Below are 72,089 nucleotides of genomic sequence, written 5' to 3'. Positions count from 1 at the left end.
GGGCAAGGAACTTCTGAAGGAACTAAAGATAAAAAAGAGGGTGTAGACCTTTGGAAAAAAGGGGAGGTATCCCAGGAAGAGTTAAAGCCTTGTAGGAAAAAAATTAGAGAGGCAAAAGCCCATTTAGAACTTAGGCTGGCCACGGCTACTAAGGAGAACACAAAATGTTTCTATAAATATAATAATGGCAAGAGAAGGACCAAGGACAACCTCCAGTCCTTATTAGATAGAGAGAGGAATATAGCCACAAAGGATGAGGAAAAGGCAGAGGTGCTTAACACCTTCTTTGCCTCAATATTCAACAGTGGGACAGGTTGTCTCCAAGACAACTGGACTCCTGAAGTGGCAGATGGACTCAGGGTCCAGTACAGTCCCCCTGTAATCCAGGAGAAAGAAGTGAGGGACCTGCTGAGCCACTTGGATCTTCACAAGTCCATGGGACCAGATGGCATCCATCCTAGGGTGCCAAGAGAGCTGGCAGAGGAGTTGGCCAAGCCACTCTCCATTATCTATCAACAGTCCTGGCTCACTGGAGAGATCCCCAAAGACTGTGAGCTGTCCAATGTGATGCCAATCCACAAGAAGGGCTGGAGGGCAGAACTAGGAAATGACAGACTGGCCTGCCTGACCTCAGTGCCAGGCAAGGGCATGGAACAGGTCATCTTGAGTGTCATCACAAAGCACCTACAGGATGGCCAAGGGATCAGGCCCAGACAGCAAAGGTTTAAGAAGGGTGGGTCCTGCTTGACCAACCTGATCTCCTTTTATGATCAGGTTACCCACCTGGTGAATATGGGGCAGGCTGTGGATGTAGTCTACCTGGACATCAGCAAAGCCTTTGACACTGTCTGCCACAACAAGCTCCTAGGCAAGCTGGCAGCTCATAGCTTGGACAGATTCACTCTGTGCTGGGTCATGAACTGGCTGGATGGCAGATCCCAGAGAGTGGTGGTGAATGGTGCCACATCCAGTTGGCAGCTGTCACTAGTGGTGTTCCCCAGGGACCAGTGCTGGGCCCAGTCCTGTTCAACATCTTTATTGATGATCTGGACGAGGGGGGAAAGTAATTAAAAAATTATAATCACATTTCCTTTCCTACAAGCCTATAGTCTCAAGCATATTAAGTTTTTTAATGGGTCTTCTCAACACACTGGTTTGTTTTAGCCCTCCGGTTTTAACCTATGTGAAAATAAATAGTGTCCAGAAAGACAAGACTAGAAGTGAAATATTAAATTGACTGCAAGCTCCTATTGCCAACATGCTAAATGAAAATACATGTTTTTCTTCAGAGTGTATCCCGCATGTTTTCTCTTTCTAGCTGTCAGTATAGGCCAAGTACAGGTTCTTTTACATACCAGCTGTTTGCAAATAAGATTTCTGAAAAACAGAGTCACTCAATTCATCTTAATTGGAAGCACAGTGTGTGGAAGCACAATATTCACACAAGGAAGGCACATACTGTTAGCCACAGATTAACCAAGATGTCAGGTAGGACTTTTCCCAACAAATAACGAGTGTCTGTCATGGTCACAAAAGAAAAGCACCTCCAAAAGTGTGGTGGAGGGGCAGCAGCCCCAAAACTGAGGCTTCACCATGCCTCTACATGCCCGGACATGTTCTTCTGCCAGGACCCACGAGGCAGAAGACAAATTGTGTAACACACACACACCCAGCCCGTGTGCCCCTGGGGTCCACCCAGGTAATCTCCTATTGGGAGGCCCAGGCATGTCTCTACTGCCTATTGGGGCAAGGTTTGGCTTACGGCCAGCCTGATTGGTCATTTTAGATGTCCAATGAGCCACGAATCTCGGCCCAGAGTCCATAAAGAGGGGTGCACAGCAGTACCACGTGGTCAGACAGTCCAGAGATTCAAACCATTCAGAAGCTCAGAGCATTTAGACTCAGCTCTGATCCACAGCAGCATCCTGCTGCCCTGACCCGCTTGCATGGCCTAGACAAAGGATCAGGCCTTACTCACTTGCAAGCATTACCAAGGCCCAGACCTCATGCATTGATCTCAAGGTGCAGTCAAGCTACCTGCAAATCCTTTGAGAAGCAGAGCACATTCATGCCTGCACCATACATATATGGGGAGCCAAGAACCCCCTGCCTAAGCCTAGAGCTATCTTGATTCATCTACGGAGCTCGTCTCCATGCAGCACAGCATAGACCCTGCTTGCCCAGCATAGATATTGCTTGCCAGCTATTCTGTAACTCTGGAAAGACCCAGAGCCAGCAGACCCCTTTCCACATGGTCTGCAAACCTGCAAACGCAGCCTGCTAGCTGTGAGACCGTATCAGAAGCTGCACGGACAAATCCTTCTCCTGCATTGGGAAATTCCTGCCAGCTGATCATCCCTGGACACGCACAGCATCCAGAAGCTGCAGCATCGAGGCAGAGTCTACTTCATCCCAGGAGAGAAGGTTAGAGAAATACTGTTACCCCAGAGACTGGGAAAACCTTTATCATTCCCTGCAAGCTGGGACAGACTCCAGCTGCAAAGACCACAAGTACTGGGCACATGCTGAGACAGATTCCCGGGAGGGTGATTAATGATTAATACTCAAGAGCATCAAGCCTAAGTAAGCCTTAACACCTTTGTAATATAAGTTATCTCTATCTAAAGAGCACACATAGCTTCAGCCCCTACTGGGCTAACACTAGAGTGGTTAAGAGGCATTAAGCCTAAGAAATCTTTCTCTCTGTCAATAATTGTTAATAATTTGACATTTCCATTTAATAATCAATCCCTGTAAATATATCCCAAAGCTATTTTCATAAACTTGCAAATGAACGTCATTTCATAGTGGTTAGGGGTGGTGTAAATTTGTAAATATTAATTTTAATAAATAATTTTATAAAGAATAAAAACCACCTCAAATTAATTTCTCACCTCCCCCTAACAAGGGAGGAATAGAGAAATCCCCTCCGTGACAAAAAGGCAATACAATGTACCTTAAATACAAGAAAGACAGCTTTCCCATCACAATGGCCAAGCTCACAGAGACACTGCAGTGATTTAAAGTGAAGTGTCTCAGACTATTTAATTAATCACAGTTGTAAAACCCAAGTGAAAAATTACTATTTGTATCTTTATAGCTTAATGTGTTTTAGCAGTTCAAGGCAAATAATGGGAAAGCATCAGGATGATTGTTAACTTTTTAATGCAAAGACAGGAAAACAGGTTGGCCTACTTCAGCATTTTACCTTGTGTTAGTTGTCACGAGTTAGCTAAGATGCATTTCTCCCTCACTTCTCATGAAGCAAGACCTGCTTTGCTCTTTAGACAGATTTTCATCCCAGATTTGGAGGCTGCTAAAAGAAGCTGCCAGACTGCGTTATCTGCCTTTCCAGATCTGACTCCAAATTAAAGGCCCCTTCACTGATAACAAGTCACTCATTAATTTGTACAAAAATACAATATGTATCAAATCTCTATAGACCCCATCCTGAGATAAGAATGAATCCAACATTTTACAGATTCAACGTTCCCTTCCCCCATTCTGCTCATTTTCACATATCTAACATGGAGACCTCTGGTTCACCTTTGAATCACTTATGTTCTCTTCACTGTAGCAATCAGCTCAGTCCTACATAAAGTGTAAAGTGCTGACATTTTCAAGCAGCTTAATGTTTCTTGCAGTCATCTAGCAGCCTTTCAAATGCAGAATCCTGGATGCCCTTGCTTTTCTTAATCAGCTAGCAGTGAAATAGAAAAATGGAACAAAAAGACCACATATATCCTCTTGTCCCTTGTCCCCCTACCCCACAATTTGATGTCTATTCAAAGTAATCCCCCTGCATCCCTCCTATTATACAGATGCAGTGAGATCTCTGAACACAAATATCGTAAACCTCAACATAACTCCACTGATTCACACCGAGGGAAATAAATTTAATTCATTCAGCTTCTCATCATCTTACAGCTCCTTTAGGGCTAATCATCTGTGTTAACTTTCTCTGGAGTCTTTCTAATGTCTAAGTGCTGCTGACGATTTTGTAGCTGAAATACATGTGGCAAGAGAACAAATTGCCCCACAGCGGATTTAATTTCTACAACAGTAGTTTTACTATTAAAAAGAAAAGAATCAAGTTTGGAGTAGTGTTGGTTTAAGACTTGGACAGCATGCTATGTGGCTGAATATAACAGCCTCAGAAAGCAATTTGTAGTCAATTTTTTTCTCAAAAAAAAAAAAAAAAAAAAGTACCGTGTTTATACATCTAGATAAGCCTCCATGTCTGTTCAGGAGCCACAATGATCTCTTTGGTTTTAAGGAGAAAAATCCTTTTCTCAGCATCCCAATTTCTTGAATTACCAAATTTACATAGCTGACCAGATTGTTTTTTTGGGTTTCTTTTTTAGACTTTAATAAATACAGTCTTTGGTAGCAGGACTTGAAGGCTGATAAAAGGATACTTCTAATGCCTGACTACAAGCCTGACTGAAATGTGCCTGTTAGAGATGTTACACAATGTAGATACACATTTGTTCAAGGCTGTAGATTTAAATTCTTGATCTCCTACAGATTTACTATGTACTTGTGAATAAGGGCTTTCTATCTCTAAAATATTGCTGACCATATATTTTTTTTTCTTTTACTATCTGCTTAACAATTTCCAAGGAGTAGAAGATTTTAGCTTGTGTTTGCATTAGGCTGTGAACAGCACACTGCAGAAGTCAGCAGAATTTATTTCACTGCTTCTTGCCGTCACATCTACTTTTTTTTTGGAGGGGGGAGGGTTGGGGGTTTGTTTGTTTGTTTTGGATTTTGTTTTTTTTTTCACCTGTCCTATTAATCTTTTTGATTTTAAGGGCCTCCATCACCATGGTGTGTTAAACTCCTAGGATTAATCCTCATCCTCTGGCCTGTTCATTTCCTGGTGGCAAGTGCCACTTAGGCCTTTCTATGTCATACATTTAATCTGTATGGCAAAACCAGAGTTTTCTCCCAATCCATTTAGCTTCTTCCCTTCTCACTTTTCATCCTGGTTTCTAGGTCCAAAGAGGAATACATATTTAACAGCATTTATATGGTCCTGCATTGGATTATCTTCTGGTTTGTGTAGAATCTGGGGAGAGGAACATTCTACTTTGGGCTACATTCAAATGTGATGAGTAACATCTTATGTATACCCTGAGTTTTCAAATAGAGCAAGCTGAAAAGAAATAAATTTGTTTACTAGAAATGTGACCATTCCTGTTTGTTTCCACATACAGAAATTCCAGGACTTTTAAGAAAGAGAAACAAAATCCAAGACCAAATACTAAGACCAACACAGAGGAGATGCTTATGTGAAGTAAACAGGAATGTATCTCTACTTTGCAAGGTGAAAAGGACTTGCCAGTGCTGTGTAGAGATGGGATTTGAGTCTAACATAATTTTCTTATCCAGCTTTCCAGCTTTCAATATAGGAAGTGTTTTCTCACAGACCTCTACCTTCTAGAAATGGAGCAGAAAAGACTGGGAACAACACCATCAAATTCAGCTGCTTTCAGAGGCACATAGCTGGAAATATGCATTGTTTTCACCCTCAGGTCTCTATCAGTCCCAAGTTGCATCAATGTTTTTTGCTTCCTGTGCTCCATTTTCACCCCCAGTACTTATTTTGTGGACCAGAAATAGATTCCAGATACTGAAAAAGTGGCTTCTTCATGTTGGTTGCATAGCTCCTACGAGGTGGAGCCTCCTTGATGAGGCTTTTTTTTTTTTTTTTTCACAAGAGAAAATCCACTTGGAGCCTGACAAAATTTTGAAAACTGAAAAGCCTCTGTTTCAGAAAGTAGCATTTTTATCTGGAAGTCACAAAATACCCCACTAGTTCTGACTATAAAGTTGACTGTGGCAACGGCAGCTGGAGTGCTCAGCAACAGGAGCCTAGGATTCTAAGTTCTCACTGATTGTTCTTTCTTTCTAGAGGAAGAGTTGCAAAAACAGACCAGAAGTTGGGGTTTTCAGAGAGCAAACTCCAAAGCTGTGGCTACTTGGCATCACGCATGCCTTTCACACTTCAGTTAGCAATCATTGTCCTCATATCTTTAGTTAGGAAAAGAAAGAGTGATGAAAAGCATGGCTAAGAAGATGGGAGGGTAAAGTGAAGATCAACTGTTCAGCTCAAACACAGAAAGGCTGTCCATATTATGAAGGTCAAATAGTAAGAGAGAGTGGAGTTTTTGTTTTCTCATCTCTCAGTGTAGTTCTACAGCATTATCTTTCTGCAATAGCAAGATGATGCAAGTGTTGCAGTAGGTACCTTTTCATCTTTTTAATAACTGCAGACGTAGAGATTACCTCCCCAGCATCCTGGGGATGAAAAAAAAAAAACAATCAAATGAAAGATTTGTGCTTTCCACTCATTAAATTCAGTCTATTTCAGTAAGAGGACTGAGTCGAGAATGAAAGCAACAGTGATTACATAGTGCTGTGGAGAATGATATTTTGCTAAGCCTTCCAGGAAAACAAACCTCAAACAAACAAGTATAAGGCTCTTTTGTCATCAGTCAATGATATTTTTTGCTTGCTTTGATTCCTTCACTGCCTGTCTCCGTCTTTAGCTAGATGTATCACTCTGAGTAGCTTTTTTTGGTCTCTGTCTGTTGATTTAGGTAACTTGTTAGTACATCTACTAGAATTTCTGGCTTCCCCAGATATTTATTAATTTTTCCCATTAAAATAGTTTCTTTGTTTTGATGGATCTGTTCTAGGGTGATGAAAAGGAAAGACAGAGTAAAGCAAAACTGTGTGGGTTAAACTGGTTTGAAGGATAAGTCAGAAATAATATTTTCTGTGAGGAAATACTGCCAAGCATGTGCCACCAGCTGCTCTCTCTGCTGTTTCTTTGTTTTGAACAGCAGCTGTTTGAAGATGTTTAGCCAGAATTAGCTATCTTATTTGGAGAAGTTGAGAGAGTGAGGAATCCTAATTTGTGTGTCATCATCAGAGCTGGAGTGCTCGTTCTCCTTCTGTCTCCATTAAAAAAGAGGAGCCTAGGGTCACCACATGCCTTGCTTTGGCATCACATTTCAGAAGCTAAGGCTGTCTGGAAGGCATTCCAAATTATATCCTCTCTTCCATCTTCTTCCATTTGCACTTAAATAAACATAGCTCCTGCAATTGTACAAGCAGGATCACGAGTGACTTAAATGTGTTGAAAATGAGGTGCTATAGGGGCAGATTAAAAGTCCTGTCAAGTGTCGTTATCATTAGGAACTCAAATAGGTAAAATACATCTAATTATACCACCTTGTCTTCAGTCTTCAAGCTGACTGGAAATTGGTGTCAGAGGGTGAGGATTTGCTTGGAGATGTGGAAAAAAAATTGGCCCACATCAGATATCCTTCCCTTAACTAGTCCTTTATTCTTTCTAAGTAATTATCTGCCTATCAAAGAGGAGACTGGTTCCTGAACTTTTATCCCACATCCCAGAATCTCATGTTCAGACACTTTTACATGGACCTACACACTTACAGTGATTAGGATATTAATAGTTCACTTCTAAGACCATGGGACTGAACTGATGTGATTTATGGCACTTTGTAAAGGAGGAAACTGAGAACTGGTCAATAACCTGGGGAAATTAAGCCAACCCTGAAAAGGCAGGATAGGAAAGATGAGGACAAGCTCTATACTTAGGCTCCTCAAGCATTCTCCAGAAAGATTTGGGATTGAGAAGTGATTTTCAAGAATGATTTCAGATCAAGAAATGGGCCTTGAGAAGCTTTTGTTTTCGTTAGACTTTTTCACTTGCATCAAGTGGGACCAAAGGTAGGCTTCAAAGAACTTCTAAAATGGCCACACAATCCACCAAGATCTGCGAGATCTGTGTACAAGGGGCAAGCATGGATGTACAATAAAAATGCTCTCTACGTACAACAGGACTCCACTTTTGCTGCATAATGGACTGTAGGAAAGCAGAAAACACTCTACCATTTCCAGATATGATTCTTTAGTCTTGCTGAATCAATATCAACCGAATCACAATTAGTAGTACTGTCAACCATGTCCTTTTTTATTTCCAACATTTGTGGCAAGATTTTATTTTGTCATCATGAAGCAAAAGTTACTGGAAAGACAGAGCAGTGGCCGAATTTCTGATAAAGTCCTCTTTGTCTTCTACTATGGATGGCATTCACATTGCTGCAAAATATGAAATTATTACTAATAGCGAATAAAATGGTGGAGAATACCAGTTATAATAATTGCATTATCATATTTTCATATGGAAATTATTTCCCAGACAAATGTCGACTGCTTGGAGAAGCTGAAAACTCTAAATACATCCTTCTGTATTTCACACAACAAAACAATTTTAAAGTTTAAAACCCATTATTTTAGAGGAGCTATTTATTTCAAGTATATGGCAATTTTCTTCCCTTCCCCCAGCCCACAGATTTCAGTAGCTATTCACCTCTCACAGTTTTCATCTAGCCTGTTCTTTAGAAACCAATTGCAACCTTTAAAGCAGTCATCTATTTCCAATGGAAATCTTCACATCCTGCTCTTTGAGTCGTTTTTTTCAAACTCTTAATAAATTGCCTCAGGTTGTAGAGTCAGTAATGACACTAAATATTGGAGGGCTTTCATGAAGTGCTCTGAACCTCAATTCTCTTCTCACCCTTTCTTTTGTCCACCGTTCCTTGCATTTTTGTAGGGTTTCAACAATTGCTCATTCAAGAGGAACAAACGCCTTTATTCTTCCTCAACAGGATCTGAGAAATTTGTCAGACAAATAGGTGTGAGGAGGGACATGTAAACAGGGTCAGATGAAGTAGAATTGGATCTTGAAAGAGCAGTAAATACTTACCTCTCCTAAAGTACTTTTCTTGGCAAGAATAATCTCTTCAGGGAGAGAAAGAAGAAATCAGAAAGTAACTCTGTTACTGAATTTACCTGCTGCTACTGCTTTACAGCCACTGTCTGCAGTGAATTTTAAGCCTTTGAAAGCTAGACACCGTGATACTGCAATGTGCTCTTAACAAACATTCCTTATTGAGATGTGGACAGGCTGCAGAGGTGGACACAGCTAAACCCTGTGAGGTTCAAGAAAAGAAAGTGCAAGGTTCTGCACCTGGGCCAGAACAATCCTCACTATCATTACAGACTGGGAAATGAGTAGGAAGCAGCCCTGCAGAGAAGGACTTAGGGGTGTTGATGGATGAGAAGATGGACATGAGTAGACAGTGTGCTCTTGCAGCCCAGAGGTAAATCACATCCTGGACCACATCAAAAGATGTGCTTCCAGCAGATCTAGAGAGGTAGTTCTGCCACTTTGCTCTGCTCTGGCCAGACCTCAGCTGGAGTACTGCATCCAACTCTGGAGCCCTCACTACAGGAAGGACGTGATGGTGTGGCTCAAGGTGTTACTGGCTTCCCTGGTGGAGACTTCTTAACACAGAGAAAGAAGGATCTAGTTTCAAGTGTCTTCAACCCTAGTGTCCATGAGATGGCATAAAGTGGACACTAAGAAATGAAGCATCAAATGAGTAAAACTGTTACTATGATGATTGTGTCCTGGATCACAAGGATGTAGGGACTCCATAAAAGATGCAGGTGAAAAAAGTGAAAAAGACAGTGGCCTCATGAGATACTCAAGTGCATATAGGTGCAAAGCAGTGTCACTAAGAGGGCAAATGCAGTCTTAAACACCTAAGCAGAGGAATTATCCAGTACAGCAGGGAAGCAACGTTTCTTCATGTATTATGCAACCATTAGTGGAAAATGTTATCACACTGCTGGTTTCCATATTTAAAATAATTTAGAAAAAAATTACAAGTATGACTTAGAGCAGGAAAAACTTGTCCCACCATGAAAGATTTAAGATGTTCAATCCATTTAATTTATCCAGGGCTAGATTAACCATACTTTACAAATATCTGTAATTTGGAAGAGATTTTAGAATGTGGACAATTCCTTAATTAAATAGAGCAAAGCTTAATGAAATTTGGTAGCTTGAAATAAAACTACTGTAAATACTCAAAGGAGGAATATGGCATATATTTTTGACTGTGAAGATAATTAACCATTGAACCAGTTTAACTGTATGTACAGAATGCTCTCCATCACTAGAAAATGAGATAAACTGTTATTGAAATTCAATTAAGTTCTTGATGCAGATAGAGCAAGCAAGGTTTCGTGGTCTAATATGTGCAGATTAGACGGTTATGTTGGTATGCTCTAAATTATAATTATTCATTAATCATTTCCACATCAAAGGGATGGTTTTTAACCAGTGGCAAGATTTACACCGAAGACTGCAGTTAAAAACACTACATTATTACCTATTTAATTCTACTGGAACATAAATGAGCTATAAAATATAAAAGGCTCTAAGAAATAAAATACTCTGCACTTCTCATGGGCTTATGTTGCTACCCTGAATAGCCAATGTCCGCAGACTCATGCTCCTGGTTTTTAGCCACCGTAAGTCATCTAATTTTAATATAGAGCATCTTAAGGAGGAGTAGTATGAGAAACCTGTTTCTCTATCTTTGGTATGCTTTGGGATCTAATCCCCATCCTTTGTGATTTAAAGGGACAAAACAAATGTTGGAAAGCAAAGAAAAGTAATCAGGTCATGCTCTGTTCTGGTTTTGGTTTTGGTTTTGGTTTTAGTTTAGTTTAGTTTTGTTTTGTTTTGTTTTGTTTTGTTTTAAAGTAGCCTTTTAAAGAACCTCTGGTGTAACACTGCCATCTTCCATCCCAAATTGTCTGCAAGAATGCTAATCACTCAACTGATAAAATCCTTCTATAAAAACCTCATGTGTGTATAAGAGGGATTAGAAAATTAAAATACATGGTCTTGCCAGATCATTAGTGATATGATGAAGAAACAGAGGTTTTGTACGTGAGCTCTGCGTCCCTGCTGCAAGATTGCACAGAGATGAAGTAAATCACAAGATTACAAACTGGTGCACACTCATTGGTGATGGAGATGCTCATCTTTAACTAGAATCCTGCAATGCACAAGAAGTCACTGAGATCAGCAGAAGTAAGTAGACACAAGGACTTGTATTACTGAAATATGTAACTTGTCTTGCTAAAAGGAATTGCATCACCAGGAACTTAAGAAATCTGTAGTCATGCAAGGAATATTGGAGTAAGGCACAAAAAAGTTTAGGAGTTTATTGTTTGCTACACTAATGAACACACTCCTTGATATCAAGTAGTCTCACCTCCAAATCTGCACTGACTTCAGAGCACTCAGTACTTGTGTAGGTTTTTCCATTCAAAATAATGGAATCTAAGGCATGTCTATGACTGTATCTATCACTCTTAGACCTGAAAATGCTCCTTCCCTAGAATTACTCCAAGAGAAGCAGAATGTTTAAAATATACATTACCAACTCAAGCTCAGCATAACTCTTTGCTCTGTATCTATCTCTCTCCAGCCGTTTTCTTTTGTGTGTGTGGGTTTTTTTTGTTTCTTTGTTTTATTTCCTTTCTGCTAGTCTCTTTTACCTGCTCTCCTAGATTATTATCTCTGTTTCTGAAGTGCTCTTGCTCAGTCGTAAAAAGGTCAGATTCTTTCATAGTTTTTGTTGGTGAAATTCTCTGTGGGTCAGTGAGATGACACCAGTTTTATATCAACATAACTGATATCACAAGGTAATCGTAATGTGCTTTCCCAAGCTCAGCATAAGCACATATAAGAGATGAGCTTACTTCAGTATCTCACTTCTACTCGATGTGACACTTTTCCTGTCTGAAAATAGCTCCTAAATGAGCTGTATCTTCAGAAGACTAGATGGAGAAAGAATCTTGCAAATCCAGTAATAAATCAGAACGTGACTCTGCCTTTCAGTGATTTGGAATCATTTGAGGAAGTGTATAGGTCCAGATGGGAATTGGAAAGTAATTTTTTTCCTGAGTGTTTTAATTCAATTTTTAAATTCAACCAGAAATACATAGCTGTTGATATATCTTACTATAAGCCATTAAAAAAAAAAAATAGACATAGGTTAATTACTTCAGTATAGAGAAATTATTTCAGATAAGGACTTTCTTTTCCCTAGAACCTAAACTTGCCTTCTCAGTATAAGGTTTTTCCTTAAAATGTGGTCAATGTCTAAGCATTCCAATCTGAGTTCTTATGATACATTTTACTTTCAACCATTTAAAAAAAATGGAGCCTTCTGTACAATTTTAATTACACACTTTTAGACTTCTCCCCAGCATCTATTCAAAGCCATTATTTTAAAAGAGATAACCAGATACTTCCAGAGAATTAACATTCATACACTTTCACTAGAGCATCAGTTTCCAGTATGGACCACCAAGTTACAAGAGGGATGGGATGATGGAAGGCAAGAATTGCAAAACAATCCAGAAGAAAAGGGAAAAAAAGTGACATTGTAAAAACCCAGTTGAATTTTTCATATGGTTAATAATCATAGCATACATTTTCCTGGAAAAGTTGCAATGCTTTTCCCACTATAGAAGGAAAAAACCCCAACATATTTTTACTGTCAATTTGCACTCTTATGATCAACAGTTTTAATAATTTTTGCAAAGATAACAGTAGAAAACCTTGACAGGGCTAGGAGCTTTTTCTGCTCTAAAGTTCTACATCACATTCTGAAGGCTGCTAAATTCTTGGTAATCCTGTGGGCTGATGATAGGCTGTGACAGGTTGGGACCTCATCCTTGGAGATGTTCAAAGCGAGGCTGAACACGGCTCTAGGCAGCCTGATTTAGTTGAGGATGTCCTTGCTTACTTTGGAAGGCATTGGACTAGATGATCTTTAGAGGTTCCTTCTAACTCAAACTGTTCTATGATTCGAGACAGAGTATGTTACTGCAATTTGTCTTACCTCGGAGCATGATGCTCAAGAGATTTCATAGCCTTTGTGAAAATACCAAAGAAAACCTTGCACTTAAGAACTCATCAACTGGTCATAAACCTGCCATAATTTTGTAGTCAACTCAAACGTCTTGTCACTGTTTGAACTTCACTTCAGTAACATCAACAAAATATCGGGTGGTTTGAGTATAAATAAATCCTTCAACCCATCTGCTTCAGGAAAAGCTGACTTGCTGTGATTAGACTACATCCCAGATCTGGCAATATTAGAATTTCATGTATGCAGCCAGGGAGTTTTTATCTCATAACAGGGGAAAGCCACACGGCTACTTGCTGTTATGACATTTCTTCCATTTGTATTGGGAATAGAAAGTTGATCTCCATCATGCCCAAATGCTGCTCATCACTACCAGGAAAATACTACCAGTACTACCCTAATTGTCATTCTTGCCAAGCAGAGCGCAGGGACAAAATTGCTGTCTGCATTTTGCTTTGCTATTAATGTACAAAAGTACAATTTTCTTTTTTCTTTCTCAGATACACTTGACCAGAGGGGATAGGTGGGTATTCTGTTAACAAATCAAATAATTAAGGTTATTTTTTTTTTAAACACCATCATCCTTAAGGAGAATATATTATTGTGTGAATTACTGGTTGTGAATTTGCAATAACTGCTATAGATATAGCTAGTCAGGTGAAGAAAAAATGCTTTCTGCTGTCATGCCGATATAAACCACTCTGAAGTTTATATGAATATTTCATATGAACATTTTTCAGCTAAATCATCTAAACTGTAGTTTTCCCTTGAGTTTTTTTTTCCTAGCTGAGTCTCCTGTTTATGCCATTGATAGACTACAGTCCTCCTTGGTATTGTTTCCTCTTGAAGAAGAAGCACTTCATCAAATCCAGTGAATGTACTGGACCACTAAAGATCTTAACTCCAGTCTACTTCTACAAGTGTTTCCATGTTTGAACAACTCCTTTGCCTGTTAGAAGCAAAACATAATGACAGGGCAAAACAAAATGGGAAGCTAAAGTAGATGACTCACTTCTCCTGTCAGAGACCATAACAAGCTAAAGATATCTGTTGTACAGCTGATGCCAGGTGAATTAATCTTCAGCCTTAATATACATTGATTACATCTTTACAACAAAGGATAAGTGTAAGAACCCAGAAATCAGCATCCTCATGAAATCAAATAATTAGTTGAAGAAATCATGAACCATTTCCACAAGGAAAACCTGTAACAGTAATTTGCTGCTTCTGTTGCAGGTACAAAAGAGTCATCAGGGTTGGGAAAAAAAAATGACAATTCAAAAAAAATTGTTTAATAAATTGATCTTGTCTTTGGTAATACTTGTGGATATTTGTTCTTGAAATCTGGTTATTAATAAATACCATTTCCAGTATTGCATAGTAAAGAAGGTATGATGCATGAAGGTCCCAAAAGAGAGTGAGTTGTGCTTGTGTATCTAATTCTCCTATGAATTGTAAAAAACATAAACAAGGAATTTAGCAAGGGCTTGTGTAGGCTGTGGGAAAAACAAAACAAAACAAAACAACCCACAAAAACAAACCAAAACTCTAAAAAAGGGCATGCATTTGTGTATCCAGTCCATTTACTCAGCCACTGGTTTGTGCTTAGTGGTGAGGATGAAGGCATTCTTCAAAATGAGATCACAAAGTTAGCATTTAATGTTCACAAATTGTATCTCAGAAACCAAGATCTCAGGAGATGCAAAATACAAAGAGCGGTCTACATGGTAAATCTATGAGATTAAATCATGGAATCTCTCTCTCTCTCTCTTTTTTTTTTTTTTTTTTTTTTTGGTGTGTTAAGGAAGGTGGAAAATATGACTTTACTATGCCTCGATTGAGATAAAAACTTGTACTTTACCAAAGCACTTTTAGCAAAGCGTTTCATCTTGACTTGAAGTCCTACAGTAAAAAATACATATGACTGAATGTTGTCACCTGTTATGTGCATGCCTACATCTCACCTGGTCACTCTGTTATCCATTGAGAATTAGGGTGAAAAACAGGTATTTGTGGGAAAAAGTGCCTCTCATTCCACCCTAAACATTTAAAACAGGTTAAAGAAATGATGCCTATTTCCTGGCAGTGCCCATTTCGCGTTGACAGCAATCTCTCTAAATCCAACAAGTTCTGATTTGGGTGCAATGGTTAGGAGAACCTATAGAGGGATGAACAATCATTAAAAAAACACCCAAAACAAAACAGGTAGAGGCAGGACCATACTTTATTTAACTAATCCTACTTATCAGAGAAAGAAAGGGATAACATTGCAGACATTTGCTTACTTTACTGTTGCTATTTTATTACTCACCTACAAAGTTCTTTAGTAATTTGGGCATTAAGTCAATGTGGTTAAAAAAACCCTATAGTACTATTACATATGATGACTCCACTAGAGAGGGAGGTTCTCTGAATATTCTTATACCTACAGTGTAAGGTACTATTTCTTCTGAAACAAAAAGAATATTCCTATTCATATGCATGAGGTAGAGTTTACCCATGATGTAACTATTGTATAAAAATTACTAGAGTAATTTACAGAGATCAGTAATCCCTCACACATACTAATCTTTCCCTCTGAAACGGTAAATTAGAGACATTGTTAAATCCTTGTATTTTATTTAAAATGTAGGTGCACAGGGAGGAGTTTAAATGCATAAGAAAACCTTTCAGCTGATATATCGAAGCACCAGGTGTTCAGTCTGCAATATTTTCCCTAAAAATATAACTAAAAGTGGGTGTGAGGAATTAGAATGTGGCTCTGGCTTTAGAAGTTCCTTTAAAAATAAAGGAAGGGAAGTAAGCTTTATTTCCCACAAATGATTTGATAGTTAAAATTCACATTTCTTTTACAGAGCAATAACACATTATGTGCGCACACAGACTGAGCCTGCCATTTTACGTATTGGTTTTGTGAGGTTACAATGGCAATAAAAAAAACAACCCACAGTTTTCCTGAAAAGGGAGCAGTGCTCCCTGAAAAGTTTCCTCTCAATGAGCAGCACAGTTGTGAAGAACGGTGCTCAGATTATGTTGTAACAATGGTTAAATTCAAACCTAGAAGTTGATTAACTTTGACTCATAGCATAAAAGGCCGTGACCAATTATTATTCAGAAAAAGTCCTGCTGTTTAGCCAAAGACTGTACAGAGCAATCCTGTACTTGATGTGCCTGTGATAAACGTTCACATGACAAGGTTATTTGGTGCACAGCGGCTGGAAGGGTTGTCATAGCAACCCGTGCATGATGCCCATAAATCTGATGTGTAGTTATCCTTGCTGTGTATGCAAAAAGAAAAACCTACAAAGCCAACTCAAGTAGTTTAATTTACAGCACTGATGGTCTAAAAGGAAAAAATAAAAATAAAAAAGGGAAGAAAAAGAATGAATTCTAAGGTAATAGACTTCTCTGGATTTTACTCCTTCACAATGACAGTAGTCTCCAAACTGAGGCAACCTCTTCAAAGCCAAAAAGATTTTTAAGATAATCATTAGAGTAGAAAGTGCAGGTCATCATTAATACAGAAAAAAAAAAATCCAAACAAAAAAACAAACCTCTTTTGAAAATATCTGCTCATGTATACTGACTGTTTTCTATTACTCACAGAAATAGCTGACTGTAAGTGACAAACACCCAGACAATCTCTTTTTATTATTTTACTTTTATTTTCCAGAAATGATGAGATAAAGCCTTGAATTTCCTGTCAAGCAGGCCACAAAATGCCTTCCTTTCCTTAAAAAGCCACCAGGATAAGGAAAATATGTCTTATTCTATCTCCTTACAATTCCACCTCATTCAAATACAGGATAAAAATGAAGAGAAAGGTAAAAAGAGCATTCATTTCTGATGGGTAAAAGAGGGTGATCTGGAGATAATAAGAATAGTAGAATAAGACTCAGGAGATCAGGGTATTTTTCATACAAAGACAGAAAACCTTTGTGTTTGGTCAAGTGCTTAAATTATGTGCCTCAGTCTCCCTGTATCTGCCTGTAACATATCACACTGTTTAGAAAGAAATAATAGATCAAAGAATAGATACTTCAAAATAAAGCAACTTTGTAAGGAGCTCTGGACCATCCCCACCAGCACTGGGAAGAGCCCTAGTGGGAATCTTCCCCTTCTGGTGCCCCTCTAACCCATACCAGGGTGTGTTCCCATGAAGTACATGGGCACCAAGTAGCAGCAGCAGCAACTTTGTCTTGTATCTACACTGCTTCAAACCTTGTACATGAGTAATAGAATGTGATGAGTACCAAATAACTCCAAAGCACTTGGGACTCTTCTCTGGAGAATGTAGATTATTTATTATTACTTCTAAATGCATAAATATTAATGAGTCAAGGGTCCTATGCATAACCAAACCAAGAAGATCCAAGGTGCAGAGCAAAAAGGCATACTGTTCAGGTTTGCCGTCCTGCTCTAATGACCAGGCCCTCTGCAAAGAGCTGCTCCAATAAAGATAGATGATATTTCTAAACATGTGAAAATATTTCATCTAAGTTTTCTGGTGTGTAAGACTGGCATGATATAACATACAATTTATCTCCCAGGGATGACCACAGCTATTTTAACCTAGAATTGCTGCTTTGTGTTTTCTCGTCATATAAGTGAATACCTAAATATATATATGAACTCAAAATTATAGTGCAAATTATACAATAAGGAAATAAAGACACAACTAAACTGGAGAAAATGCAGTGTCCTGACATAGACATTTCTCAAAAGTGATTCATTCCATTTTCATATAGGTGCTCAACAATCAGATGATCACTGTCTGGAAAAGCATATTTCTGCCCGTGCACACAGGGATGCCTGCATCACCTCAAATTTAGATATTGAATGATATAAGGAGGAGTAATCTAACTGAACCCTAGTTTTCCACAGTGCAGATATCTACATGTGAGCTGAATATATAGTATCTCACTATGCTCTTGGATGCTTAGACAAGGCAGCTAATAGGCATTAGGGAAAAGCTAATGTCCTTGAGTTGTCTTAAGTTCTGGTTAAACAAATCACTTTCTAATTTCCATTTGCTGCTTTCACTTGATTGTTGTTTGTAGTAGAAGTTTAGATGACTAATTCATGTGTAATCCCTTTCAATGTGGATCCCCAAAGCTAGGTAAAACTGACCTCTCATGAAATTCACAGAATCACAGAATTTCTTAGATTGTAGGGCTGCTGGGGGTTGTTGTGGCCCAAGTGCATGACCTGGCACTTGGCCTTGTTAAACCTCATGCAATTTGTCTCAGCCCATCGCTCCAGCCTGTCCAAATCCCTCTGCAAGGCCTTCCCAGCCTCCAGCAGATTGACACTTCTGCTCAGTTTGATGTCTTCTGCAATCTTACTGAGGGTGCATTTGATCTCATCCAGGTCATTGATGAACCCTTTCTTTTCTCACCTAGCATTTAAACACCAGTGACATATATGCCCCCTTCCTCCTCCACAGAACTACTTTCTCAAAAGATTGCAAAACACCTAATTTCTCAACACTACTTTTTAACATGTCAAGTTGCTGTGGTGCCATATTTTTATTTCTCACTAGAAATATGTGTTCCACTGGAACTGCCAGTAAACCTGCTACTGTTGTCACTAACAACAACTTTTAGAGAAAGAACACAGTCTACCATAGCAAACTCCTAGCCAAGCTGGCAGCCCTTGGCTTGGAGAGGGGCAGTATGTGCTGGGTTAAGAACTGGCTGGGCCCAGAGAGTGGTGGTGAATGGTGCCACATCCAGTTGGCGGTCAGTCACTAGTGATGTCCCCCAGGGATCAATGCTGGGCCCAGTCCTGTTCAATATCTTCATTATGATCTGGATGAGGGGCTTGAGTCCAGCATCAGTAAGTTTGCAGATGACACCAAGTTGGGAGCAGGTGTTGTTAGAGGGTAGGAGGGCTCTGCAGAGGGACCTGGACAGGCTGGATAGATGGGAGCAGCCCAATGCTATGAGTTTTAACAAGTCCGACTACCAGCTTCTGCACTTTGGCCACAACAACCCCATGTAGCACTACAGCACGGAGACAGAGTGGCTGGAAAACAGCCAGGCTGAGAGGGACATGGGGGTACTGGTTGACAGCTGACTGAACATGAGTCAGCCATGTGCCCAGGTGGTCAAAAAGGCCAATGGCATCCTGGCCTGTATCAGGAATAGTGGCTAGAAGGACCAGGGAAGTCATTATGCCCCTGTACTCAGCACTGGTTAGGCCACACCTTGAGTCCTGTGTCTAGTTCTGGGCACCTCAATTTAAGAAAGGTATTGAGGTGCTTAAATGTGTCCAGAGAAGTGCAATGAGGCTGGTGAGGAGGCTGGAGCACAGCCCTAAGAGGGCTGAGGGAGCTGAGGTTGTTCAGCCTGGAAAAGAGGAGGCTCAGGGGTAACCCTATTGCTCTCTACAACTACCTGAAAGAAGGTCGTAGCCAGGTGGGGTTTGGTCTCTTCTCCCAGGCACCCAGTAACAGAACAAGAGGTCATAGTCTCAAACTGAATCAGGGAAGGAAAGAGTGATTGGCATTGGAATGGGCTGCCCAGGGAGGTTGTGGAATCACCATTCCTGGAGGTGTTTAAAAGGAGGCTAGATGAAGCACTTAGTGCCATGGTTTAGTTAATTAAAAGGGTTAGGTGATGTGTTGAACTCCATGATCCTAGAAGTCTTTTACAACCTGGTTAATTCTGTGATTCAAAGTCCCAGCATCTGTGGTCTCACGCTAATAAAACGTGCTCCATCCACACATAAATGGCAGAACGCAATCTGGTCATCTTGATCTCGTTTTGAAGTAGTCAGTGCTGGGGAAGTGTGGGTGTTGGGAAAATAGAAAAAAATAGGGCACAATTCGTATGACTGATTTTAGATTTTTTCCACAATGAAATGAATCCTGAAAGATGTCTATAGGTTGCCCAGTGTGACTAACAGAGAAATAAACGCCTCTGTGACAGACATAGTCAAGAAACAACAGCTGTGGAACCTCATGGAAGATGAACATGATTTTTACCTGTGCTTATAGCCTAATGACATGTCAATAAAGTGAGCAATTGCTCACTTCCAGATAGGTCTTATACAGAACACAATGTGCACAGAGTGCAGTGGTCAAACTCTGTTTTTTTTTTTCTTCTTCTTAGTACATGAAAAGCCATAGTGTTCTTCCTGCACAGAATGGACAGCACTTGGGCTGCTGCATCTTCTAAAGGGTTTCTAGGGAACCAAGTAGTGGCTATTTTGTTATTCTGTCTTTTCCTGCCTCTCAAGGGAAAATAAATGTTTTGTATGTGGCAGGGGGGGACCCTTGAAGCAAGGAGAATCAAGATGAAAGCTCTGTGGTTTCTCACATTCTCTATTTCTGAATAGAAAAAGGGAGAAACAGCCCAGTTGTGTGGCCAAAGGGAATTTGTTTTGAGAATGGTTCTGCTATAAAACTGCCAGGCAGTTGAAAGTAAGTTTTTCAGGACAGTGATCCCACTTCATGTCACAAGTGCTGGGAGTGGAACTACTCTCATCAGTCTTCACTCTCCACACTTACTGCAGAAATTTTATGTCTTAAATACTGATAATTGAGGATGCTGGTGCTTGCTAAATTTCTTCTCTCTGATGGATCTGCCTAAAGGTGAACTCAAAGAGAAGCCCATATGAGGCCACAAGGAAGATGTTATCAAGAAATATTTTTATTTCACTTTCTGGCCAAAGACTATTGACTATTTTGGTACATATTTGTGATACTGTGATATTTCATCATCAAAGGGTATCTCAGAGAGAGCTACAGAAGAAGGAAAGAAGCTTGTAAAACTTAACATAAGGCATGTCAAAAAACTACCAGATGAGTGAGAGAAGCATCTTAAAACAATAAAATACAGGATGTCTGGACAGATAGCATATGCCACTGGAGGCCTGTGGATGTGGTCTATCTGGACTTCAGCAAGGCCTTTGACACTGTTCCCCACAGCAAACTGCTGGCTAAGCTGTCAGCCCATGGCTTGGATGGTAACACTCTGTGCTGGGTTAGGAACTGGCTGGAGGGCCAGACCCAGAGAGTGGTGGTGAATGGTGCCACATCCAGCTGGCAGCTGTCACTAGTGGTGTCCCTCAGGGATCAGTGCTGGGCCCCATCCTCTTTAACATCTTCATAGATGATCTGGATGAGGGCATGGAGTCAGTCATCAGCAAGTTTGCAGATGACACTAAGCTGGGGACAGATGTGACTGGATTGGAGGGCAGAAGGGCTCTGCAGTGGGACCTTGATCACCTGGACAGATGGGCAGAGTCCAATGGGATAGCATTCAATAGCTCCAAGTGCAGGGTGCTGCACTTTGGCCACAACAACCCCTTGCAGAGATACAGGCTGAGGTCGAAGTGGCTGGAGAGCAGCCAGACAGAGAGGGATCTGGGGATGCTGATTGATACCCACCTGAACATGAGCCAGCAGTGTGCCCAGGTGGCCAAGAGAGCCAGTGGCATCCTGGCCTGCATCAGGAATGGTGTGGTCAGCAGGAGCAGGGAGGTCATTCTGCCCCTGTACTCTGCACTGGTTAGACCTCACCTTGAGTACTGTGTTCAGTTCTGGGCCCCCCAGTTTAGGAGGGACATTGAGATGCTTGAGCGTGTCCAGAGAAGGGCGACGAGGCTGGTGAGAGGCCTTGAGCACAAGCCCTATGAGGAGAGGCTGAGGGAGCTGGGATTGTTTAGCCTGGAGAAGAGGAGGCTCAGGGGTGACCTTATTGCTGTCTACAACTACCTGAGGGGTGGTTGTGGCCAGGAGGAGGTTGCTCTCTTCTCTCAGGTGGCCAGCACCAGAAAGAGAGGACACAGCCTCAGACTGTGCCAGGGGAAATTTAGGCTGGAGGTGAGGAGAAAGTTCTTCACTGAGAGAGTCATTGGACACTGGAATGGGCTGCCCGGGGAGGTGGTGGAATCGCCGTCCCTGGGGCTGTTCAAGGCAAGGTTGGATGTGGCACTTGGTGCCATGGTCTAGCCTTGAGCTCTGTGGTAAAGGGTTGGACTTGATCTGTGAGCTCTCTTCCAACCCTGATGATACTGTGATACTGTGAGTTTTCCATGTTCCTATTTGGTGACTTGAAAATATCAAGGATTTATACGTTTTCCTTTCCTTTCCTTTCCTTTCCTTTCCTTTCCTTTCCTTTCCTTTCCTTTCCTTTCCTTTCCTTTCCTTTCCTTTCCTTTCCTTTCCTTTCCTTTCCTTTCCTTTCCTTTCCTTTCCTTTCCTTTCCTTTCCTTTCCTTTCCTTTCCTTTCCTTTCCTTTCCTTTCCTTTCCTTTCCTTTCCTTTCCTTTCCTTTCCTTTCCTTTCCTTTCCTTTCCTTTCCTTTCCTTTCCTTTCCTTTCCTTTCCTTTCCTTTCCTTTCCTTTCCTTTCCTTTCCTTTCCTTTCCTTTCCTTTCCTTTCCTTTCCTTTCCTTTCCTTTCCTTTCCTTTCCTTTCCTTTCCTTTCCTTTCCTTTCCTTTCCTTTCCTTTCCTTTCCTTTCCTTTCCTTTCCTTTCCTTTCCTTTCCTTTCCTTTCCTTTCCTTTCCTTTCCTTTCCTTTCCTTTCCTTTCCTTTCCTTTCCTTTCCTTTCCTTTCCTTTCCTTTCCTTTCCTTTCCTTTCCTTTCCTTTCCTTTCCTTTCCTTTCCTTTCCTTTCCTTTCCTTTCCTTTCCTTTCCTTTCCTTTCCTTTCCTTTCCTTTCCTTTCCTTTCCTTTCCTTTCCTTTCCTTTCCTTTCCTTTCCTTTCCTTTCCTTTCCTTTCCTTTCCTTTCCTTTCCTTTCCTTTCCTTTCCTTTCCTTTCCTTTCCTTTCCTTTCCTTTCCTTTCCTTTCCTTTCCTTTCCTTTCCTTTCCTTTCCTTTCCTTTCCTTTCCTTTCCTTTCCTTTCCTTTCCTTTCCTTTCCTTTCCTTTCCTTTCCTTTCCTTTCCTTATTTTAATAAGACACTAGAATTTCTTACTTTGCTTTACAATTACTCTCAATAATTCTAGAATAAAGAATGTTAAGGAAAAACCTAGAGTTACTCTCCTTTAATGAAATTTTGGGCAAAATAAAAAAGACTGGAGGGAACCACCTTTGAAAAAACAAACTTCTCTCTCTTTTTCCTTTTTTTTTTCCTCCTTTTTTAAAAAAAATTTCTTCTCTTTATTTTTTTTTTCAGTCACTGAGACCATGACACAGATGTGAAGCTGATGCTAGAAATAAAACTGAGAGAAAGCTTTGTTTTGCACAAGCATCAGTGCTTGTAATGGTCAGGCATCTCCACGGAATCTTTTCTGTTAAGGAGGACAGCTACATTTTCATTGACAGCCTGATGACTCCAAAGTCAAAGTAATTACCTTCTGTAGGCCCATCTTTTTTTTTAAAAACCTCTTTATGCTGGGTGTATTCCCTCTAATTTGAAAAGCCTTCAACTCCATGTTCTGCAAACTGAACACTGACTATGAGGGTCATGGATGGATTAGCTTCTTCCAAGACAAGCTGTCCTGACTTAAAAAAACTGCAAACAAGTGTAACTATCTCCAAATCAGCTTTCACTTGGCACCAGGAATGCCATATTTACCCCCTGGATCAGTCAGGGACAATTTTCTCATGCATTTTTCTGCCTGATTTTTAGCACTCTGGTTGCTTGTTTGTCATGCTCCCAGAAATGAGAGGTGAGACCCCACCTGGAGTACTGTATCCAGTTGTGAAGCCCTCATTACAAGAAGGATGTGAACATGCTGGACCATGTCCAGAGAAGGGTCACTGGGTTGATCAGAGGGCTTGGAGCACCTCTCCCATGACGACAGACTGAAAAAGTTTGGGCTGTTCAGTCTGGAGAAGAAGAGGCTCTGAGGTGACCTTATTGTGGTCAATAGGGGGCCTACAAAAAAGCTGAGTAGGGACTTTTCAGGATATCAGGGAGTGACAGGGCTAGGGAGAATGGAGCAAAGCTGGAGATGGGTAGGTTCAGGATGGACGTAAGGAGGATGTTCTTCAGCATAAGCCTGGAATGGATTACCCAGGGAGGTGGTTGAGGTCCAATCCCTGCAGATGTTTAAGGCCAGGCTGGATGAGGCTGTGGTCAGCCTGGTCTGGGGTAGGGTGTCCCTGCCCATGGCAGGGAGGCTGGAACTTGATGATCCTTGTGGTCTCTTCCAACCCTGACTGACTCTATGACTATCTATTACCTATCTGTATACTAACCAGGCCCAGTTTGTAGTTAGGGATTATTATCTAAGTGAAAACAGTTACAGGCACAACAGGGAAAGTCATGAAATGGAAAACAAACAAGCAAAGTAAAACTGAAAATCTATTGACTGATCGATGAGGTACATGCTTTTCTTCAGGAAAACAAAGGAGGATTTAAGTCCATAAATAAGACTAAGGCAAAGAAAGAGAGCTGTGCAGAGGGTAGCTCATAAAACATCAGTTATATTCTCTTCAAGTCGTTCACTCCACCACTGAGGATTCAGAAGTGGCTCATGCTCCCTTTATTCCCACTGAAATTTGCATGTGCTTCTGTGGTGTATGTGCCCTTTTTGACAGCTACTTCCCATGAGCAAATTAGTTTCTGCATGAGATGAGGAAGAAAGCAAGAGTTAAGATCACACTAACTCCAGCCTTTGCGTTGGAAGCTACATGGGGTTGTTGCAGACTGTGCTGCTTGTTATGATTGATTGCCACGGGAACTGTGGTCAAAGGCCTGCAGACCAGTGTGATCAAGGCCTTGCCACACAGGACTCCAGATGATTCAATGTGAATTATGCCAGAGACAATTCTATTGCATTACAGCCCAAATATATACACTCAGCCAGTAGAGCACATGCCTGCACATTAGTGTGATTAGTCAGGGACAACCCACTACATCAGCATAAACCATGCCTTGTTATTCTCATTAACGAGGTGTCCGTTATCTATCCCTTTGGAGATAAAGTAGCCAGCAGCTGGTGGGAACCAAGGTCAGGATCCATCTGTTCCATTATTCTACTTCACTCTGTTCTCACAGCCTTCACTTTGCTGTGTGATCCACATGGGATCACACTACTTAGAACAGCAGGGGAATAGGATCACCAAAAAAACCCTCAAACACTACTCTGTCAAAGTAACAGTCAAACCAGATAGACATGAATCTGACTGCCACCTTCACAGTGAGGATACTTGTTTATCTGGAATCTGACAAGATAAATTTAAACTGTACTCAGTTAATAAATCTTAAAGAAGCTTTTTGTTTCCCCCCTTATTTTAAATAAATGACTCCTTGGGAAAGGATTACTTGTCTCGAAGGAGAAAAAGATTTTTAATGTATTTATTTATTTATTAAAATCTATAATCCACCTCATCTGCTGTCTTTCCTGAATTATTACTGTTTTTGAAATATTCAGATACTTGTTGGTTAGATAAACCCCAGTCCTGATGAATTGAACTCAGCTAGCTGGGAAATCAAAACAGGAGTGTGAAACGTTCAATATCATTAAGGCTAAAAATCTCAGCTTGTTTTCTAGCCCTTCAAAGCCACTGGTTCAGGACCATTAAGATAGATGCAGTAAGTGATACTGTATTGAATCTTGATTTCAAAGGAGTCACAGTTTCCTTCTGAATATCACTAGCCTGTTTTTTTCTTGCCTAGTTCTCAGTTAATGTGTCTCTCTAATAAGAAAGGTTAAATTTATATCCAATGAACTAGTCAGTTGAGGTTGATTACCATGATTTCACTAAATGTGAGTCTGAAAAGTTTGCGTAATATTCCTTAATGGAAGGAAAAGAATAGTGACAAGTGTGTGAAGGGCATCAGGGAAAATTTCATAGGGTTAAGATATGAGTACTGGGATGGAGTTTCTACTTACAGGCATAAAGCTGGGTAAAATTTGTTTGGCCCATCTTCAAGCTATGTTAGATGAAGCACCTGTGAAAAGTGCACCATGCAGCAAAAAGAATAATAATTGACCACCCTGAAGATTATTTTCCTTTAATAACTTTATAAATTTTTAGCATCTATAGTTTTGGCAATACCTCAATGATGTCTCCTAACCTCCTTTCAGCCTGAAATCACAAGATACTTGCATGTAATGATGATAAAACCTGCCAAAAGCCATTTACTTTGCCTTACTCTCACACAACATGAAAGAAAGACCAGTTTAGAAATAGCCCTGGTGGAGGCAGGGGTTAGGGAGGGGGTTAGGGAGGTGAAGGACAAGAGAACTCATGTAGATTGGATTTACATCTGGATTTAGAATGCAGCTGCAGAAGCATAAATGGAAATGTGATTTTACTTTATCTGTGCCTCAGTAGAAGTGATCAGATTTTATTTTTTCTGACCATAAAAATATTCTAGTAGATCAGAGGTAAATTTTCTGGTTTAGACATATTGCACTAGATAATGATTCTGTATGATTTGTAATTGTATGATGCACACCTTTATTTCTATTCACACATGCATATGTCTTTTAACGCTTGTTGTAAATGTATTTTAGAATGTTACCTATCACTATAGTATTTCTCCATTTCCTGCATGGGTGTGAATGTATATACAGTTCCAGTTCTTTCTTACCAATTAGAGCTGTCTTATTGGAGCTACGTGCTGACCAGGCACACAGACTCATATTGTGATGCTCTCGGTGGATGAGTAGTTCCACTGGACTTCACTTCCAAGGAAAGGTAAAAGTTCCCTCAACTTTAAAACGTTCTTGTAGAGGGAGAGGCCTCTTTTATTGTTGCCTCAGCAATACTTCTGTGAGAAGGCCTGGGTTTGCAAACTTGCAGACCTCCTTGATGCATCTAGACAGTGATGCCATGGAGTCAAAGTGCACCATCCTTTTATTGCACTGGAGGTTAGATGAGGGTCTTTGTCACAGAGGATTAAGTGAGATTATTTGCACTATAATGGGTGAAAAAAAAGAAAAAGAAAAAAAGAAAAAGAAAAGGAAAAAGAAAAAGGAAAAATAAAAAGAAAAGGAGAAAGAATGAGAGAAAAAGGAAGGTTTATTCTGGAGATATTTGTTGGTTAGAATAAATCTTATACAAAATGACTGTCATCATCACAAGGAAAAAATATTCTTCCTAGGTCAACATCACCTCTGCTTAAGTGACAGAACACTCATTTGAAACATCAACTTCTTAAGTCTTGTAAATTAGTTACTCAGGCAATAGAGCCACAGTGAGCCATAGTCCAAGAGAGAAGCCAAAGGAACGTGTCGTTTCATAGTGAATCAAAAACTTCATGGTTCATGTAGCAAAGCAGCAGAGGAAGAGCAACACAGAATCTGGTGAGCAGTGAGCACGCTGCTCTCTACCCCTCCACAGACAGCTATTTCAGGAAAACCAGTGTCCCCTTTGCTTTGCATAAATGCCTTCCTCTGTGGTCTGTAAAGACAGTTTCCACTGAAGGAAAAACAGCTTTCACTCTGTGTTCCCTTTACAAATTGCAAGGGCTCTGGAATTTTATGAGGAAGAAACAGACCTGTAAAGACTCAAAGTGTTTTGGGAAAGCTAACTAGGTTCTTTAAAACTCATGATGTTCTGAGCTCTCTGGGGGCATTTCAGTCCTGTAACAAAATCAGAGACTACAACACCTAGACACCTCTAAATGCTCTTTCCTAGTTTTGGGATTTTTTGGGTACTTTCAGTCACAATAAGGCTCTGCATAGAGATGCTTTAGACATTAAGATTCTGATGTTTTGTTTCAGCTGATTTTATTAATTTGTTAATTTATCGTGCCTTGTGTCCCCTTAATTTCTTTCATGTCAGATGCACACAGAATCTATAAAGATCAAAGAATTCAGCTTCACAGTCACGCCCCTTTGGATGATGAGGAGCTGCTAGCTTTGCTTTATGAACAGCTTTAGACACACAGAAAGGTTGTCCATAAAATTATAGCAGTCATGGTGCTAGACCCCCACATACCCTGATCTTGTAACTTTGAGCTTGTACCTTTAGTAGGAGCAAAATCCAACCCACTGAAGAGAGGTCAAAAGGTGCTATTGAGAAAAGAGGTCTTCACCATCATGAATGACACCATTTTAAACAAGTCAGGGCTCTAAACTACTTCTAGAACTGGAAAGTGAAACAGATATTTGTCTAAACATCTGTAAATTCTACCTGGGCCTTTGTAGCTCACAAGACACATTTTTGTATGTTAATGTGGGGTTAGTGTGTCATGAGTGACACACACACAGCTGCACACAACTCTTCTCATTCTGTTACTGGATAGAAGAAAAGATGCTTTTATTTAGTGGCAACACAAGTAATCTGAAGGAGACTCTTTCCTGTGATTCTGTAATTCTGTGATTCTTCCCATTGAAGTAGTTTTGGGGACCATAGAGAGTTTTGCCTAGCTATCTAAATGGATTCCTCCTTGGAAACAAGAGATTACAAAAGCAGATGTCTGCTAGACACAATTGCCTTTTCTCCATCAAGTGTCAAAGTCCCTCAGTTGCTGAGTGAGGAAATCAGTACAGCTCGTTGTGTAATATCCCAAGATATTTGTTTCAGGACACAGCATTCTTTCATTATCCACTCACAGCCTTCAGTATTTCTTCAGACACACATTATTAAACACAGCTAATTATTAAATATTTAACAAAGACCTTGCAGTACATTGACTGGAATATTTAGGAAGGCACAGCTATATAGTTTGATTTCTCTGCGTCTAAAGCTCAGTATACATCAAACAGCATGGATGATTTGAAATCACAGGGTCAAGTTTGGATGGTTGGTAGTGCTTGAAAAGAAGTTATTTCCTTTTCCATGAATATTCCCACATTATTGAAAAAGAAAATTAATTCCATAACAGAGAGAGAATCTTGGAATCTTAAAATAAATCTTCAAAGTGAAAAAATGTATCTCCCTCTAGTTCAGGGTAAAAACAAAAGGAATATTTTGCCTTCTTAATTTACTATAACAATGTAATTAATTTTGTAAAAAGATTTTGTTTTTGTTGTAAAGGAAATTTTGAGGAAAACTTGAGAATTTAGCTAAAGTCAATCTTATTCAGTAGCAAGTTTTGCTAGTGTGACCTTTCAAACTTTGGAGTTGGCAGCTTTGTGTTTACATTTCAGCTTTAAAGACCTTTGTTTGAATCCAATTTACTTGTCATGTAGAATAAATGTTGGGACTTCTATTTAATCCTTTCACAGATATTTCTGCACACAGATTAATGAATTTTAAAGCCATTACAATCATCTAGTCTGACCTCCTGCATAACACGAGTCATAAAATGTCACACAGCAATTCTTGCATCAAGTCAAATCATCTGTGGTTGAGCTAAAGCTGTCACACTGTATAGCATAACTTTCAGCATCTCCAAAGGAGTCAAACAGCAGCAAGAGTTACAATTCAGTAAAGACTATTATTGTGGCAGACTCAAGTACTGGAGTATTGCTAGAATCTCACAGACTGCAATAAGTAAAATGTTAACTTTTTAATGTCTTCAAATAACACTAAATGAGAAGGCCGCTATGCGTGATTTGGGATGTTCCTTACCTATTAAGGGCAGGGATCAACAATCTCAGAGACATGCTGGTAGCACTGTTGCGAACAGTATTACGACCTGATTTCACAATTTCGTCCCACATTCCAGAAATGTGAGGTGGCAAGAACAATTGCAGTTAAGTATGATTGTCAATACTTGTGACCCAGTGCTTTGGCTCTTTTGTCATTCACTCAAGAACTGACCCTGCAGACCTGACTGCAGATCTGAGGAAGGTTGTCGGAACCTTTGGCTGTTTTTCCCTACCCACCAGCACCATTAGAGGGAAAAAAAATATTGCCAAAGAGACTTTATCTTATAAAAAAAGGGAGAAATAAAATTAAATATTTTAGAGGGAGCTAAGAGAGTCAAAACATGTTTTTGATGGATTTATATTTCCCCCCTTTGGGTTGGGATACTCTGCTTCTATGGAGGATTTTGATACACAAGTGTGGTCATATTGGCCCTTTTGTTAATTTGACCCCTCAATAAAAGAAAGCTATTGAGGTCGTGGAATTTGTCTGAAGAAAGGCAAAGATGCTGGTGAGGGGTCTAGAAAACAAGTCCTGTGAGAAGCAGTTGAGGCAACTTGGTTTGTTTAGCTTGGAGAACAGGATGCTTGGAGGAGGCCTCCTCATTCTCTAACAGTGTTGGAAAGGAGATGGGAGTTATAGAATCATAGAATCAACCAGGTTGAAAGAGACCTCCAAAATCATCCAGTCCAACCTATCACCCAGTCCTATCCAATTAATTAGACTGTGACGCTAAGTGCCTCATCCAGTCTTTTCTTGAACACCTTCTTCCAAGCTACAGGCAATAACACTAGAGGAAACAGAAGGCTAAAGTTGCTCCAGAGGACCTTTAGGTTGGACATTAGGAGGATTTTCTTCACTGAGAAGCTTGTCAAGCTTTGGAACAGACTGCCCAGGGAAGTGGTGGAGTCATCATCCTTAGAGGTAGTTAAAAGACATATAGGTTGAGATGCTTGAGCGTGTCCAGAGAAGGGCGACGACGCTGGGGAGAGGCCTCAAGCACAAGCCCTATGAGGAGAGGCTGAGGGAGCTGGGATTGGTTAGCCTGGAGAAGAGGAGGCTCAGAGGTGATCTTATTGCTGTCTACAACTACCTGAGGGGTGGTTGTGGCCAGGAGGAGGTTGCTCTCTTCTCTCAGGTGGCCAGCACCAGAACGAGAGGACACAGCCTCAGGCTGTGCCAGGGGAGATTTAGGCTGGAGGTGAGGAGAAAGTTCTTCACTGAGAGAGTCATTGGGCACTGGAATGGGCTGCCCGGGGAGGTGGTGGAGTCGCCGTCCCTGGGGCTGTTCAAGGCAAGGTTAGACGTGGCACTTGGTGCCATGGTCTAGCCTTGAGCTCTGTGGTGAAGGGTTGGACTTGATGATCTATGAGGTCTCTTCCAACCCTGATGATACTGTGATACTGTGATAAGTGTGGTGTCGAGTGACATGATTTAGTGGTGACTTGGTAGTTCTGGGTTAAATGTTAGCCGTGATAATCTTAAAGGGCTTCCCCAACTGAAACAATTCTGTGATTCTTAGAGAATCATAAAATCAATACATGTGACTATGCACCTTTTTACTCTTTGAAGAGGTTGGTCAAATATTACAATAATTGACCTGAAGAAAAGTTGTTAGTTACCTTCCTCCTAGGTGTAGAATTGTGGCAATGCGATGGCAGAAAAGAATATTACCTGTCCCAATGCACAGGACCAGGTTTTCATCTTTCACCAGTGCAGTGCAGCTGCACAGCCAACTTCCTTCTCCATCAAGAGCCCATTGAAGGTACAAATGGGTTAAGAAACTCACACAATGTTTTTACAGCAGTCATGGAAGTGGGGGTAGATACCTGGCATGTTGGCTCGTCCGTCTGGTTTTCAGACGCAGAGGTGGTTAGGAGTGTTTGACAGTAGCCATTCTGTGGAAAATTGGAAACAAAGCAGCATTTTCTCAGCTGGAATGTGCTTGCTCTGGTTAAACTTCTATCCGGAAAGTTTTATCAGGGCCAAAATACTTTTTAATTTTTTTTTCCCCTAGTCAAAATGAGAATCAGATGATTTTGATCCAGATGAAACAGAGGGTCAATTATTATTTACGCTCTGGTACACCAAAGAGTAGGTCTGCTGATGGAGACTGATGAAAACTCATCTAGTTTTCACTGAAACAGGGTTGTTCGTTTTTTTTTTTTTTTTTTGGTGGGGTTTTTCGTTTGTGGTTTTTTTTTTTTTTCCTTCTGTGGAATAGTGAATGGAAGCATTTTCCACCCAACTTTGAGTAGGCTCAGTGGTGCTGTTCCTGCTTTCAGTCAGTATTTCTCAGAACCACTGTTTCAGCTGAGTGACATTATCTTTCCTCAAAGAATTCTAGCTTAATTTCTGTTAAGACCAATTGAAAATGTGTCTGTGCATGAAGAGGGTTCCTTCAAACCAGTTTTGATCAGTAGAAGGACTTCCGCTGATCATGGTGGGGTTACATTGTGCTCTGTATAGTTACAATATGGGGATGCATAGTCTGCAGAATCTGTTCACAATGAAGCCAGTAAGAGCTTTGCTTTGGTACTGATTCACTGGATGGCAAAAATATGAGATCAAATGTCTCTGCTCCCCATAAATTATCCAAAACAGAGAAAAAAAAAATAAGGTCTCATTTTAAATTACGGGAAACTTACAACACAATTCTTTAATATTAGGCTCCCTTGGGATAGACTTTAAGGAAGACTAGATGTGAGTTGTCCTTTGAATAAAGAGTACAACTCAGCAAAAAGTAAGAAAATGGAGAGACTAATAAAAATGTTTATAATCAGTGTGCTTGACAGGGCTTGGTAACTGGCTTCCTCAGGTGAAAAAAGCTCTTTCTTTTCCTCCCATTCCTTGTTAATTGCATATGGAGTATTTTCAGTTTCCTTATCCCTCCTACATTCTGAAAATAATTAGGAAGATGAATTTGAAATTTAGAAGACTTTTTATGGGTGGACTAATCCTAAAAGGACACTAAATGATTGAATTTTGTGGGGTAACTATGTAAGTCATCAAGCATTCCTCTTAATAAGGCAGAGCCAAAAAAGGAGAACAGTACTGGACTCAGATCTTGCATTAAGTGATATTTTAGAAGTGTACTTTAAAAAAAAAAAAAGTAATTCCCATTTTACAGCTGCTGATCTGACTGCTGCAAAGAGTTGGAATAATTTCTGCCAACACTCTCTGCCTAGTTTTGTTTGGGCAAGTCACACTTATAACAAGTGTTTTGGGGCTTGTACGTAACCTGCTGGATCTTGTTAAACTTCATTTCAGCCTTTGATGTATGTGAAACAATATTGTCAGTCCCCCTTACCACACAAATCATAAGGCTGACTAATAAAAATACAAAGATTGTGTATATAATAATGAGCTCCCAAAGGGTAGAAAGAAGGCTCTTTCACACTGAGCTGTACACAGGCACATATTAATGCTGTTTGATTTGATCACTGGAAAATTGTGTCCTGTAATTACTATGCAAACAGAAGTTGGAATGACAGGAAAATGTAATGAAATGGGCCTTTGAGGTGGAAGACGAATTTTCAGAAAGTGCAATTGAGAAGAAACACGTAGAATTCCTGTGCAACTACCTTGAATACAAGAGCCACATTGATTTTAAAATTAATTGCATGCTCACCTAATGCTGCAGGACCTGCACGGGGCAGTATAGACCAAGAATTATCATTAAAGAGATGGATTTTGGGTATTTGGGTTTTCATATAGTAGGCACCACTTTTGGAAAACATCAGCTTATCTGAACAGCTTCCATTTGGCATGCAAAAGTTATTTATTTTGTTTAAAAACAAAACCCAACCAATCAACCAAAAAAAAAAAAAAAAAAAACACAAAACCCAAAACTCAAAACCCAACCCCCAAAGCAAACCCAAAAAGCCAATAATCAACAACTTTAATAATCTATTTGCAGGATAATAATAATAATGCTGTCTGTCTTTATTGGATATTATGACAAGTTACAGGCTAAATTGATTCACAGTCCTCCAATATATTCACAAATAATAAGACCTAATCTCTTATGTAATGATATCAATCAATACTAATTTTCAATATTGCTATTCATTAGTATTTGCAAATGAGGACAAGTATTTGCAATGTGCAGAGCTGCTTCCCCACAATTATTTCACATGCTAGATATCAAGCTGTGTTAGAACTTGACCACCAAGGCTCAATGCATTTACAACCTACTCACCAAGTGCAACATAGAACTTTCCCTTAGGAAGCTACACACATTTTAATGATTCTGAAAAATTCCTTGGCAATACTTAAATTGCATCCAGTCTTGTAGATTGTGTGCACTGTGAGAAAGAAATAAAACGATGTATTCAAGTATCAGTAAATCTTCCATTTCCTGCCTTCCCTGAAAGCTATACTGCAAGATGTAAGGGGAGCACGGCAAAACTGATGCATTCAGCCTTGTTTCATTTCCTGAATTTGAATGTTTTAATATGGCAATAGATATAGTTGGGCAATATTATTAAAAAGAGTTTAGTGCAAGGCCCGTGTGTAGGCAACACGTGTACTGATAAGAGGATGAGCACTGATCATCTTATCCATTCAAATCCCCCTCTGAAGGCCAACCCTATCTGCTTGCAAGTATGTTCTCAAAGTTACAATTAAGATGGAGAACAGCGTGTTCCCAGCAGCGCTTGTGAACTCGATATGGGTGTTACTCATGGATTAGTGCTCTGACTCAGCTTCTCCATGGTCCTCTTTAATATACAGTAATTGCTTACATTCAGAGTATTCGAGTGGTAGCCTGGCACATGCTGCAGTCTCAAGAAGAGACAGAGTTGCAGTAAAGCTCCTTGAAAAGAGAAACAAACAATTTTGAGCAAACAGTAGAATCAGAAGAAAGCCTGAAAATGTAGGAATGATGTGGTCCGGTGTCTTTATTAAGTCTTCTTTGTGTTCTCACTTGAAACATCATCACTAAACTAGCTGATTATTCTCTTTTAATTACTTCATATGGAGTAACGAAATAAAATGAAGATAATAATCTTTTATAGATGGCTATGTAGAGGAATATTTTTTCCTCAGGAAGCTGAACACAGATTTATTTCCCCTCCCTTTTGCCTCCCAAGATTCTAGAAATCTAATGTATTCAGTATGGCAGCATAAAGAGAGCTCATGAATTCTCTCAATTACTTATTTTAAATAGTTCACCCACCATCATTCCATATCTTTACCTGGATGACCAAAGATTAAGCATCAATGAGGACAGTATTTTGTTCTCAGGACATGCTTCAGATAGTTTTCTGTGTCTTATAGAAGAAGCTGAAAATACTCTAAACTGCTTGTATTTAAGAGGGCCATAGAACCCTAGTTGAGGTTTCCTGGACACCAGGAGATGCTAACGTGTCCCTGTTTGCATGAGGCTCAAGAAGCAGAAGCTTGAAACTGACTACCATCTAGGCTTTGCCTTGCTAATGTGGGGTAAAACCCATTTTTGCTTGTATGTCCTTGCTTTATCCCAGCTAATGTTCCTTGCATAGGCAGAGATATGTCATGTTAGGAAGAAATAGCATCGCAGAATGTTTTGCGTTGGAAGGGACATTTAAAGGTCATGCAGTCCAACCCCACTGCCATGAGCAGGGACATCTTCAAATAGATCATGTTACTCAGAACCCCATCCAACCTTACTGTGAAGGTGCCCAGAGATTAGGTTTCTACCACCTCTTTTGGCAATTTGTGCAAGTGTATCACCACTCTCGTAACAAGAATTTTCATGCTTGTTTCCAGTCACTGTCGACTCTCTTCTAATTTGAAAACATTACCCATTGTCTCAGCTAAACAGGCAGATGTCATGTATGAGCAGATGAGGTACAGATACATTCATGTCTCATATATCATTAGAGAAAAAAGTTGCAAGCAACTTGTAACTTTAAAATAATAAGTAATCTAGTCTACATCGTGAGCTGAAGCTTGTGGTAACAGGTAGGACAGAGTGAAGGAAGTGTATGAAGGGACAGTAAAGGCGGAACTCATTCCTCTACATCGCACATATTTGGGTATGCTTTTATCTACAATCAATGAGAAAAAAAGAGTTAGCATTTGAAAGAAGAGGGGTGAGGGCACATTTCACCACCTGGCATAGGGTACATGAATCATCATCTTGTGCTTGTGCTAAAGCTCAGCCCACATCTTACAAGTGTCCTTGAAAGAGGTGATGGTGAGCTTGTCAGCGGGCAGATGGGTTGAGAATGGTAACCTATATTTCAGACTGCATAGGCTGAACAAGCACCAATGTTTTTGCCCTTTTGTTCCCCCCTGAATTGCCAGGGAGAAACAAACTAGCTGTGGAACAAATTCATCTTTAACAAACTCTTAAAGTGTTGGGTTGAGGGAAACATAACTACTTCCCAGAAAGTCATTTGTTCCAGCAGGCAATGGGAAGGATCTGCACTGAACTAGTAGACATGGTTCTCAATCTTTTAGCAGCCTCAACTCCTGTGTAATAGCAATCCCAAATGAATTCATGGCATAAAGTGAAATTTAAAAATAATTTATATACACAGTTGGTTGGTGGTTTTTTTTTTTTTTTTTTTTACCCTGAAAGGAAAGATGACCCTCTGAGTAGGGTGTTTTTGATGTAGTGGTATTCCTAGGAGTAGGAAAGTTTCTGAATATGGAAAAGCAATCATTAATTACATAGCTCTTATAATACTTTCCTTTTCAAGATTTGTTTACATATCATCATTGTTTGATCATAAATACAGACGTTTTACAGTTTAATGAAAAAAACTCTTTTACAGCTTCAACTGAACAGGTCTGGTAAATGTGTTTTTCTGTATTCAGAGAGGCTTGTGCTATTGAATGTCTAGTCTGGTCTGTGTCAACCTGCACATCTGAGCACACAGACCCTTGAGATCATACTCACTGTTGTTGTTTCTTAAATTAACTCACCACCACACAGAAACATTTAACCCACTAATGTTTCCCTCTAGCCACCTGCCCTAACTCCAGGACAGCACTGTTGCCCTGTGGTCTGAGCTCATTCTCAGTCCAGTTGAAGAGCAAACTCTTTCTAAAAAAAAAAAAAAAAAAAAAAAAAAAGAAAAAAAAAGTTACTCACAGGGCTTCCAGCATCATGACCTACTGAAGGAAAAGATCATCATTTGACTGTGCTTTACATATGTCAAATCCTTCATGGGACTCAGTTTCAACTTTAGGCTCAAAGTCAAAAATAATACAAAAAACCTGGCCATAATTACCTCCTGGAGTCAGCTTCCAATAAATTCAAACACAATAATAATAATCATAATAATAATCCACCCCACATTTTAAAGGAATTTTGACTTTCTGCCTAGGTATATATTTTTTCATCCCTTGTTTGGAAACTTAAAGAAGTAAACAATTAATGAAAACCAATTGCTATGAAATGCATGGTTTTCAGGTTATATTTGTTTTCATATCTTAAAGTAGTCTGCTTAACATAGTTTTAATTCATAAGAAAACCCTAAGATAGATTAGAAATGCAGATCAGATGAGGAAAGATAAAAAATTATTTTTAATTTGACCCCGTATTATTGATTACTCTGATGCATGTCTCATTTTTCCCCCCTTGGCCACTATAATAGTTTAGTATTTTTGTAGTATGCACTACTATAATTAAAGGGTGTATATTTTTTTAATAGATGAAAAATAGTTCTTGTAGTCTTTACCAGAGACTATTAGTAAAATGCAAATTCAATGCTGGCTCCTGATAGGGTAAAACCTTTTAGTGTACTATAATTCTTACTTTTGCATCTTTTTCCATCTTAAATGCAACAGGAAAGAAAAAGGATCATGATACCTCAAAGATAACAGACTTTGTGTGATTTAGGACCCTATTAGAAGTTGAAATTATGACTCCAGATATCTTGCTTAAGTTTATTTATGAAAAATATCACTCCATCCAAGTGTTTACCCAACATAAAACCTCAGCCTTAAGGCTCTAAGTTGAGTCCAAGTCAACCTCTGGGACTGGACATCTATATGCTCATGGAGATTTGATTGCAACTCACTTAATGAACAATATCACTGAAAATATTGCTTCTTAAATTGCCTATTTCTAAAGGAAATCTTACATACTCTGTCCCCAGTTCATGCTTCTCCACGATGTTTTATCATCCTAAAAATACGAGCTGCAGGAACTCTGTTGATTTATGGGAGCGGAAGTTAAGTGGGCTTTAAGGTCTATCCTAATAAGTAAATCTGAAACTGTATTTTCTGCAAATAGACCCTGTCACCTTTCAAAAGTGATGTTTCCCTGTAAGATGGACTCTATTCCTCCTTTGATACCTGACTATTCTGCAAGGGTTTGGGTGATGGATAAGTCTTATCCAGATGTTAAATTTGATTCAGTCCTTGGTCCTTATGGGTTTTCCTGTCTGATTTTAAGTATAATACATAATTTATCAGACGTCTCTAAACTCTGTCTAGCTTCTGTGAAACTAATCTGCATTTGCATTAGGTAGGTATATACCAATGTGTCAACCCCAAAGTAGTTTGGTGTGCACTTTTCTTTCATTGTAAAATGAAAGAGTATCTGTATTGGATCAGTTAGTCCCTGGTACAGGGTTACCATTACAAACTCAAGATAGTAACTTTCCAGAGTAAACAGTAAAATAATTATTCTATCCTTTTCCCTGGAAAAAGAAAGTGCTAGTCAAAGACCTCAGATGCCCTGCTACAAATGCTTGTGTTTTTCAAGTTCAGCTTATATGAAACATGAAGCACAGTGTGTAAAATGTATCAAGTTTTGCCAATTCTTTTTCTTTTGTCAGTGTGAAAAAGTAACTCTGTGTGTGAGAACTAATTGCTGCCAGAAACTTACTTTATGGAAGTGATCTAAATGAGTAATTCTTTAAGTCTAATGGACTTGCTTCATGAGAGAAGCAAAATGAGCCAAGAAAGAAGCATGTAGATAGTTTTCCAAGGATTTAAGGTCACACAAGGCACCATCTTTCAGAAGTCCAATGAATTACAAGCATAAAATCTAGTTTTTGGACAATGGAAAAAGTCAAACATTTACTGTAAGTGAGGATGCTTAAATGAGACCAACATGATGGAAGCAAACTAATATTTTTAATGTGTATAACAGTTATTTCTTAACCCCAACATAGAGAAATCCATGCCAACTCAGAAAAAGTAGTGGTGAAATGAAGATTGCAACTGCGACATTTTGTCACCTTTTTTCCACATTAAATTTATTTTTTAAATCCTATTTAAATATTTTATAGATAGTGAATTAAATAGCAGCATATTTTACACTGCTAGTTGTTGGAAGATAACTGCAGGGCTGTTGTGGAGGGGATTTCTCTATTCCTCCTCTGTTAGGGGGAGGCGAGGAATTAATTTGAGGTGGTATTAATTTTTTATACAATTATTTATTAAAATTAATATTTACAAATTTGTACCACCCCCAACCACTATGAAATCAGGTTCATTATGTGCAAGTTTATGAAAACAGCTGGGATAATGGAAATATCAAATTGTCAACAACTATAGACAGACAGAAAGATTCCCTTAGGCTTAATGCCTCTTAACAACTATACTGTTTGCCCAGCAAGGGCTGAAACTATGTCTGCTCTTAAGACAGAGGTAACTTATCCTACAAAGGAATTAAAGCTTGCTTAGATGCCTGCATCAGGAACGGTGTGGCCAGTAGGACAAGGGAGGTTATTCTGCCCCTGTACTCAACACTGGTCAGGCCACACCTTGAGTCATGTGTCCAGTTCTGGGCCCCTCAATTCAAGAAAGATGTTGAGGTGCTGGAACATGTCCAGAGAAGGGCAACAAAGCTGGTGAGGGGCCTGGAGCACAAATCCTATGAGGAGAGGTTGAGGGAGCTGGGCCTGTTTAGCCTGGAGAAGAGGAGGCTCAGGGGTGATCTTATTACTGTCTACAACTACCTGAAGGGGCATTGTAGCCAGGTGGGGGGTGGCCTCTTCTGCCAGACAACCAGCAATAGAACAAGGGGACACAGTCTCAAGTTGTGCCAGGGTAGGTATAGGATGGATATTAGGAGGAAGTTCTTCTCAGAGAGAGTGATTTGCCATTGGAATGGGCTGCCCAGGGAGGTGGTGGAGGCACCGTCCCTGGGAGTCTTCAAAAAAAGCCTGCTGAGGCACTTAGTGCCATGGTCTAGTTGACTGGATAGGGCTGGGTGCTAGGTTGGACTGGATGATCTTGGAGGTCTCTTCCAACCTGGTTGATTCTATGATTCTATGATTCTATTAATCACCCTCTCGGGATTGTGTCACAGCGTGTGCCCAGTATTTGGGTCTTGGTGAAGCTGGTATCTGTCCCGGCATGCAGATGAATGATAAGGTTCTCAGTTTCTGGGGTAAACAGGATTTCTCTAACCTTCTCTCCTGGAGTGAAGTGGTCTCTGCCTTGGTGCTGCTGCTTCTTCTGGATGCAGTGTCCAGGGATGATCAGCTGGCAGGATTTCCAGGTGCAGGAGAAGGATCTGTCTGTGCAGCTGCTAACTTGGTCTCACAGCTAGCAGGCTGTGTTTGTAGGTTTGCAGACTATCTGGAAAGGATCTGCTGGGTCTGGATCTTTCCAGGCTTACAGGACAGCTGGCAATCAGGGTCTATGCCGTACTGCAGGGAGACTTGAGCTCCGTAGATAAATGCAGGATAGCAAGCCAGTGTGTACGGCTGCTCTAGGCTTAGGCAGGGGGCTCTCGGCTCCCCATATATGTATGAAGTGCAGGCGTGCATGCGCTCTGCTTCTCAAAGGGTTCACAGACAGCTTAACTGCACTTTGAGATCAATGCAAGAGGGCTGAGCCTCAGTAATGTTTGGAAGAGAGTAAGGCCTGACTCTGTGTCTAGGCCATGCAAGCAGGTCAGGGCAGCAGGGTACTGCTATGTGGATCAGAGAGCTGAGTCTGAGCCTCTAAGTCTGAACTTCTGAACACTCTGAACTTTCTGAACATGTGGTGCTCCTTTGCACCCCTCTTTATAGACTCTGAGCCAAGATTCGTGGCTCATTTGGACATCTAAAGTGACCAATCAGGTTGGCAGTAACCCAAACCTTACCTTAATAGGCAGTAGCTGTTTGCCTGGACCCTCCCAATTAGGGGATGACCTGGGTGGACCCCAGGGGTACACGGACTGGGCGTGTGTGTGTTACACAACCTGTTTACTGCCTCGTGGGTCCCTGTCAGAAAAACATGTCCAGGCATGTAGAGGCATAGAGAAGCCTCAGTTTTGGGGCTACTGCCCCTCCACCACAAGGGCTAGACCTATTTAATCACATCATCCTATAGATTCCTGCTTTCAGCTCATTATGCTGGCAAAACATCTCTGTCAAGGATGGTCTCCCGTAGATCATCAGCCTGGCTGTGAAAAGGCATGTAAAGTATCCACTTCTTCCCTCATTCTAAAACATATTCTGAGGTGAGGAGAAACTTCCAGTTTTGTGTGACATCCCCACCACCCAAAAAAAAAAAAAAAAAAAAAAAAAAAAAAAAAAAAAAGGAAGGGAGTAAAGGAAAGAGGAGATCAAAGGGGTAAAACTTGCATTTGGCCATTGATGAAGAATTGGTCATAAGATTTCAGTGAACAGAGCTGGGTCTGCCCATATGATGCATGTGAATGGAACTTGCGGTTTTCACCTCCTTCTTCCATGTTCACTGTTCAGATTGATCATTCTTGGTAACAGACTTCAAAACACATATATATTCAGTGCCTAACACGTAAGTCCTGACAAGGACATCCAGGTGGTAATGTAGCTAATACCTTTTTTTAGATCCTGAGTGTAATTAACCACCTGTGCTACAGAAACAGAGACACAGTGACTTTTCCAAAATCAGTGTTTTGTAATGTTCACACAAGTGACTCGCTGGTTTCGTGTAGTCAGCTATGAGCATCTGTGGAGAAAGGATTATAAATCAACTCCAATAAGGAAGGAAAGTGATGTCTGAATCAGAAGGTAATGGATTTAGAAACGGTACCGTGTCTTTGAGATCACAAACATAGCGAAACAGAAAATGGGATGCCATTAAGAAACATATATGAGGGAAGAGAGATGGAGTTCAGCACACTTAGGGCAAATAATCTCTAAATACAACCTATTTGTCCACTCAATAAAAGGCATACTGGACAGTTTCTTCACCATATAGAACTAACCACATAGAACTTTTCCTGATTCTGCCTTCCTCAAATTTTATGTCTCCACTAAATCAAATGAGCTTATTTTTATAATAGTAAAATGTATCTACAGTAAATTCTACTCAATCTAACAACCATGTCACTAAGCTTGAAAATTCTTAATTTATGGATTTTGCTTTCTTGACCAATGTAAAGGTGTGGCTTACTCAACACTAAAGTCTTGCAAAAATCTTGCTATCAGATGTGTCATTTCTGCAATCTACTACCAAGTATTTGCTGCAAAAGATGGCAAACTAAAACTAAAATGCAGGTAACACTTAAGAACGTATGTTTGAAAACAACCTCATCAAGATACACAAGTAAAAGGTAAAGGAGAACCACAGTTACGGCTTTTATACCTGCAGAGATGACCTATCCTTTTTACTCCCTTACCACAGAGACAAGAGTGGTTTGTGAATCTGCAGAATCTAAAGAATATGCCGCAAGAAATTCCAACCTACCATCACAAAGTGAGAGAGATATACTTATTTCCTTTTCTAAAAATGTATATAACATTCAGGGTCTTTACAGGGATGAATTTATAGGAGACAGGTCAAAAGGTCTGATCTTTCCCCTCCAGCACTGCCTTACAAGGCCTGCGTAATTCCACATTGCTGGATATGGCCATGCATTATTTGCAGCATTTCTTAGCCAAGTTATCCAGATCACAGAGGTATTAACTTCTGTGTTGTCTCTCTCTCTCTCTCTCTCTCTCTCTCTCTCTCTCTCTCTTTTAATAATAGAGTATATGTCTATGAACAGCACTTTCTCACTTTCTTTCACCTTCAAGAGTCACTTGAACATGTTCTACCACTTCTGCAGTTTTGGCTATTAATGGTACTTTAGTCTTCAGATCTCTGCTGCTCACACACAGTAATTTTGTCTCTTGATGGCTGAAAAGTCTGTTGTCTAGCCCAACTTAATAGGAACAGCTCATAAATATTGAGGAGAAAGGTAATGATTTCAGATATATAGAAGGGAAAACTAAGTGACCAAATAATCCTGTTTGGATATAGTGTATGAAACTAGCAGAACAAAGCAGATAACTTAATTTCTGACAGTTAGAAAAGTTCTGTCTATTCACCTGTGAAAATTTATTCTTGCCTGCACGGCAATCCTTGTTCCGCATGGTTTGAATTTTGTTGGCGCTAATCAAGCTTTTATGGTGAACTATTTGAACACAAATGAAGTTTAAAGATAATGTAATGTCTCATTTCAGAATGGATCTTTATGATTAGAAGAATAAATTATCCCAAGCATCTCCACATGCTGCAAGTTTATCATGCCTGTTTAACATGTCTGAAGAGATTTCACAGAATAGATATTCTGCAGCTTCTCTTTTCATCTCAAAAAGAAACAGTTACAGTGTACTCATCTCCTGCAATCCAATTACTTTTGCGTTTCCTGCATGATTTGCTCATACCGTGGGCTGGAGTCAATCTAGGTGAAATATGCGGAGTTGATTTTTCACCATATATTTAGAATTTTGCTGACAATGGCTGTAGTTTTCCTAAATTAATAGAAAGTCAGCCAAAACCTATGCATGAGGCTCACTGGGTACAAGAAAGCAGACTGTGAAAGAATTGATGATATAACTGATTCATTAAGATGTGTAGCTACTTCTGTTACAGTAGAAGAAGTCACCTTCTTCATTCATAAAATCTTATAATTATAGAATCATCAAGATGGGAAAAGACCTCCAGGATCATCAAGGTCAACCATCAACCCAATAACACCATTCCCACTAAACTGTATCATGAAGTACAATGTTTGCATGTTTTTTCTACGGGGATGGTGACTTCACCACTTCCATAGGCAGACTGATCCAACAATTAACTTCTCTTTCAGCAAAGAATTTTTTCCAAATATATAGTCTAAACCTCTCCTGACACAATCTGAGTCTATTCCTCTTGTCCTATCTCTAGTTATTTGGGAGAAAAGACTGAGCCTTACCTCACTGAAACCTCCTTTCAGGTAGTTGCAGAGAATAATAACTCAGTTTCTGGAAGGTATTTCACTGGTTTTGCAAGCTATTACTTTGGTGGAAAATGCAACAGTGAGACAAATTGTGGCAGACAGGAGAGGTGCCTGAGGACTGGAGAAGAGCCAATGTCACTCCAGCCTTCAGAAAGGGCATGAAAGAGGTTCCAGGAAACTATAGACCAGTCAGCCTCACCTCCACACCTGGAAAAATGATGGAACAGCTCCTGCTGGAGGGCGCCTCAAGGCACTCAGAAGAGAAGAAGGTTATCAGGCAGTAGTCAGCATGGATTTACCAAGGGGAAATTGTGCTTGACTAACCTGATAGCATTCTGTGATGTCATAACTGAATGGGTAGATTCAGGGAGACCAGTGGATGTAGTCTACCTTGACCTTAGTAAGGCCTTTGCTATTGTCTCCCATGATATTCTAGTGAGCAAGCTGAGGAAGTGTGGGATGGAAGAGCAGGCAGTGAAGTGGATTAGGAACTGGTTACAAGACAGGGTTCAGAGGGTGGTGATCAATTGTGCCAGGTCCAGCTGCAGAGCTGTGACCAGTGGTGCCCCCCAGGGATCAGTGCTGGGGCCAGTCCTGTTCAACGTCTTCATCAATGACATTGATGAGGGCACAGAGAGTCTGCTCAGCAAGTTTGCTGATGACACCAAGCTGGGAGGCTTGGCTGATAGAGCTGAAGGCTGTGAGGCCATCCAGAGAGACCTGGACAGACTGGAGAGCTGGGCACAGAGGAACCAGATGAGGTTCAACAAGGACAAGTGCAGAGTCCTGCACCTGGGGAGGAATAATAAACTGTACCAGTACAGGCTGGGAGGTGATCTGCTGGAGAGCAGTCCTGTGGAGATGGACCTGGGAGTCCTGGTGGATAACAAGTTAACCATGGCACAGCAATGTGCCCTTGTGGCCAAGAAGGCCAATGGGATTCTGGGGTGTATTAGAAAGAGTGTGTCCAGCAGATCAAGGGAGTTTCTCCTCCTCCTCTACTCTTCCCTGGTGAGACCTCATCCTGAATACTGTGTTCAGTTTTGGGCTCCCCAGTTTAAGAGGGGCAGGGATGAGATGGAGAGGGTCTGTCCGCTACAAGGATGATTAGGGGATTGGAGGGCATGGCTTATGAGGAGAGGCAGAGGGACCTGGGGCTTTTTAGTCTGGAAAAGAGAAGATTTAGAGGGGATTTGTTTTAGAATGAGGGAAGAAGTGGATACTTTACATGCCTTTTCACAGCCAGGCTGATGATCTACGGGAGACCATCCTTGACAGAGATGTTTTGCCAGCATAATGAGCTGAAAGCAGGAATCTATAGGATGATGTGATTAAATAGGTCTAGCCCTTGTGGTGGAGGGGCAGCAGCCCCAAAACTGAGGCTTCTCTATGCCTCTACATGCCTGGACATGTTTTTCTGACAGGGACCCACGAGGCAGTAAACAGGTTGTGTAACACACACACGCCCAGTCCGTGTACCCCTGGGGTCCACCCAGGTCATCCCCTAATTGGGAGGGTCCAGGCAAACAGCTACTGCCTATTAAGGTAAGGTTTGGGTTACTGCCAACCTGATTGGTCACTTTAGATGTCCAAATGAGCCACGAATCTCGGCTCAGAGCCTATAAAGAGGGGTGCAAAGGAGCACCACGTGGTCAGAGGTTCAGAGTGTTCAGAAGTTCAGACTTAGAGGTTCAGACTCAGCTCTCTGATCCACATCGCAGCAGAGACCTGCTTGCATGGCCTAGACACAGAGTCAGGCCTTACTCTCTTCCAAACATTACTGAGGCTCAGCCCTCTTGCATTGATCTCAAGGCACAGTTAAGCTGTCTGTGAACCCTTTGAGAAGCAGAGCGCATGCACGCCTGCACTTCATACATATATGGGGAGCCGAGAGCCCCCTGCCTAAGCCTAGAGCAGCCATACATACTGGCTTGCTATCCTGCATTTATCTACGGAGCTCAAGTCTCCCTGCAGCCCGGCAGACTCTGCTTGACAGCTGTCCTGTAAGTCTGGAAAGATCCAGACTCAGCAGACCTTTTGGACTTTCAAGGCCTGTCTGGGTGTGTTCCTCTGTGATCTGTGTTAGATAGTATTGTCCTGCTCTGGCAGGGGTGTTGGAGTCAATGATCTCCTTGGGTTCCTTCCAACACCTAACATCCTGTGATCATAGAATCATAGAATCAACCAGGTTGGAACAGACCTCCAAGTTCATCCAATCCAACCTAGCACCCAGACCTATCCAATCAACTAGACCATGGCACTAAGTGCCTCATCCAGGCTTTTCTTGAACATCTCCAGGGACGGTGCCTCCACCACCTCCCTGGGCAGCCCATTCCAATGGCAAAACACTCTCCCTGGGAAGAACTTCCTCCTAACATCCAGCCTAGACCTCCCCCAGCACAACTTGAGACTGTGTCCCCTTGTTCTATTGCTGGGTGCCTGGCAGAAGAGACCAAACCCTACCTGGCTACAACCTCCCTTCAGATAGTTGTAGACAGCAGTGAGGTCACCCCTGAGCCTCCTCTTCTCCAGGCTAAACAAGCCCAGCTCCCTCAGCCTCTCCTCATGGGGTTTGTGTTCCAGGCCTTTCACCAGCTTTGTTGCCCTTCTCTGGACATGTTCCAGCACCTCAACATCTCTCTTGAATTGAGGAGCCCAGAACTGGACACAGGACTCAAGGTGTGGCCTGACCAGTGCTGAGTACAGAGGAAGAATAACCTCCCTTGTCCTACTGGCCACACTGTTCCTGATGCAGGCCAGGATGCCATTGGCTCTCTTGGCCACCTGGGCACATTGCTGGCTCATCTTCAGCCTACTGTCTACCAGTACTCCCAGAGCCCTTTCTTCCTGGCTGCTCTCCAGCCCCTGTGTCCCCAGCCTGTAGCACTGCTTGGGGTTGTTGTGGCCAAAGTGCAGAACTCTGCACTTGGCCTTGTTAAATCTCTGTGATGGGCAGACCTTGAAGAGGTCTTTTCCTCTCATCTATGCACTTCCATTCACAGTAACAAAGCACATTTACACCACCAAGGAGGATGTGCACCTGCTGGAAACCTTGAGAGTCACAGAAGAGCACTGCTAAAGAAGATTCCTTTGAATGTCCACCTTCCTAAGTTAGGAAATGGAATTCCTGGTCTCTATATTGATCTGCCACTGCATGACCACCTTCACTATTAGACTGAGGAGAACAAATACAAACTCCATTGTTCCCCAACTGCTTGTGCAGCCTATGTACTGGGAGAAGCTGATTGATTTGAACCTGAGCCATACATCTTCAGGCAGCACTGATTAACTGACTGAAAAAATATGATGCAGTGTCATCAGACCTAGCTTGACCAGAGCTAATAAAGACAGCACAGGTCCACCTGTAAACACAGGATTTTAATCTTACCCTGAAAATGTTTTTTTTTTCACCTGTTTTTCTTTTTTATTTTTCCTCAAGTCTAGTACTCCACAGCAATGAATTCCACAGACAGAATGCACTGCAGGGTATTTCCTTTATTTGTTTTAAACTTACCTAACATTTATTTTAACATATGAGACCCAGTTCTCATATTACTGCGGAGTGTAAAGAGAAGGAATGATCAGCTTTTCTTATGTCATTCATCATCTTAAATAGGCCAATTAAGTCTGTGTAATTATCCTTCTTTCCAAGTCAAATAATCCAAGTCTTTGCAGCTTCTCACATGGAAAGTCCATCATGCCTTTAAACTATTGGAAATTATATGGTGCTAATTTAAAGCATGGCCACTTGTAGCATGTGTATCTTTGTCTATTTGTACAGACACTATGATCGTCAGCTAATTAAATATGTGTAACACAGAAAACATAACTCCAACATTTTGTTCCCACATCCACTAATGAAGAGGAAGAGAATTCTGGGAAGTAACAGCAAACAATATATACTGAAGACGGTCTGGCACCTTCCAAAGTGCTATGAGCCACGGAAGCTCACAAAGTCATTGAATATGTTTTACTTCCTGACCTCTGGAAACAGACAGCCCTTTGGCTGTGTTCATACTACCCTGTGCCCCCACTGGAGTTTCCCATCACACTGGTTCAGCCCCAGATAGAGAAAATTTCAGTTACTACTGAAGTTGAAATAATGCCTTGGGTCCCCAGCTGAGATCAAGGATCCATTGTGCTCACAATGGCATAAACATGTACTTACAGACAGTCCCTGCCCTAAAGGGCTTATAGACTAAATAGAAGAGACAGATAAAGGGTGGGAGAGAAAATATATGTGGAGTGACTTGCACAGCTGCAGGGACAGCTGCTCTCAGAGGGAGCTGGGAACAGGACCCAGTTTGGAGGGGTCGGGGCCAGTGTGTTAGCTACTGTCCTGCTTCATATTTTCTTGGGGAAAATGACACTTTAACCACTGCATCTTGAAAGCACATGGTCAGAAAGAGCTTAGAGGAAAGAGAATTTAAAGTAAACTCTATTACTTGTCAGCTTGGCACCGTTGTGTTGCATCTGTTGCAGTTGTGGATAGATCCAGCGCAACAGTTTTAGAAAAGATCTGATATGGGAAAGTGCTCACTGAAAGAAATGTGATGCCTCTTGTGTCCACAGGTTACTGATTTATGTTAAACATTTGGAATTCAGGTCACATGAGAATGTTGTCAAACTCCTGAACGAATGAACCCTAGCAATTCATTTAGCACCAAAATTAAACGGACCTGTGACCCAGAATCTTAGAAACTTTTTAATTTGGAACCAGATTGTAGTGTGTTGTTGAACTCCAATGTGAGGAGTTATGGGTTGTTGTATTGGCTACCACAGATGCAAACTAGACTAAAATGAAAGGAAATAGATGAAAATCTGTAAATGAGGAGCTTTTGCTGCCAGTCATACACACAACTTCATTTCTTGTAGTCTTTCTTTGGCAGACCACCTATGAGATAGCAAAAGCTGCCTGGGAGTCTGTGGCCTTGCCCACATTGAATATTCAGGCAGCAAACCATTTTCCCCAGTTTGAGATGTGCCTTCTATGCAGTTTAAGAAACAGTAGTAAAATCTTACTCTTGGAGTTGCTAAATTTGAATGTATTGGTCATTCATTTAAGTGTTGTTTTACTTGCTTTACCTACCACAGAGTGTCAGATGAGAATTTAAGACAGCCCAACTCCTCAGTGTCACAGAAAGACCTCCGAAAGTGGGGATCCCTGCTGGCAGACAAGACCTACTAAGGCTCTTCCTAGAATTACCTGACTCTCTTCAATCATTCCTCATTTGAAGTATTTTTAATGGGTGAATCAATTTCCAAGGGATAGAGCAGTGCAAAAGCTGTGGATTTTGCTGTGATCTCTGCAGAAGATTCTGTTCCTTGAGACTCTTTCTATCCTCTTTCTTGCACCTGTTTCAAGAGACAGACTTCTCCCTCCTATCCTCTTAGAGATGAAAATGACTGATCCAGCTCATGCTTGATTTTTTTTGACAGGTAGTATATGTGAACTGTCTGGGTCTCTGCTTCATACTCCTCATTCCAAGCAAATTTGGTAGTTTTACATCTTTATCAGGTGACACTTCATTGCCAACAGCACAGGAAGAAGTTACTTGCAAGTAGATACACAGTCAATTAAGACATTATTTTTATGATAATATGCACATAAAGTTTTACAGCACTTCACGCCTATAGGTAGACAGATATGTGATCTCAGGACCGTGGTATAACCATTGTGCCACAACCTTCATCTTTCTCTCAGTTTATTTTCTTCCTCTTCTTTAAATAGTGCTAAAAGGTCTCTTACAAATTCTATTTTCTTAGTCTGGGAAAAAAATCTTGGTATCTCTGGCTCTAGGTAAAAGAGATGCACACCTTTGGAGATACCTCTGACATGTTCATGTAAGGTTTAGAATGCTCTCAAGTAATAGAACCATAGACAATTGCTTAGGTTGGAAAAGACTGTTAAGATCATTGAGTCTAACTGTTAACCCAGCACTGAAAATCCACCATTAAACCATGTTCTTCAGCACAATGTTTACATGCCTTCATGCAAATACTTTCAGAAATGATGACTGCACCACCTCCCTGGGCATCCTGCTCCAGCTTAACAGTCTTTTCAATGAAGAAATTTTTTGTAATACCTAACCTCAAACTCCACTGGTACAACCTGAGGCCCTTGCTCCTTGTCCTGTTGCATAGATATCTTCTTTCATGTGAAATTTGATCTAACGACCTGGCCACACTAGGTTCTGTGTTTATTGTGTCTAGTCACTGACAGCCTCCATAGTCACACTTGTTAAAGATTATTCAGTCCATCTTAGGTCTCATTGGTGTTACAGAGAAGTCATGTTCCCCTTTCCGTATCATTCAGTAAGGAAACCAAGACTGATATGCTCCTGACACAGAGCCTTATGCTTAGTATCTGAAGTTGGGTGAAAAGATGCCAGCCTTGCAAAAGACCCTGCTAGGGTGGCTTTGTTCCATTGCTGATACATTACAGAGCTCTCTCCTAGCAGCGACAATGTGCAAGCCCTCTGAAGGCAGCATCCTGCCAGCATAGTTGTGAAAACCTCATCAAACAGCATAGCTGTGTCTACAGTAGGATTTTATTGGCAAAGATACATTGGCTGATTTTTTTTTCTCATGCTCTTAGCCAAAGAAGCTATGCCAGCTACATCTCATAGCATAGACTTCACGGCAAGTAGCCCGTCACAAATGTGCTCACAAAGGCATGCAGAATAGTCATTAAAAGAGATGTTCCCCACTTTTCTGCTAAGTTCTTTTCAGCCGCAGATATGTAGCAAAGTTAAAAATACATAAATGAACCAATCTGCCAGCCACTTAATGAGAGTCAACAGCTGTCTCTTTGTGCTAGCAATAACTCCAATCAGAGGTCACGATGTAAGTTAATTTTAACAGAACCCAGTGTTCTTCCTGATGAATATGATTTTTTTGGGTCAATCCTAGGTCACATAAGGGTGAAGAGAAAGGGCTTTCAAAAACTCCTCCTTTTGTGATCAGTTCACTCCAGAGATATTTCTTGCCAGAGTTATGTTACTGCTTCACAGAACATGATACTTCCCTTGTGTTAATAATTTAAAGATTTAATTCTCAGCTTATAAAAATAGTTAACACCATAACAGAGAGTATTTTCAGGGTTTATCCTCTTCCTCTTTTTAAACTGATTTTCAATTCACTGTTATTCAATGTTGCTTCTGCTATTCATGGAGCACAGCCAAGTGAAACCAGGAGCCGCTATGCTGATGATTTACACTATAGAACCATTATTAGATGAGTTCTCTATTGACATTCCAGGCATTCCAGTGTGTAGCTAGTCTCCTCTGTATTTACTCATTCAAAATAATGACAGGGCCAGTGAAAGATGCCAGTGACAACCCTTTGGACTGTTCCTTTACTAAGCTGTGTAACAGAGAGCCAATGTGCACCATCCTCTCCCTACACCTCCTGCACCCTCCTTAGTCTTATCTGAAAGATATTTTCATCTTGTAGAGTTACAGTGCTCTTACAAGGCCTAGTTAGTATTTGATAAGATGGTGCCATTTCTGCTTCTGCTGTTGCATATCTTTCACCACTCTTAAGCTAAATTGTTCCCTGGAATAAATACATTCAGCAGATGCCCTTATTTTTCGAATCACCAGGACAAGTACACACCACCCCCCTCTCCCTCAACCTCCAAACTATCTAGGACCCTAAGACTACTTTTCAGGTCACATAATTGACAGCTCCAGGTTACCATTAGTGTAGATTTGAGGCCTCTAAATGGTGCAACCATTTGGCTCCATGCCCAGAGCACACTGCTCACTTTTCTTCTATCAGTCTTTTTCCTCCCATTCTTTTGTAAGAAGGATGCAACATGATAGATCATTAACATTATGAAAAATGTGCACTTGGAGACAATTGGGTGTAGTGGGGAGGCAATTAAAATGTTCCATTGTGCTAAGCACTGTGCAAACACTGAAACAATGGTCCCTGGCGTAGGGATCTCACCACTGAGACAATGCAGATAATAGCAGCCATTCACATCAACTGTTATAAACTATTTGGTGTATCCATTTTAAGCATGAGTCATAGCCTAAGTTTTCTCTATAGGCAAAAAAACAGATGCTTCCAGGGAGTGACTCAGAGCACCTAAGTTAGATGGCAAAGAAGTAATATGATGTTAATATCCCCTGTCATTACATGGAGAAGAGTAAAAGAGAAAAAACACCTTCAGCTTAATGGACCAAGATGCTGATGCTCTCTTCATTGTTGACAAGAGGGGAAAGACTTCTCAAAGCTATTGACAAAGTCCAAGCCAAGCTTTCTTTTGTCCTGATCAAACCCATTTCTCTTTACTGACAACAGAATAGGGAATCTGTGGATACTAGGTTCATTAGGCTAAAATAGTCTCTCATAACACTCTTGTAGCTAGTAAGAAAAGCACCATGATGCTTTCTGACTTTTTCAGGCTGCACACTAAATATATTCACATAGAAAACCTAACCAAATTAAAAAAAAAAAAAAAAGGTAGACAAAAGAAGACAGAACCTATATACAGGAAAAACGATCAACTTCCCACCTCTCAGTCAAGTACACTCAAGAATAATAATGAAAGTTACACAGCATTTCAATAAATTTGACATCTCTTCTCATTCATGTCTGTCATTTATGCTTAAAGCAGAGTAGTGGCAAGTCCCAGTCACCATGGTGCCGAGCTTTTTAGCATGAAGTTAGAGTGCCCTCAGTCTGGCTTCAGGGCAGATGCCCAGGGAGAAAACTTCCCAAGCTGCTCTCCCAGGACAGAGACCTTAGAGGAAGGCAGTTAGAAGAAGCCACTGGGCCTTGGAGTTTGCAGAAACCACCTCCTAGCCTTTAGGGACATCACAAGTAAATTTTCTTCTGCTTTATCCATAACATTTGTCTAATAATATCACCTTATTTCCTACCAGCTTTAGTCAACTGGTGGTTTCAAAGCACTCAGAGGGCTTTAGCTTGAACGTGCTAATGGAAGTGCAAAGTGTTATAAAAGCACATGGTGTGACCAGCACAATGCCCTTCCTCTCCATCTCCTCGGCAAGTTGCTGTGCCTGGATATTGCTCCACCATGACTTTCTATGGTGGTGTTGTATCAGCCTATTTCTTCACAGGGGCATTTGGCCTGACAATGTGAAGCTCCTTTTCCCACATAATTGAAAGGAATTTCTGATTATGCACAGGGATGTCAGCAGTGCAAGGAGCTTGGATGCCTTCCAGCCTCAGCCGGATCCAATGACAGTGTTGCGATTTCTCCTTTTTTTGGCGCTCTGCTCGTGAACTTTCTGCTCCCTTCTGGGAGTGATTTCTCAAGACAATATGCTGCTGCTCCAGCTTCTCTCTGATGGCCTAGATTTATATCTTCTGCAAGGCGTGAGGGGGAGATAGGGTGTGGGAGAGACAGGGAGGATGAAAGGAAAGGGAAATTATTTTTTGATTGGGGTTTTATTATTTTTGTCCCACTCTTACAGTCACTGTCTCCAGACTTTGCACAAAAATAGTCTGCCATTTCCATAGCTGTAATGCTCTTTACTGCCTGCTGAGAAAGGTTGAAAGTACACATGTGTTTTTCTGGCCCATCTTTAGTCCAGAGCCTGTGAATAAGGCATATGAAGTGAGCATTACATTTATTTCTGACCTTTTTACCATCTCTTGCATCTGTTAACCAAAAAAAGTGGGAGATGTTCCTGGCTTTCCCTCCCACAGAGTAGACAATATTGGTGACTTGATTTACTTTACCTCTATCAGTCCCAGCTTACCTCAAATCTTTCCAAATGCTGAATTTATCTAAAATGTTCATTGGTCTAGCTACACAGGAGAAAACAAAACAACTGCTCAAAAAAACCCAGATGTTGGTTTTTCAGGGGAAAATATTTAAAAATTCCAGATGTTGTGCTCAGAAATTTAGTGATGCAATTATTAACAGGGACAACTTTTTCTTTTTTGGATGTGATTATCATCTTTCACCAGACACTTGAGGTTACTGAAGATGTTTCTGTAATGTCAAAATTCTGTTATCCAGGTATGCTCTCTCATAGCACACCTAGGAAGATGGGAAAGGGCTGCTATCCCCATTTCCTGGCAAAGCTGGCAGCTTGTGGCTTGGACAGATTCACTCTGATATGGGTCAAGAACTGGCTGGAGAGCCAGGCCCTGAGAGTGGTGGTGAATGGTGCCACATCCAGTCGGCAGCTGTCACTAGTGGTGTGCCCCAGGGATCAGTGCTGGGTCCAGGCCCATTCAACATCTTTATTGATGATCTGGATGAGAGGATTGAGTCCAGCATCAGTAGGTTTGCAGATGACACCAAGCTAGGAGCAGGTGCTGATCTGTTGGAAGGTAGAAACGCTCTGCAGAGGGACCTGGACAGGCTGGATGGGTAGACATGGGCCAATGGGATGAGATTTAACAAGGCCAAGTGCAGAGTTCTGCACTTTGGCCACAACAACCCCAAGCAGCGCTACAGGCCGGGGACAGAGTGGCTGGAGAGCAGCCAGGAAGAAAGGGCTCTGGGAGTACTGGTAGACAGTAGGCTGAAGATGAGCCAGCAATGTGCCCAGGTGGCCAAGAGAGCCAATGGCATCCTGGTCTGCATCAGGAACAGTGTGGCCAGTAGGACAAGGGAGGTTATTCTTGCCCTGTACTCAGCACTGGTCAGGCCACACCTTGAGTCCTGTGTCCAGTTCTGGGCTCCTCAATTCAAGAGAGATGTTGAGGTGCTGGAACATGTCCAGAGAAGGGCAACAAAGCTGGTGAAAGGCCTGGAACACAAACCCCATGAGGAGAGGCTGAGGGAGCTGGGCTTGTTTAGCCTGGAGAAGAGGAGGCTCAGGGGTGACCTCACTGCTGTCTACAACTATCTGAAGGGAGGTTGTAGCCAGGTGGGGGGTGGCTTTTCTCCCAGACAACCAGCAACAGAACAAGGGGACACAGTCTCAAGTTGTGCCGAGGTAGGTATAGGCTGGATGTTAGGAGGAAGTTCTTGCCAGAGAGAGTGATTTGCTATTGGAATGGGCTGCCCAGGGAGGCGGTGGAGGCACCGTCCCTGGAGGTGTTCAAGAAAAGACTGGATGAGGCACTTAGTGCCATGGTCTAGTTGATTGGATAGGTCTGGGTGCTAGGTTGGATTGGATGATCTTGGAGGTCTCTTACAATCTGGTTGATTCTATGATTCTTCAGGTGGGGACTAGGGAACAAATGCACCACATATATGGTGTGTTACCTTTAGAATATACCTTTTTCTCTATACTGCTTATAAAGGCAGGTAATTGATTTCTTATAGGATCACATCCATGACCCTTTACAGCTATTGGCAGCTCAGATGACCACTCCTTTTTTAGATCCAACAAGGTCACAGATGGAGCACAGAGAAAAGTGGTGAAACGAAATTTTGTGTTTTATAAATGGCCAGTAAACAATACATTAACTTCCTTCTGACATGTTAGCTCTTGAAATGTTCAGATGACACCATGGGGAAAGACAGAGGGAATGCTGAGTAGTTTGTGGGTATGGTCTTGGAATGTATTTCAGCTTTGGTGTCTTCCTGACTGTTCCGGGGACAAGAAGAAAACTCAATACTGCTCACTGCTCTTAGCTACTGGGGATGTACAATTCACAGGATCACAGGATCACAGGATGTTAGGGGTTGGAAGCGACTTAAGGAGATCATGGAGTACAACCCCCTGCCAGAGCAGGACAATACTATCTAACACAGATCACAGAGGAACACACCCAGACAGGCCTTGAAAGTCTCCAGAGAAGGAGACTCCACAGCCTCTCTGGGGAGCCTGTTCCAGTGCTCTGTGACCCTTATAATAAAGAAGTTCCCCCTTGTGTTGACACGGAACCTCTTGTGCTGCAACTTATAGCCATTACTCCTTATCCTATCACGGGGAGCAAGTGAGCAGAGCCTGACCCCACTCTCCTGGCCAGCCCTCAGATACTTACAAACATTTATCAAATCCCCTCTAAATCTTCTCTTTTCCAGACTAAAAAGCCCCAGACTAAAAAGCCTCTCCTCATAAGCCATGCCCTCCAGTCTCCTAATCATCCTTGTAGCAGACAGACCCTCTCCATCTCATCCCTGCCCCTCTTAAACTGGGGAGCCCAAAACTGAACACAGTATTCAAGATGAGGTCTCACCAGGGAAGAGTAGAGGAGGTCTCACCAGGGAAGAGTAGAGGAGGAGGAGAAACTCCCTTGATCTGCTGGACACACACTTTCTAATACACCCCAGGATCCCATTGGCCTTCTTGGCCACAAGGGCACATTGCTGTGCCATGGTTAACTTGTTACCCACCAGGACTCCCAGGTCCATCTCCACAGGACTGATCTCCAGACACCTCCCAGCCTGTACTGGTGCAGTTTAGTATCCCTCCCCAGGTGCAGGACTCTGCACTTGTCCTTGTTGAACTTCATCTGGTTCCTCTGTGCCCAGCTCTCCAGTCTGTCCAGGTCTCTCTGGATGGCCTCACAGCCTTCAGCTCTATCAGTCAAGCCTCCCAGCTTGGTGTCATCAGCAAACTTGCTGAGCAGACTCTCTGTGCCCTCATCAATGTCATTGATGAAGACGTTGATCAGGACTGGCCCCAGCACTGATCCCTGGGGGGCACCACTGGTCACAGCTCTGCAGCTGGACCTGGCACCATTGGTCGCCACCCTCTGAACTCTCTCTTGTAACCAGTTCCTAATCCACTTCACTGCCTGCTCTTCCATCCCACACTTCCTCAGCTTGCTCACTAGAATATCATGGGAGACAACAGCAAAGGCCTTACTAAGGTCAAGGTAGACTACATCCACTGGTCTCCCTGAATCTACCCATTCAGTTATGACATCACAGAATGCTATCAGGTTAGTCAAGCATGACTTCCCCTTGGTAAATCCATGCTGACTACTCCTGATAATCTTCTTCTCTTCCAAGTGCCTTGAGATGCCCTCCAGCAGGAGCTGTTCCATCATTTTTCCAGGTGTGGAGGTGAGGCTGACTGGTCTATAGTTTCCTGGAACCTCTTTCATGCCCTTTCTGAAGGCTGGAGTGACATTGGCTCTTCTCCAGTCCTCAGGCACCTCTCCTGTCTGCCATGATTTGGCAAAGATGATGGAGAGTGGCAGAGCAATAACCTCAGCCAGTTCTCTCAGCACCCTTAGGTGCAACTCATCAGGGCCCAAGGACTTGTGAATGTTTAATTTGTGTAATGATCCCTAACCCAGTCTGCACTGACCAGTGGGGAGCATTCCCTCCTCCTGGCTTCTTCTCTTTCATCCAGGGCCTGGAGTACATAGTTCAACCTTAGGTGTAAAGACTGAAGCAAATAAGGCATTCAGCAACTCTGCCTTCTCCTCATCCTCAATTATCAAGGCTACCTCCTCGTTTAGCAGTGGCCTTCTCTGTTCTTCCTTTTCCCACAGATGTATTTGAAGAAGCCCTTCTTGGTCTGTTTTACTTCCTTTGCCAGTTTCAGTTCCAAGAGGGATTTGGTCTTCCTTGGTGCCTTCCTACAAGCCCTGACTGCTTCTCTATAGTTCTCCCAAGTGACCAATCCCTTCTTCCATGAATTGTAAGCTTCTTTCTTTCCTGAGATTTCCTTCAGGAGATCTTTATTAATCCATGCCGGCCTCTTAGCATGTCTACCTGATTTTTTACTCAGGGGAACACAACTAGCTTGGGTTGGAGGAAGTTGTCTTTAAAAATTAACCAACTTTCCTGGGCTCCTTTACCCTCTACAGTCTTAGCCCATGGGATTTCTGCAAGTGTGTCTCTGAAGAGCACAAAGTTAGCTCTGCAGAAGTCCGGGCTTGCAATTCTACCCATTTTTCTCATTCTACCCTGTAGAATGCTAAACTCCACCGTGTTGTATTCACTGTCCCCAAGGCTGTTCCCGACCTTAATGTCCTCCACCAGTCCCTCTTTATTAGTTACTACAAGGTCCAGCAGTGCACCTCTCCTTATGGGTTCCTACCTGCACTAAGAAGTTATCATTGACACACTGCAAGAGCCTTTTGGAATGTCTGTGCCTGGCTGTATGATCTTCAGAGAGATTGAAGTCTTCCATGAGTACCAAGGAGTTAGCTCTAGAGGCTACCTCTAGTTGTCTGCAGTTCATCATTTTGCACCTTGAAAGGGAAATAGTATTGACAAATTTGGTTGTTTTCAGCTGTACACTTCTCATAATTTTGCACAGTCAAATTGTCAGTGATGAACACTTATTTCTAGAGGCTGTAGCTCAAATCTTCTCTAAAGAGAATAGGTTGAGATACTGACTTGAAAAACTTGTAATTTATTTTACTCTCATTTATCTTTTGCTGGTTAGATTTCCAGTAGCTTCTGAATTGGCCTCTTTTTTTTAAACATGACTTCTGTGAATGTCGGGTAACACAATTCCAGGTACTGAGACTTAAAGGAAAGTATTTGCATATGGAGTGATGTAAAATCAAATGGTGACTTGGGTGACAGATATTCTACTTTATTATGATAACTGTAGGGAAATAGCTTAAAGGTTTGTGCTGGAAAATATTTGCACAACTCTTTTCTGATACTTTGAGTATTTCAGGCACAAACCCACATACTCTGTCTGTAACGACACAGCCTAATTAAACATCACAGAAAATCAGATTGGACTTGCATTAAAAACAGAAATGAAGTTGAACACTTAGTGCTTCCCAAGCCTGGTTTCTTGGGCAGAGGTTGTGATTGAAATGACCTTATATACAATCAGTCAGAGGAGTCAAATTCCTCCTCAGTGAGGATTGGTCTAGAGTAATGGGAAGCCTTTCGCTTCCTCTCAGAAATCAGAGTGACAAAGACCTGCTGGCTGGTTGAGGATATTATATTTTATTCAACTTATCAGCATGTCAAAGATAACAGAAATGAACTGCAGAATCTAGTCACAGTCTCTTCTGTGATGGCAATTGCAGAGGAGGAGAAGAAATACTAGATCAGAGCAGGTACTATTGACTGCTAGCAATGCACATACCACCACAGACTTCTTCCACAGCCCTACAAAACTGCTTGGGGCTGTATGCAGGTGGCACTGTAGTCCTGTTGTGGAGGCAGGAATTAATGTGTGGCCGAGTTGGGAATTTTATACAAAAATAGTTATTTTATTTTCCCAAAGACCCACCCCCAAAACTATATATAGAAAGATTAATTTAGTTTAATTAGCAGATTCAGTCGCATGAGAATTATCTACAGGGATACCATCAATAATCTGACTATTGTGGAAGTCAGAAGTTGGAAAAGGCTTTAGCTATTAATTAATAGTGGGTTTCTTACTAATAAAGTTGAGCCAAAATAACTCACGATCAAGCTGGCTTCCTGGTGAGGTTTGTCTCTCTCCTTCTCCTGCAGAAGCTATTGGAGAGTTGTTAAGAGGTATTCAGCTCTTACAAAGGTGTCAATGGGGAAGCAATCCTTTGAAGCTTTCTGTATTCACCTTAGGCCAGCAAGGGGGTGGGGAGGGGAGTCTCAGGCAGACATGAATGTCCAGGCATGGATGAAATCCAAGGTGGGAACACCAAAGGCAGGAAGACCCCCAGTTTATACTCTCACTAGACAAAGGGCAGAGTTACCACACATTAGGCGCTAAAGCGCACAACCAATCCCGGCCAGATCCCAGCATGGGCACTGCACGGGGCACTCCTCATGCGGGCAGGACCCCTTTGCTCACCCCCTTCATGCCTGTGAGGCAGGCGGGGGGGGGGGGGGGGAACCAGGCGGCTTCCCCCCTCCCATTCAAGCCATGGAGAGAGAGGAATTTAGGGGTACACAGGACTTCCAGGACAAGCCCCCATGCCTAAATCATAGAAAGCAAAAATTGATTCAGACAATGCAGCATCTGCCACTGCAAACAATACAGGGAAAGCAACAGCCACAATGCATGGATTAGGCAAATCAACTCATGTGTAAACATTGTGATGGCCTTGTGCTGATGACATATGAAACTGGAGTCAGGCAATGAAGAGTGGCCTCTCTCACTTGCTCATTATTGTCTTGAACTAGGAAACCATGGAAGTCTGGATGCTTAAGTCCAGCACTTCTATTAGGAAGCTTAATGTTGTTGTAAGTGCTGTATTCACCTTTTGCTTATCTGCAAAATGAAGTTAACAGCAGCCTGCGGTAGAAGAGAAGGAATGTAAAAGTAGGTGGCAAAGGCTGCAGCATGCTCAGACCCTCTGGCCATGGATATTGTGTACACTTCTGCCTGGCTCTGAGACCCAGCAACTGTATAAAAAACAGATAGTGTCCCTGAAGCTCCCAGAAATGGCAATCACTTTCTTGCTTAGACATTTTCTCTGTTGGTGTTTTATGTGCTCAAGATGGTTTTGTGGATGATTGTAAGCAAAAAGAGAGTACAGCTATGCTGGTCATGAAGGTATAGGACATTTCTGGCTATAGTGATGTCTGTTATCCAAGGACCATTTTCTTTTCTCCCTCTGAGTGAGTAAGAAGAGACCACACACCTGAAATGGTAAACTCAAAACTTAGAGGCAAAGTTGTGGTCAGAAACAAAATATTTACTACCTTGGTAATAAACTTTGTACTGGCAAGTACTAATAAAAATTTGGCCTGATGTATGTGGTACTCATTGGTATATGCATTAAAACATGTGGTGTAATCTTGCAGAGTAATAAACCTAGAATATGAGTGTCTGGTAGCTATGCTGGAGAAACGGATGAGAGTAGAGTGAGGACACCTGCTTAACTATGTCACCAATGGATGCTGCTGCAGCATGGTCACAAAGAGAGCAATTTCATGTGACATCAATGCAGTTTCCCAATAATGACATTCTTTTCCAACGCCCTGCAGACAAGATATACCACGTACACAGAACAATGTTTTCTCTGCTCTTTTATGACCAGATCTAATGTGATTTAACAAGCCTGGCCCAGATATTCGGAGTATACAGATTAGGAAGTCCTTATGATTAGATGGACACTTCATAAAATTCAGAGCATTTTACAAATTCTAAACAGGAAAAGATCGGCCCAATTTCATTTACTCTGTGCTGCTGCAGGTATGATTCCAGTCAGCAGCCTGGCAAAAGGAAGATAGAGGCTGTATCCTCTCTACAGTCTATGAAGTACACTGCTGACATTCATGGTCTTTATTCTATACTTTGTACATGCTTTTTGAAATATTTTATTCCTTATTGGTACTTTGATACTTGAGACATGCATTCATATTGCTTCTGAAAGGTGTGTTCAATCTTATTATGTGTTCAAAGGGCAAAAACACCCACGAACATCTTGAAATACAACTTTAGAAAACAAGATTAAAGATTTTCCTTATTTGTATGTTTAGACCATTTAAAGTTAATAATTAAGGAGTTCAGAATTTTGTTTTAGAAAGGTGATGGCAGAGCATATAGATTAAAACTGTCTTGCTGTCTCTATGAGCAAGGACCTCATTAAAAGAATAAGAAATAGCAACTGCTCTCTGTATAATTTGGTTTTGCAGAAATAAAAAACATTCACTTTCCCTTGTGCAAAGTTGTTTGAAGAGCTTAGAGATCCTGGGGCCTGATAGTGCATATGTTGTACTGACTTCAGTACATAACCTCATGAATGGTGCCTTCATTCATTTAGGATCTTGTTCAGCTGTATGATAAACATCATCACTCCAGATTAGGCTAAATACAGCACTTTGCCTTCCCTTATCAGGAGTCATTGCTTACTGTCATGTTAGATGAAGTAGCCTGGGAGTTCTTTATATTTAACATCAAAGCAGTGCAAAATAAATACAATCACAGCTCAATAATAAAATTTGTATCTGTTGTAAATGTGCCTAGCTACACAGCAGAAAATCCAGATACAGATGAGCTAAAAACAGTTCCTAAATGAGTAGTGAGGGAAGGTTGCAATTTCTTTTTAATTTATGGGGGAAAAGATAGTAGACAGTATATAAATCTAACAAAATGTTTACTTTTTGCTTAAGCTGTGGAGTAAAAATAGCTTTCCATTCATCATATGCCTGTACAGTATGAGGCCAACTGGGAAGCTCTACTCAGCCTTGAGCAGTTTCTGAGTTTGGAGGCAGGGAATGGGGATCTTTGTTGCTGTGTCTTGAACTAATGTCCAGTGAATACTTCTTGTAAACACTTAAAACAAGACACATTTTGCCAAGAAAATGATTATTCAACCTAAGAAGAGCCATGGAAAGTAGGAAAGTGACTTTAATCCTCCTTAGAAACCAGCATATGATAATATTTACTGTCCCATCTTTGGAAATCAGCTCTCAACTTATATAGTTTCAGAGCGATAGCCCAAGAAATGCCCAACAGAGCATCAGTTTCCTGATCATTAATGCGCACTGGTCAAGTATAAAATTAACAATAAATCTAGTCAGGATTGCAAAGAAACTAACTGTAATTTTGGACAAATCTCCTTTTGTTTAGATCAGGACTGGTTGTATTTTCCTGAGGGACTTCATGTACCATGTGCAAGTTTTGAATTGTAATTGCACTTATTTTAATTCATTAAATGCTTTCCCTCTCTACTGTGCAGTGGTGGTTCTTTTAACATAGTGACCTAGCTTCTGTTCTTGTACTCACATTGAGTAATATTGTGGTTTCAAGAAGGGCTCCTAGAAGCAGAAGATGTGAATATACATGAAGATATTATGAACAGTCAGACCAGAAGAGGTCCCTGAGACTGCTGGACTGAAAACACATATTTGACTAGCTAAATATAGAAAAAGTTCTTGAATAAAACTCATCTGAGGTGCGATTTCCCCCATTTCCACCAAGGCCTTCAGTTGGGAGAGATAGGCTGAAGTTTTCCTAGATGAGATGCGAAGTGTAAAAAGACTCCTGAATTCCCCAGTGAATAAATTTGTGAGTTCTTATTCTACTTAGCGTTGTGGTCTTCAGTGTGCCTGAATCACAAGGTCATATAGCTAGTTACATCTTATTTAAAAATAGATTAAAAAGTTTTAAACAAGACACTCCAAAATTGGGGAAATATTTTCCACTGAGATGAGTTGCATCATCTCAGCTCTCTGAAGATTAAGGTTTGCTTCTTGTTAATGCCACTTGCAAAGGACACATTTTATTGCCTTTGTGCTACTATATGCCAGTCAAGAATAAATCTCTGTAGAGCTTCTATCTCACTCTTTAGCCACATTTATATTCAACAAACTTGCCTAGCCTTCTCTCTCCCCTGCCTCCCACCCCCTCTTCCTTCAGAGAAGGCATTTCAATGAATCTGTGCAAGCACAATTTAGAACTGAAACGGAGATCTCTATTCAGAGTTGAACAAATTCTCACCAGCTTCCTCAGACGTAGGGCTAAGCTCCTCAGTTCCCTTTGCCCCTTTGTCTGCAAGTTTTTTGGAGCCAGACTGCCAAGTTCAAGCGAGGCTCCGATCTCTCCACTTTCACAGGCCTCCTGATTAGTGGCTTTCTTTTTTCAAGACTATAGATACAATTATTAGAAATTCCTTTTTTTGTGAACACATTGAATGAAGGTATGAATGGAGATGCTAAGATGAAGAAAGTGAGAAGCTTAATATAACTTCAGCTTCTGTAGTTAATTAGATTTGGATGGCTTCAGAGGAGCAGCTGTATTTTTTTTTTTAATTGAAGATACATAAAAGGCTATTCAAGGTATTTTGAGTGAGGAGGCGAGACTGCATAAAATAAAGAAGCTGTGAGATAGGTTTTGGAAAAACACCCTCTTTTCTTTCTTTCTTTCTTTTTTTTTTTTTTTTTTTTTTTTTTTTTTTTTTGAAACAGTTGTGGGGAAACTAAAAAGAGAAAAACAAAAAACCCTCCCATCACCAGAGAGGATGACAGAATCACTGGTGCTTCTGCTAATACGCTGTGTCTGAGATGTGGGAAGCAGAATGCATATTCAAATGGAAGATTTCTTTCTTTCTTCAGAGATAGTTTGGGTTGCCGAAGTCTGAATTGCTTTTCTTTGCAGATTCAGAATACTACTCTTAAACTTTAGAAGGACATTGCCAAGATAAAAAATCAAATTCCATATTTAAAACATTTCAAGAAAATATCTCCCTTCCTATCCCCCTGAAACCCTCCAGTTGCTAAGCGTCATGGATTCTGAAAGCCAAATGTTGTTGCAGAATTTATTCTCTTTTTCATATTTCATTCTGCCTGGTGCAGGGAATGAGAATGGGTCAGCTCTGTCTTCTCTTTTTTGCCATGTCAGTTTTCTCTTGCGCCTCACATGCTGCATCTGCCTGTGCAGTCTCAAATCAGCCCAGAAACTCAATCATAAATGAAGTTTTAAATACTTAAAGACACATACAGTAGCACTGGGTTTTGCCACAATTTTTTTTTTCTTTCACCCTAGTCTACGTGTTAATCCCAAGGCACTTCAGTAAAGAGACTCTCTTTTACTAAGGGTATTTTAAGAGCTAAATCTTCAACTCACACAGACAGATATCTGTTGACAGCAATTGTGCTGGTTTGTCCTCAATTAAGAACAAAAGCATGGGCTATGGGAGAGCGTGCCCATCACTTTAGTCACTCCAATACAACACTGATTTTACCACAGTGACTACATGACCATGTGGATTATATTGCTAAATTCCGCAGTGTATTTGGCCTTCTTGCCTAAGTTATCAATAGAATCATGAAATTGTTCTGGTTGGAAAAGACCTTTGAGATCATCAAGTACAACCTTCATCTAACTCTACAAAGTCTAGTGTTAAACTATGTTGCTTAGTAACACGTCTCTGAATCTTTTGAGCACCTCAAGGGATGGAGATTCAACCACTTCCCTGGGAAGCCCATTCTAGTTTTTGATAACCATTTCAGTGAAGAAGTTTCTCTAATAGCCAATCTAGACCTACTTGTGCAACTAAGGGCCAATTCCTATTGTGCTATCACTTGTTACTAGTGAGAAGAGACTGACTTCTACCTTGGAACAACCTCTTTTCAGGTAGTTGTAGAGAATGATAAGGTTTCCTTCCAGCCTCCTTTTTCTCCAAGCTAAATAACTGTGCTCAAACAGACACTTCTCATAAGACCTGTACTCTAGATCCTTCACCAGCTTTGTTGTCCTTCTCTAGACCCACTCTAGCAACTCAATGTTCTTGTAATGAGGGGTCCAAAACACAGCACAGTATTCAAGGTGCAGCCTCACTAGTGCTGAATACATGGTGGCAATTGCTTCCCTATTCCTCCTTGTCACACTATTCCTGATACAGGCCAGGATGCCTTTGGCCTTCTTGGCCACCTGAGCACACTGCTGGCTCATGTTCAACTAGCTGTTCATCAACACCCACAAGTCTTTCTCTACTGGGCAGCTTTCCCGTCACTTTGCCCCAGACCTGTAGTGTGGCATGGGGTGGCTGTGAATCAAGATCAGGACCCAGCACTTGGCCTTATTGAATCTCATACGATTGGTCTCAGGCCATCAATCCAGGTTCCTCTCTGGAGTCCTCATTCAGATCAATAAAGCCTTCCAGCTAAGTGCCATCTGTACACTTACTGAGGGTGTACTCAATCCCCTGGTCCAGGTCACTAGTAAGGAGAACTCTTCTTTTCATGTCCCACTAAATCATGTAGAGATGTGGAAGGATGAGAAAGCAAACAAAAAAAAAAATCATTTGTTGCTTATTATCAAAGTTTGTGTAGGTCAACAAGGAATACCATTTACAAAATCCCACTTTCCTGAACTTGATTTCTCTAATGATTATTCTTACACAAATGAACACAGCAATATATTTGTCTCAAATAGAGGCAGTAGTTTGGTCTTTAGTCCTGTGTCCAAATGTATGTTTTCTTAGTGAAGTGTTGGAGACAGTCTCTGAGATCCTAACTTCTTTATCAATACCGTTTCTAAATTTACTGATGTGTTGGGAAGGAGATGACTTCTTATTTCTTTCTTTTTCTCCTTTATTTGGAGCTGAAGTAGGAACATTTACAAAAATAAAAATATTTTTAAAAATCCTCCAAAATAAGCTTAGTTTCCCAAGATATCTGGGTTATTTTGTTAAAAAAATTGTTAGCATTGTATGAGGTTTTGAATTGTTATTTTATTAGGTTGAGAAAATGCTATGAAAATGTTTGAATGAAAAGTTACATTAAACTGAAATAAGAAAACATGTAATAAAACATTTCAGGCCTCTGAGTGATTTTTGTCAAATTTGTCAACACATTCTTAAAATGTTGTGAAAACAGGAAAAAAAAAGAAGTGTGATTTATTTTTTCCAGCTTCATCTTATTTGATTCTACTATACCAACCTTTTGTCAGTTCAGACAGCACTTATACTATCTTTCCTTATGACACTTGTGAAGGAAAAAAAAAAAAAAAGAGAAGAAGAAGAAGAAGAGAAATCTTGATTTTTCCTGCAGATTTAACTGCTGGAGAAATGGTATAAGTGCTTAGACTAATAATGAGCAGTGTTGGCGGGTTGGCAAGAATTCTGACATGAACTCCTGGGTTCAAGGCTGAGTGGATTATCTAAGTAGAAGAAAAGGCTGCCAGAAAATATATGTAGTATCGTTCCCAGGATGGATAACAGTACCAGGGAATGGAGTTTGTGGTATGGGGCTTATGGTTTAGAGACCAATTTGTGGTTCTTACAGCAAGCAAGCCACCTCCAGCACAGTCATGATACAGAGGTGCTTTTTTTCACTGTAAATATCCTATCTTGGTTATTAAAGACTCCAAGCTCTATAAAGTCTGAAAAGCAAAATAAATTATCATGCCTGGAGTTTATCACTGCCATAAATAAGTTAGTTCCACTACCCAAGAAAACTAGGTTTGTTACCTCCACTCTTGTGCAGTTCTACTCAAAATACATTTCTCATTTTGTTATTAGCATTTGCCTTTCTGATCTCTCAGAATAAAGATAGATTTTTAGATTAAGGGAACATCTGGTTCTTTGGATAGGATGAGCCTATAGTTCTTTGAAACCAAATAGATTGCTCATATACAAGAATTTTGGCTTGAAAACATATAATGGAACATAAGGCATACAACAGATTATTTGAAGAAACTAGAAACATAGCAGAAAAGCTGTAATTGGAGTGTTCAAGAAGGTGCAATGAATTAAACAAAAGTCAGCACTGACCAATGAAAGGAAATGGGTGATGGAAGAAGAGGTTTATTCGTAACTCATATAAAATAAATGCCACATTTTTTCTTGTGCTTTCAATAGATAAGCTGGGTAGCAGTTCTGGTCTAAATATCGGTGCCTTGAATTTAAATTCATTCTTTAAATATTTGTATAGTGACTTAAAAATTCTCTTTCTGTAAATATTCCCAACAGGATAAAATTGGATATTGAAATGTTTGCCCACAAAAGATGTAGTCACTGTGAAAGTAAATCCATTTAAAAAGTGTTGAGCAAATATTCATAGGAAATGAGAATAAAATTAATGTAAAAGGCTTAAAAGGGTTTTGGAAAAGAGGCAGGTGAAGGCATTGTGATAGAGCCATGCCAGATTAGTGCTTTGAAAGGGCTGTAGAGTTCAAAGTAATTAAGACATTATTTACCTCTGCAATAAAACAAGTATTATTTTTACTCACATTAATCAGTAGTGTTGTAAACCTATTAGAGAGCATAGTTTGTGTACAGCAGAAAGGAGAAAAATCAATGGAGAATGGTAAACTAGTAACAATGATTGAAACTAAATGAGTCTTCTGTAATTTTGTACCTTTTCAAATTGCATTACTTATTAGAATAAACCCTTCAGGGAGTGTGCTACAGACCTGACTGAAGACTGTAGAACAAATTGGTAACTAAACAAGGCATCAAAACAAGAGTGTAGTTCAACAATATAATCCCTCATCCAGAGGTCCTAACTACTGATCTGAGTCTATCACTGAACTGTCTGATTTGATAAGTTTTTTCTAAGTGTCTCTGGATTCGATTGCCTTGATTGGAGAATTACATGGCAATCTTCTGAAAGAAGCTCTACTGCAGTCAGGGAATTATAGCCTTAGGAAGCAGGTCTTGTTCTCAGACTTCAAGTCGCCAGGGGCCTATGGTAGGGAGATGGCTAAGAAGGAAACTGGTAGTCTTAAAAAAAGAGACCAAGAAGGGTTCAAACTAACTATAACTTTGACCTTCAAGAAATGGTCCCTAGGCCTGAGTGTGAAGAACAGGAAGCAGCTTTCATGAAACAGCTGTGGTAGACATTTCATCAACTGCTGTGTTGTATGGATGCAAAAAGGCCTGAATTTTGTTAATGTTTATTTTATGGATGTACAGAAAAGTTCAAATCAGCCCAAAATCTTCATTATCTTGGGAAGTGTAAGATTCTTATTAGCCTCTCTGCTTTGAAGCACTTGAGGCCAAACCTACTATGGTTTCCTTATGTTCAGTAGAAAGGTGCATCTGCATCCAGAAAAGATCTTACACTTGTCTTATGTAAGTAATTGCATTTTGATAGGGAAAAGTTTAGAATGAGGACATAGTTGAGAGGGCTGGCACATCTCTCCTACAAATACAGGGTGAGGAACTGAGATTGGTCAGCCTGGAGAAGAGAAGGTGTCAGAGAGACTTGGCCTGAAAGGGTCCTGTAACACCAAACTGTAATCCAGCCATGGGCCTATGGTCTTCAAAACACCATGAAGGAGTGAAAAAACGGTAAAATTGTAACGGAGGGATACCTTCATCAGTGACTGGCCACTTAATCCAGATTGGTATATTCAGGGTAAATAACAAGATATCAAAAATACATAGGAGACAACTCCCCATCTGTCCTGGAAGTCCTGTGTACCCCTAAATTCCTCTCTCTCCATGGCTTGAATGGGAGGGGGAAAGCCGCCTGGTTTCCCCCCTCCTCGCCTGCCCCACAGGCATGAAGGGGGTGAGCAAAGGGGTCCTGCCCACAAGAGGAGTGCCCTGTGCAGCGCTCACGCTGGGATCTGGCTGGGATTGGTTGTGTGCTTTCGCACCTAAGGTGTGGTAACTCTGCCCTTTGTCTAGTGAGGGTATAAACTGGGGGTCTTCCCACCTTTGGGGGTTCCCACCTTAGATTTCGTCCATGCCTGGACGTTCATGTCTGCCTGAGAATCCCCCCTACCTCGCTCGCCTAAGCGTCTGCAGGAGAAGGAGAGAGACAAACCTCACCAGGAAGCCAGCCTGATCGTGAGTTATTTTGGCTCAACTTTATTAGTAAGAAACCCACTATTAATTAATAGCTAAAGCCTTTTCCAACTTCTGACTTCCACAATAGTCAGATTATTGATGGTATCCCTGTAGATAATTCTCATGCAACTGAATCTGCTAATTGAACTAAATTAATCTTTCTATATATAGTTTTGGGGGTGGGTCTTTGGGAAAATAAAATAACTATTTTTGTATAAAATTCCCGACTTGGTCACATATTAATTCCTGCCTCCACAACAACATCATACCTGGTTCTGCCATACAGTCCAGATGTGCAATGCTTGATGCTTAGCAGAATGAGACTGATTATAAGAAGCATAAATAATTTTACAAGAATTGATGTGTACAATGCTGGGTCAAGCCTGTGAATACAAATGATGAAAATTAGACCTTTCCCCGTCTTTGCTCCAGAGAACCAGGGGTGGAGAGCAAATTTTCCCTGCCCTTGCCTTCCTCCACCAAAGTCCTAACAAGAAAAAGAGAGAGCCTTTGCCACTTACTAGGGATGAAAAAAAAAAAAAAAGGACAATGTAAATGGTAGATTTCAGTGAAAAAGTTACACTATCCTAGATAAATCCAAGTGGTTTTGATTACGAATATTTCACTGGCTCACATTGAAGTAGTGCTTAGAAAACATAGATGGGATAGTGTTGGTTCCAACTCTTAAAATGGCACTTCAACTTCAAAGAAATCTATTTCATTTTACTAGCATACTAAGGAAATAGATGTGTGATTAGATTAAACTAAACTCAGAACATCCTTTAAAGATCATCCTATTACCTTTCCAGTGCACTATCAGTGCATTTTCAAAAAAACTTCCACTCATTTTTACCAAGAAAACCAAGGCTTTCTCCAATAGAGCTTTCTTTAGAGTCTATTCCTGGTTTTGAATAAAGTTTTCATTAGGATTTTTTCCCTAATATTTCCTATTGATTTGTTTTATCCTATTACACTTAGTTACACTTCCCTGGGCAACTTCAAGCTATTATCCCTCCCTTCAGATACTTACAATTACCTTGTTCCCTACCCCTATTTCCCAAGTTACAATTACTTAGTTCTTTTCATCTTCTGTTCCGTTAACTTGACTTTCCTTTTATCCAAAGCTATATAGTACCTTACTCAGTAAGAAAGAAAGATTTAGAATGATTCATACTATTGTAAGCATAATGAGGTAGGTTTTCAAATCACTTGTCTCCTCAAGTAACAAGTATTCCATCATATTTGAAACTCCTCATTCCTGGCATTCTGTGGATAGTTATCAAAGACATTTGACCTTTTAATAGTTTACTGAATGATGTACTATTGTGCTGTTGCTATTCTTGACTTCAAGGATTTATTAGTTTTCTTTTTCCTTTAGATGAGAGAAAAAATACCAAAATAAATGTTTTATTGTTCACTCTGGTGATGTCAATTAAAGGTTTTTGACCAAGGCTTTCAAATATCAATGAGGGAAGAATCTGTCTGAAATTAACTGTGAGACCAGATTTACTGGATTACTTCTTCAAATAAATATTTGCGGTGCAGCTTGCGGAGTACTATCTTTCAAATGTTACTGAAGTCCTCTCAAAGAGAAGTTTTTTTTTTTTTTTTAAAGAGACAGAGTTTAGTAGTATCAGTGTGAACTAAATCACAAAGTTTTGGGTCAATACAACTCTTCTGTTCAGATTCATGTTTTTAATGATAATAAAACTCTGTCCAGTTAAGCGTCAACTCCTTTCACCTAAAAGCAGCCAAGCAGGATACAAGCATGCAAACTAACCTTGTTTCTCTGTGCATAGCTCTACAAAGTGACATATTTCAACTTTCTTTGATATTGGTATCGGTGTATATAACATGCTGATAGAGACTGTTTTCATGATGTGCCAGTAAGATGAAACTAGAAAATATTTAGGGAAATGAAGCTTTGGAAATAGCTAACCAGATTCTAATACTCTTAAAAATCCGAGGTACTTCATGAGCACTGGCATCAGTGAAGTCTTCTGCCTTATTGGTTTGGGTGACTTATTTTTCTAACTTTACCTTACCCCACATCCTCTGTGATCAGATGGTGTTGTTACAAATTATGCAAAATCAATAATAAATATTGATCTTGATATCCAGGCAAAGATTGTTAATAAATATGAAAACTATTTATTAACATTAAACCTTACCAGAAAACTTATTTATGATGTTCAAAATGCACGGTTTGGATACTTATACACACAATCAACAGGTAAAACTAGAACACTGTTGTGGAGAGCCTGTAGGCCCAAAAGCAGGCTTATTTATACCTCCTCTGCCTGGACATGTCTCTCTGCCTGCACCAGGGGTAAACGAGCACAAGAGGGGCACAACAGACTGGGGCCATAAAGTCAGTTGCCCAGGACACCTGATTGTGTAAGTCCCCACACGCCCAGCTCGTGCCTGCCTGGTGCTGGGCCCACGTGATTCCCATATTTGGAGTCCAGGCCTGTGGGTTCTACCCAATATGATAAAGTTTGGCTGACTGCCAACCTGATTGGTCATTCGAGTGGCCAATGAGATCATTAACTCTCGGCCCACATTCAATAAATAGGGGTGCACAGGCTCACGTGCAGCCTTCCTCACGTTACTTGCAGCTCCGCCACATGCTTGCCTGCCTGCCTGTGTACTTCCTTGCAGATTTATGCCTGCCTTTGTATGAGTGCCTGGTGTGCGCCATTGCCATGGGTTGCCAGGAGCAGACTCACTTGTCTGCATTTGATCAGCCTGAGGAGCAAGCGTTGGACCTGTGCTCAGACTGCACAGAACCCTGCCTCTGCACCTGGAGATCCTGCCTGCATACCCCTGGAGAGAGCAGCCAGCAGAATCCAGCAGCAGTAAGGCCAGAGTCTGCCATTTCCCCTGACACCAGAGGATTCCAGCCTCAAAGTCCACAGGCAGAGACCCTGAAGAATTGGACAGTAGGCACAGGCTGATGAAGCCCCAGAGGGTGATTGATAAGAATTGTGAGTAGATGCCTCTGCAATTTTGATTATCTCTGCCATAGAGCAGAGAGCAGCTTTCAGCTCAGCTTTGCTGAGCGTAAGACCCCAGGTGGCATTAAGCCACGGGGAAAAATTCTCTCTCTGTATATAGTTTGAATGTTTGCTAGTTATTAATAAGTTTCTGTATATATATATTCCTATAATGCCTTCATAGAATAATAGAATCATAAAATCAACCAGGTTGGAAGAGACCTCCAAGATCATCCAGTCTAACCTATTACCTAGCCCTATCCAGTCAACTAGACCATGGCACCAAGTGCCTCATCCAGCCTTTGATTGAACACCTCCAGGACAGTGCCTCCACCACTTCCCTGGGCAGCCCATTCCAATGGCAAATCACTCTCTCTGGGGAGAACTTCCTCCTAACATCCAGCCTATACTTTCCCCGGCACAATTTGAGGCTGTGTACCCTTGTTCTATTGCTGGTTGCCTGAGAGAAGAGCCAACCCCCACCTGGCTACAATGTCCCTTCAGGTAGTTGTAAACAGCAATGAGGTCACCCCTGAGTCTTCTCTTCTCCAGGCTAAACAATCCCAGCTCCCTCAGCCTCTCCTCATAGGGTTTGTGTTCCAGGCCTTTCACCAGCAGTGGTTGGGGGTGGCGAGAGTT

The sequence above is a fragment of the Pogoniulus pusillus genome, chromosome Z (genome assembly GCF_015220805.1).
Source record: "Pogoniulus pusillus isolate bPogPus1 chromosome Z, bPogPus1.pri, whole genome shotgun sequence".
Classification (NCBI taxonomy): Eukaryota; Metazoa; Chordata; class Aves; order Piciformes; family Lybiidae; genus Pogoniulus; species Pogoniulus pusillus.
Note: the sequence above shows the minus strand (reverse complement) of the source record.